The sequence below is a fragment of the Temnothorax longispinosus genome, unplaced genomic scaffold, assembly GCF_030848805.1.
Source record: "Temnothorax longispinosus isolate EJ_2023e unplaced genomic scaffold, Tlon_JGU_v1 HiC_scaffold_22, whole genome shotgun sequence".
Classification (NCBI taxonomy): Eukaryota; Metazoa; Arthropoda; class Insecta; order Hymenoptera; family Formicidae; genus Temnothorax; species Temnothorax longispinosus.
This window is the reverse complement of record NW_027270036.1, coordinates 341,142-402,252: the sequence shown is the minus strand read 5'-3', so window position 1 is coordinate 402,252 and position 61,111 is coordinate 341,142. Positions and strand designations below refer to the sequence as shown.

Genomic DNA, 61,111 nt, shown 5'->3' with positions numbered 1-61,111 from the left:
AGCAATGGCTAAAAATAATGCAACATATACAGAAGCAATTAAAATAATAAATGGACAAGTATGCAAAGGAACAAGAGTATGATAAATATAACAGAAAGGCATGGCCTAAAATAGACGAGAGACTAAGAAATAAGAATCCAGTAAATAGAGAAAACAGTAACTATGAGAACAACGAAAGAAAGACATATGCAAAAGCTGTAGCAAACGCAGGAACAACTAAACCAACAAATAAGGATGAATATTATAGTAGAACAATAAATAAAATTAAGGAGAATGAATACGACAGAAATAGAATAGCAAGAACAAAAGAAACAGAAACAAGTAGACTACCAATCTGGAAAGAGAGAAAGAAAGAAGATTATATAAAGAAAAATAACAATGAGGAACAAAGGAGGGAAGTAGGAGAAGGAAACAATGAAAACAAACTAAACTATCTAAACATAAAAGAGGTACTAGAAGAAGAAGATTGGAAGAGATTTATCAGAGAGCAAATTCAAAGTATAATCCAACAAGAAGTGGAAAAAACAATAGGAATTAGAAGTACATCCACAGAAGACATTACGGAGGAGGTCAATGCAGAAGGTGAAGCTAGTGATAACTACAATTCATCAAAAAGACAAAGAACTTAATAAACAATTATGAATAAGAAAGAAAAACTAGAAATAGTACTGTGGAACGCTAGAGGATATATAGGGAAAAAAGAGGAAGTGGACGAATATATTAAAAACACAGACATAACTATAATTACGGAATCTAAAGTAAAAGACCATGAAAAAATAAAAGTAAAAGGATATAATATAATTGGTGTAGACAGCAGAGGTAACAGTGGAGGTATTCTAATATTTTGTAAAGAAAACATAAAAATAGAGGTAATAGAAGAATGGAATGATCTAGACGAAGACTTTGATATATGTGGAATTAGGATTAAACACGGAAGTACAAATATGAATATAATCGGAGTATATAGAAGACCGAATAAAAGTGTAAATCCAAGAGAATGGACAAAAATAACAAACTTTAATAGAAAAGGAATGGATACATTAATTATGGGTGATTTTAATGCAAAAAATATACTATGGAATTGCAATAACACAGAACCAAATGGAGAAGGATTACAGGAAAAATTTTTTAATGCTGGATTCTTATGCGTAAACACAGATACAATGTCTAGGCTAAATGACATAAATCAAAACCCTTCAAATTTGGATCTAATTTTTTCAGAAACAAATGTCATGGATAAGATTGAATATACTCAAGCAAAGGATACTTGGGGATCGGACCATTTTCCGATAAAAATAAAGATAGAAATTGAAGAAATTCCTTATATAAAGAAAACGAACAGAATAGCGAACAAAAAAACGTGTTGGAATGAATATAAAAATATATTGGAAAAAAAGGCAGACCAAATAAAAGATGAAATTTTAGGAAAAGATTTACAAAGTAAATATAGTATACTGATGAAATATATTATTGAAGTGGTAAAAGAAGCCTCAGGTAAGAAGGAGAAAGAGAACAACACCTCTAAAAGAAAGAGAAGAGGAAACCTAAATATTAACAGAAGAAATGTTAAGAAAAAAGAAAGAAAACAACATGCAATATGGTGGGACAAGGAATGCTTCGAAATAAAGCAGGATAGAAGGAAAAAAAATGGAAGAATACCGAAAGAAAGGAAACATTCATTCTTATGTGGAGTATAAAAAAAGTAGAGCTATAATGAGAAAAACGATAAAACGAAAAAAGAGAGAGAGTTTCAAAAAATTTTGTAATGGACTAACAAAATATAGTAATATGTCATATGTGTGGAAAATGATGAGGATCTTTAAAAGAGGAAGAAATAAAGTAGAATGGAACAAATGGAAATTTGGTGAAAGAGAAGAATTAATTCTGAAGGACATAGAACAACTAGCAGCTCCAAGTGTCACAATAAAAGTAAAAGTACCTGAAAAAGAAGAAGATAATATATTAGATAAGGATTTTTCTGAGGAAGAACTGATGAGAGCAATTAAAATGATAAAAAAGGATTCAGCTCCAGGAAAAGATGGAATAGACTACAAAATGATAAAAGAACTACCAAGAGAAATTCTTAAGATTTTATTGGAAATATTGAATGAAGTTTGGAAAGGAAAAGGATTTCCAGAAGAATGGAGAAAATATCAAGTATTCTTCATTGGATGGAAAGATTAGTAAATGAGAGATTAATATGGTGGATGGAAAAGGAAAGAAAATTCAACAGATTACAAAATGGATTTAGGAGAGGAAAATCATGTATTGAAAATTTAACAAAAATCACAGCAGATGCAAAAACGGCATTATTGGAAGGAGAATACTGTTTGGCAGCTTTCCTAGATGTATCAGCGGCTTATGACAACGTGCAATTCCACATATTAAAAAATAAACTAATAGACATGGAGTGTCCTATAAGAATGTTAACTTTTATAGATATATGGTTAGAAGACAGAGAAGTAGAATTTGTTGTTGATGGGGAAAAAACAATAACTAAAATAGTGAAAAAAGGATTACCTCAGGGATCAGTCTTAAGTCCAGCGCTTTATGAAGTAAATACACATGAAATAGATAAGGGCTTAGAGGTAGACGTAATAGATATGGAATTTGCAGACGACATAGGAATGTATGTAAAAGGAAAAAATAAAGGAGAGAATAAAAGAAAACTAGAACAAGCAGTCAAAACGATGGCAGAAAATCTTAGTGCAATAGGATTAGAATTAGAACCTCAAAAAACCAATTTAATAGAATTTAACAGATACGGAGTTATAGATAAGGAAATGTTTATAGAACTTCAGGGAACAAAAATAGAATGTAAAAAAGAAGCTAGATTTCTAGGCATTAGGATAGATAACCAACTTAAGTTTGAAAGTCACATAGCAGAAATAAGAGCAAAAATAGAAAAAGCAAATTATATTCTTAAATATCTGAATAACATAACGAGAGGGTCTGATTGCAACACAGCTTTGAATTTGTACAAAAGTTTGGTCCGATCTGTAGCAGATTATGGTTGTTTTATATATGCTCCTAATTTAGAAAGATTAAAATTAAAATTAGAAAGAGGACAATTTTTAGGATTAAGAACAGCCCTTGGTTACCGAAATAGTACTCCGACAAATGTAATAATTGCGGAAGCAAAAGTAGAACTACTAAGTGAAAGAGCCTTGATGTTGGCAAAAAATTTTTGCCTGAAAGTCAAAAAATATGGAAATGAAGAAATTAAAAAAAGTCTAGAAAACTTGTCGAGAGCAGAAGCTAAAGAACGATTGAGATTTCCACAAAAGAAGAAAAGTACGCTTACAATGGCATGGGACGAAATTAAAAAATATAGAAATGAAATAGGAGAAGAAAAAGAAACTTACGAACTATGGGAAACGAATTACGATATACTAACGGAAGAAATTGAAACGGATTTAGAAGTGGGAGAAATCTACAAGAATAAAGCGGAAATAAAGGAAAAAAGAAAAATCGAAGAGATGAAATACAAAAAAGAAGACTACGAGTTGATAGATGAATTTAAGGACAAATATAACCAGAAGAACATCAAATTCATATACACGGATGGATCAAGGATCGAGGGTAACCCAAGTGTTGGAGCAGGCATAGTGATAGAAGAGGAAGAAGATGCATATTATGCAAGTTTACCAAAAAACTCATCAGTATATACAGCAGAAGCATATGCAATAAATGCAGCTCTAAGGAAAATAGAGGACAAATTGGAGAGGGAAAATAAAGAAGAAGAGGAAATGATTATAATATTATCAGATAATCAAGGAGTAATAAAAGCAATTAAAAACAATAGATTAGACGTGTACAAAAATAAATACATTTTAGATATTAGAAGGAGACACCACAAAATAAAAACAAGATATAATAAGAGAATAATCTATGCATGGATACCGTCTCACAAAGGATTCACAGGAAATGAAATGGCGGATAAACTAGCAAAAACAGGAACAAAAGAAGACAATAATAAGAGTATCGAAGTACCTATACAAGATTATATGACAATATTCAAGGACGAAGCAAAAAGGAGAATACAAGAAAAAATAAAAAATGAAGCAAGTTATAAGGGAAGAGACTACTTTAGAAGATACTATGATGAAGAAAAGAAGAAACCATGGTTTCATAAAATAAGAGCGGAAAGATATTTCTACACATGGATGAACAGAATACGAGCAAATCATTATAATTTGAACGAGTCCTTAGCTAGAAAGGAATACATAGCGACACCTGACTGTGAATGTGGAAACTACGCGGAGGATATAAATCACGTGGTATGGGAGTGCAGAAAGTATGACGATCAGAGAGAGAGATTGAACGAGGAGCTCGAGATCAGGAATCTTAGAGGCTCGGAAGACATTTTTGAGATAATCAGGAGAGAGGATTGGATGAAGATTTCAGTGATATTCAGATTTATTAAAAAACTAAACAGGATCATATAAAACGAAAAAAGAATAGAGCAACAACTAAATACGCTATATAACCCTAAGGAGGGGCTGAAGGCGTCTATAACTCCAACCGGAGTTTACAACCTCAAAAAAAAAAAATCATTAGTATTAGAACAAATAGTTTTTTTTACACGATAAACTCGACTTAATTTCTCTTGATGCAACAACATCCGTTATCTCAGATATGTTTTGTTGAAAATTTTAAATTATACTATGGACTGATCTTGATCAAAAATTGTCTTTGCTGTATCAATAAATCTGTTATATTACAATGCTATAATTAAGCTTTACTAATCATAATTATTAATTTCCTTCCACGCAACTTTGATATTTAAATACAGAAAGTTGACCGTCCATGTTACGTGGGTGTATATTTTCCGAGTTAATAAAATTTCTAGACTTATTACAAATTCCATGTGACACACACATAAAAGTGTAAAAATGTATATTATATATCAATAGTAAAATATCTCACTAATATTGCGACGGGAGAGAAAGAGAGGGGGGTGAGAGAGAGAAGAGGGAAAAGAGAGAGAGGGGGGAAGAGAGGGGAGGACTTTTTGGCGTCGAAATGCATCGAAGTTGACAAGTTGTCTTTTCTTGTCAGCACGCGCAGCATTATCTTCTTATTTAAGTGTCTCCTTCCGATTTTGATGAGCTTTTAGTATGTTGTTCTCTAAACAAAAATAAGAGATACGTATTTTTTTAGGAAATGAAACACTTCTTTGAAAAAAAATAGTTTTTTTCTTTTGGGCCGAATATCATAAAAAATTTTTATTTTTTAATAAAAATAAAAATAATAATTAAAACATTTTTGTTGTTATTTTGATGTAGGGGAGACCGGGGCAAACTCGACACGATTTTTTCAAAGTCAATTTTTAACAATTAAAATTTTCAAGCAAATTTAATGGTACACATTTAAAGAGTGTTCCTTCAGGTACAAAATTGCTTCAGGAAGTTTTGCTGTACGTCGCTTAGTTTTGCCCCCAAGAAAAGAAAAATGACGCAAAGACAAATTTTTAAATTGAAAAATGCCGGGGCAAACTCGACACTTCGCTTGATCGACACAATTTGATCTGGAACTTATTTTTTATTGTCTGAAACTAAACATTGCATACATTGTTTATTGTGTATTTAGAAGGTACAAAAATTCGGCATTAAGTAAAACAATAATTGGAAATAATAAGAACAAAAATATTTGAACATTCAATTATTTTCATCTACACTCATGTCTGAAAAACAATTTATGCGAGTAAATTCGCGATTAGACGTGCGCACACATTTGTCATGGGCCATATAACTGCATGACAAGCATCATTTGTTATTGGGAGCCGATAAAACGACATGGTGTTGATTTTGCCCCGAATGTCGTTTTTCACTTTTGTTACTCCAAAAATATAAAAATTTTGAAATTATGCAAAAACTATTATCGGATTCGTATAAAGCATCGAGTTTCCCATCAAAATCAGTTACCGGTAGATTCGCAAGAGTAAAGCTCGATGAAAAAGTAGAAATTTTCGAGAGATCAGAAAAATTACTTTTCACCATCAAAAACGCTTATGTCGCGCTAAAAATTACCATAACTCAGAATGTCACCAAATTCCGTTGATAATACTGGCACATAAAGACGCATTTACAGTAGAAAAAGCAAGTTTCTACGATAGATTTAAAATGGCAAAAAGCCTAGTGTCAAGTTTGCCCCGGTCTCCCCTATCTACTTTTCAATTTATTTAATTTCTATTTAGGAAAATTTTTCTATCTTTTATAGTTTCGGAGATATTCAGCCCAAAACAGAAAAACCGATTTTTTCAAAAGGGTGTTTTACCTCCTATATATATATATATATATATATATATAAACACGTGTTTGGACACGTTTAAAAAAAATACGTGTCTCTTATTTTCGTCTAGGAAACAACATACTAAAAGCTCATTAAAGTTGGAGGGGAACACTTTGACCCCTTCCTTGTAAAATAATTTTCTGATGAATTGTTTTAAAATTATATTAGAATTAAAAGTTTTAAATATATTGAAATTAGATTATTTCCTGCACATTTTGAGTTATACAAAATGGTTTTTGGATAATTGCAAATTTTTAAAAAAGAGATTGAACGTGCAAGTCTTTCGTATGAATGATTAGAAGCAAACAATAAAGAAATACAATAAATTCCTTTTAAGGGCTGAAAGTCTTAACCATATACTTAATTAATTTTGATTACAATAAAACTTTTGCAACACGTCACATATCGTAATTATGATATGCCAAAACAGCTCAAATAGCCAAATTTCTCAAAATTGTAACGTGACAGAGCAATTTGATAAAATGAGATTGCACATTCAGTGCCCAAAATCACAGGAATTAAACAATTACCTCTGTTTTAACGCATTTTTTTTGCTAAACAGTATTATAAGTAGAATTTTATTTATTTTATCGATATTTATTTTTACTTTTGATACTGGTTACAGGTCGTTCCAAGTTTAGTGCTAATTGAAAGCGCGTTATTTAAATTGTTTAAAACATAATACATTATAGCTCATTTGTTCTGTTCACAGAGATTAGTGGAGATCGCCGAACAGGCCGCGGTATCGGCAGCGAGGGATGGAAACGTCTATCGCCTAAGTATTACGCCTCACATCGGCTTAATAACTTCGTCAGCGATGAGAAGGGTCCCGCGCAGGACGTGTTTTTCACTACGAATCGCCATTTCGACCACCTAGCAGTGAACATCAGTTTGTCTGCCGTGGTTCTGCCGAGCGGAGTCAAAGACAACGGTGAGCCTCGTGATAGATAGCTTCAACAAATTTAACAAAATGTCCACCCATAAACGCAAATGTTCCGTGAATAAGGGTTATCTGCGTTTCTTTCATTGCTTTATAGTTTAAATAAGAAAAGATCATCTCCCAGAAGGATCATCTGACGCACAATCAGTTACCTCTGTTGCAAATTAGCCCTTTACTTGCAGAACGTGACGTTGCCTCAGGTATCCAATGGAGCGAGTACTTGGATCTGCTGTTTGTTAATAATTACGAGAGTGACCCTACGCTCTCGTGGCAATATTATAGAGCGACGACAGGATTTGTACGTCGTTTCCCAGGTATTTAAGCAAATTTATTTATGTGTGTACGTGTCAAGTTTTACATTATTATAAAAATATATTTTGTATATTATAAAATATTATATTAAAATGTTAATACACTTAATATACTTAAAATATTATAAGTATAACTATATAAATATATTATGAAAATATAGGTACATTAATATATGTATATTTATATACCTATATTCTAGGTTTTTAAAATATAGTCACATTATATTAATTTTACAATACTTATAATATTATATTAGTATATATATACTATAACATTATATTTTATAGTATACTAGTTTGATACCCGTGCTTCGCTACGGTAACACACATTTTACCTCTTTTCATCCCGTTAGGGGTCGAATTTCTAAAAATCATTTTTTACTGATTGTGAGTACTTACGTCATGGAAGGAATATACTCCCCGAATTTCATGTTTCTAAGTTTAAGAGTTTGGACTGGGCTGGGAGTTGATGAGTCAGTCGATTATATATATGGGGCATTTGATGCCAAATCGACCTGGGTTTGACCCTCGACCTCTCGGATTTGGTTGACGATTTTTTGCTTTCTCATAGAGGAAGCTTTGTTTTCATAAACTTCGTATATGGACCTTTGATCGCATAAAAGCTAGGTCTAATCAACCAAATTTTAAAGAATTATATATGAAATAGGGGTAGAAAAGCCCAAAGAAAAAATTGTTATTTTAGTTTTTGCCAATGTGTTCAGAATGTTCTAAAACGTCGAAAAATCGTAATTTTAAAAAATGTCCGTATGTGTGTGTGTGTGTGTGTGTGTGTGCGCGCGCGCGTGTGTGCGTGCGCGTGTGCGTGTGTATTAAAAATATTGAAAAAAATTAGAAGCAGACATCAGTCCACTGTAAGCTGTTGCTTGAACATTTTTATATACAACACAGAATTTATGAGAATTTTTTCAGATATTTTTGATGTGATTTTTTTATTATGGAAAATCACTTCAAAAAGATTTGAAAAAATTCTCAAAAATCCTGTGTTGTATCTATATAAAAAAGTTGAAGCAACAGCTTACGGTGCAGCGGTGGACTGATGTCTGCTTCTAATTTTTTTCAATATTTTTTTCGAAAAAAACTCGAAAAAGGCTCGAAAAAATTAGAAGCGAAAGTCGGCCCACTTTGGGTCAAGGCTTAAAAATTTTGATATCTGACACGGGATTTTTGAGAATTTTCTCAGATTTTTAAATTGTGGCCATCGATATGTCGTTTTAAAAAATTAATTAATTTAATTAATTTAATCAATTTTATAAAAAAAATCTGAGCGCATTTTAGAGTTGAAACAATAACATAAAAAATCGCCGATCAAATCCGAGAGTCCCAGGTCGATTTGGCATGGAATGCCCCATATATAGATAGATAGATAAATAGAAAATAGATAGATAGATGATTAGGGTAAAATCTTGAATTATGTTTTTAAGCACTTGTATGGATAACCTTCGTAAGCAAAAACCAAGTCGATATCTCATCGGGCCCAAGAGATATTGAGAAAGTCGTGAAAACACATTTTACCCCTTTTCACCCCCTTAGGGGTCGAATTTCTAAAAATCCTTTCTTAGTGAGTGCTTACGTCATGGAAGGAATATACTCCTCAAATTTCGTGTTTCTATAGATTTTATAGGCTTAGGGGTTTGGGCTGGGCGTTGATGAGTCAGTCGGAACATTAAATTTTATATATATATATATATATATATATATATATATATATATATATATATATATGCATATTTAAAAGTTATAAATATAAAAATTGTAAATATGATTAAATAAATATTTAATCAATTTTATTATTAAACTCTGGATACTAATTGTGAATCAGTTTTCAAAATGTTTCATTCTTTTCGGAGGCGTTATTTATCCTATAAAAATAGTATCTAAAAATAAAATATTATGCGCTTGCGTATTGCAATGTACAATGTTCAACTGAGCATGATATTGATTTTTTTCCATGAAATGAAGGCAATCCTTGTAAACATTACACTTTAAGTAAATTAAAAAATATATTTTAATTTATATCTCATCGTTTTACTATCCGACGATATCGATAAAATGTGCAACGTTCTTAATATAATAAATCGTTTTATGCATTATTTTTCACAAATTTTTGACTTATCAAGGCTACATTTTCGGTTGTCAGATAAAAAAAAATCAATTTTATATTTTGAAAGTTAAAAGTCTTTAAAATATATCCTTGAAATATTATGTTGAAATTTGAAAAACTTATTGCTACACTAGAAACCGTTTATCTGACAGATGCGCAGATAGAAAACGGAACGCGTGTAGCGCATTCTTTCGGATTCGCGTCGATTCGGAAGAGGACAGCATTTCAATGTTTCTGTACTTGTGTGTGTAAGTGCAAAATACAAGAATTTCGATTTTACAATTTGGCATATTGCGCCTAAGCATCTTCATTGTGGTTCCAAAACAATTAAAATTGCTGCGTATCTATGACGCCGGAATTTTTAATGAAGAATTCAATGCAATTCTCATTGACAACTATAAATGTAACTATTGGTCTGCAAGCCAAATTATTTGCTGATTCTCGCAACAGCCAGCGGTTGAAGACAGTGTCCGCCTAATAAAGTACTAAAGAGGCTCGAATCCCATGAAAGGATGATGATCAATAACACTAAAGGTCTTTTATGAAAAAGAAGAAGATTTAATTTATGGTCCAGGAATAGCTGACTAGTGCAAAACAGCTGTAAGTACTTGAAATTTTATAGTTAACTGTATACTTAAAATTTTAAACCGTTTAAACGTTTTTCTCGAAACAACATTTTTTCACCTAACGACCACGATATCTCGGATAGTCCGATTAACTTTAAATTTTCAGGAAATATAGAACACAAGTCTCTTTCTGGCATAAACTAGAATTATTTTATTACAGCTTGTACTTTCTTTATTATTGCAAAAATATGGCCAATTTTTTCGGAAAATCGAGGTTTCTTGTTCGGAACAACACTTTGTTACTTTCTATTCTTTTTTTCCATTTTATTTTAGTTCACGCGATAGCCACACATGTGAAAATTATATCCCATTTTAATTTTTTGTTTCAGATTATTAGAGACTAGTTAGAATGATCGCTATAGAGAAAAAGATTTTTTGAGGCAACTCGCAAAAAGGAAATTTACAAACGGAAGTTTCAATAAATAAATTTAAAAAAAATTATATCTTACATTAAACTGTTAATAAACAAGCCTATACAAACGAAAAATTGATCGAGTCAAGAGTTTCTTATTTAAACAAAATTCCGAAAAATCTCCTATTTTTGAGCGCTTGCAACCAAAAATATAGCTTTAAGACGTTAAATTAATATGACGTGTGTGTACTTACAATAATAAGAATCTTTATCCGGCTTGCTCGCCTGTTTGTGATGCGAGCTGGGACTCCTTGCTCTCAAGGACATCCATTTCCATCCCGGTCGGCGCGTCCGTGCCAGGAAGTGCAGGACGCGTTCCTCCGGGGAGGAAAAGAACTTATCGGAAGCCGAATTATATTCGCAGTAAATCCAATCGGGATGCACTTTCCAGTTACCTCCTTTGAAATAGTCCGTTACTGCAACGCAACATGATAAATTCGCACAGAATTCGACGTTATCAAGAACGCGCCGGTTTTTCTTTATCATTTTAAATTAACACGCGCAATTGTAATGAGAAATTTACCATTTACGATAACGAGCTTGATTTCTTGCTCAGCCCGTAATTCGAACATGCCGTAGCCTTCCGGTAGGGCCAAGCCTAAAGAAAACGGGGTATCCTCGATCGGCTTGTAAAAATAGTTATGCCGTCTAATTGTAACTCTTTCCTGCAAATCAACAAAGCATCGCGTAATAAAATAGAAATTATATCATCTCTACGCCCAGGTAGCAAGATGACGTCTAAAGACGGCTTAATGACGTTTTATTGACGTTAGAGACGTCGTTAAGACGTTATCAGTACGTAATTTGACGTCACTCTGCTACCTGGGCGATTATGATATTAAGCTCGTAATTGCTTTTTTAAATAATAACTTACCATATTGTCATAAATGTATTTTGATTGTAAAGTCCGTTTCTCCTTCTTTTTGATCGATCATGTTGCGTCTCAGCTAAAAAGAATAACATTATCAAAAATCGCTATTGTAACATTAGACATAAAAAAATAAATGATAAAATAATGGAAATGTCGCACTTACATCAAGCAGAAGCGAGTTGTTTGGGGGAGCCGAAGGGCCATCGTATTCTGCGAATTCAACTTCCAATAGATCTACACTTATATACGAAGGTTTCAACGTTTTATCGTACTGAAAAAGAAACGTATATTTTTTTTAATTTGCAATAGAACATATACCTTTTGTGTGTGCGCGCGCGCGTGAACGAAATTAGAGTGATTGATGGAAAGTATAAATTCACATATATCATTTTTTATCTCGACAAAAGTTAACATAAATTCCAACAAAAGCACTTTAATAATTTCTATAATTTAAAACAAGATAAATTTGAAATCCGTCATTTTGGCAGAATTGTTTAGTATTTTAAAATAGAACATTCTGTATGTAAGTTATAAGAATATCTATTCGTGTGTACGTGCGCGCGTACATGTGGTATATATATAGGTATTCTTATAAACATTGATGATATATATCAGTCGTCTAAGATGTTATCGCGATATTTCGCTCTTGTGAATTATTGATTTCTCACAACTCCTTAATAAAGCATTCTCAGACAAGGTCTTTTATAAACTTTTTTTATATGCTTAATCCTCATAATGCGCTGTATCAATTTGGCCCCAATTTTATTAGATGTTCTGCATATACTATATTTCTATAACAACAGGGTGACAAAACGTGAGTGTGAACATTCTCGATCTTTAATAACTCTTTATTTATTAATTGTTTTTAACAGTTTTTTTCGATATAATTCCATTTTGTCCTATAGATTTTTAATAATTGCTCAGGCCAGACTTGGAGCTTGGAGAGCCTTATTGATCAATTCTTGAGGAAATTCTTCGAAATTTATTTTAAAGGCGTGTTTGAGACTTGTCGTATCTTTAATTTGTTTATTTCCTCACAGCATTTCAAATAGCTCCAAACAAAATGATCCTTCGGGATCTGCATTGATCTGCATCTGAATACTTTAAAATCAGTTCTTCTTTAGAGGAGAATTTAATTTTGTTTGCGTTAACTCCAAAATCTTTGAAAACTCCAAAGTTTTCTATGCGTGCGATAGCGCAGAATCTTAAACCGTTATACGGAACCATGTCTTATTGATATTCATTTTGTTTTAAGAGTTTTAAAAGTATTATCAAAAAAGGGCACTTTTAATCCTAAAATAAAAATATAAAAATTAAAAATGTTCACATAATCGTCTTTCGTTACCCTCTGTACGTTTAATGATTGAGCACATCAATATAATGACTTTTACTTACTTCTGTGTTTCCAGGCTGCGTGAAACATTCATGTAATATTATGATATTATAAAAATAAAAATAAAAAAGTAAAGATAAAAAGGGTAAGAAAGAAGGAAAAGAAGAGATTGATAGGCTTTTTTTATTATAAGCTTCTAATTTTGTCGAACTTAGGGATTGTTTTGAAAATTTATTCGTCTTATGTACATATATATGCTAGAAAGAAAAAATGTGCTGGCGATAAAATTACAATATATTCGCGAAACTAGTTTGAACACGTTATCGTTTTTCGCCAATAAAATACGTTATTGATACTCACGAGAAGCCACAGGTCAGGATGATATACAGAACTCTACCATTATTGTCAACAATAAACGAATATCCATTAACTCCTAACTGTAACGTAAGAAACACGTTATTAATACGTATATTATGGTAACATGATACTAGCAAAATCAACGAGCAAAATATATAATAAAGTAAGCGCCAATTGCACTAATAATATGATATATACTAACTCAACGAGCAAAATATATAAGCTCGCGGCACGAGTTTCTGTAAGCGCCGATTGCACTAACTTCGAGGCTAGCTTTTATCAAGTAAATTTTCTCTTTGCGATACGCTAATTTGTATTCTAAAGATAAATTATTTCTTATATTTAATTAATTTTTTCTCTCTCTTTCTTTCTCCTCATCTACATTTAAGATGAAATTCTATAATATTATTATTAATATTCTACAAAAACTGTAAACCTTCACGTACTCGAAAACGTTATTATGGATTTCGTCCGCGTTCGTTATTCTCGCGTAAAATCCTACCAGATTGACATCAACAACATAAGAATACACAAAAGCTTCATAAAGTATTTCTTAAGTATTCAATATTATAATTAAGTTATCAATTTTATTTCTCAATCTTTTTAGATTACACCTTATTTTTCTCTGAAATTCGGTCATGCATTTGATTGGGACAATGCTCGCATTTTGGAAATCAAACATAATTATAAAAAAAGATTAACGGCTGAGATGATACATATAAAGGAACAGGCAAACGGTATAAACTTAAACAAGGGCACGGAGTTATTGAACGATGCCTATTTTGATATTCTGAACGTATTATCTCATATGAAATTTTAACAACAATCCGTGCCCTTCCGAAGCGAGCATTGCCACAGTCGCTTGTAATCTCTCGCGATGATCACACATACTATTGAGACGATGAAGGAAGTCGTATCTTTTGCTGCACTGACTTCTTATGTGAGTGTCCCGTTTAACAAAATTTTACTTAATTATTCGCGTCTCTTATAATTTTATACTGTGTTCAGTTGCCATTAAGACGGTCGGGTGACATAAAGATTCGCGAATGCGGGGACATCACGGATGTTCACCTTGTTCTTGCGGCGGAGGAGACGACCGACAATATACATTTGACGAATACCTGAGGTGTTTGACTTTTTACTTGTTGCGACGGTTGCGAATTTTCAGTCTTTTTTGTGTGATTTGATGCGTTAAAGTTTAAGAAGCGATTAAATTGGAATTATGCGGTTTGTTTTGAAGAAGGCCAAGTAAGGCTCGAAACGTCAACGTTGGTTTTTATATTGCGAACACATTTGTTGTTAAATTGATTTTATTAAATATACATCTATTAATAGCTCGTAATTTGGCCGTTTCTATTATTTAACTATTATTTTTCTCTCTTAATTCTTAATACTATGTTTAAATAGGAGATGAGAGTGAATCTTACACGAAAGAATAAGAAAATGGATAAAGTAAAATTTTTCAAGACTTCGTTTCCTGAATAAACAATTTTGAAACAAAAAAAAATTAATATTCGTGCTTTATGTCCTTGAATAATTTTTAACAACTTTTTCTTATTGTTTTGTCTCAACAGCGATTATTAATGATGATGACTAGCAGTGGCACATAAATAAAATGAGTATCCAAAATAATATAACATTCAGTTTTTAATAAAACTACTTGAAAAACGATTTGAGTTGTAGAGTACAAAAAAGTAGTTGTGTAAAATATATCGATATCATTTTTTAATAGAATGTCGTCGTTTCATATACACAGTGTCTTATAATAGGTGTAACACCATGGGTAAATAGAACGAATTAAACTGAATAAAAAAGTTCTCTACCATTTTGCAACTTTTTTTTGCAATTATTAACGAGCAATTAATTATATTAAAGATCTGCGAACGAGCGTGCATCCGTGCACGCAATTCGGCGGCAAAAGGCAGTATTACGTTCATTGTTCGATGCTAGAAATGCGCTCCTCAAAATGTTTTGCCGTATGCCTAATAGACCGAGAGCCAGCAAAAAAAATCACTTATGATAGGCATCACGACGAAACTTTTTGGGGCGATAGCCGGTGTCGTGTGGAACACGAAAATGCAAGTATGGCGGCCTGGAGGTGTCGCCTTTGCGCAGCGTAATTTTTTGAATGTGTTAAAAAAACTGTGCTTTTGGGGAATGGGCACCAAATTTTTATTAAACCTTAAACATATTAAATAATAGATTAAATCAGAGATCATTTATATGGCTATTTAGCATGTAATTTTTTTTCCGCAATTCAAGATTTCTTCAGTTAGTCTGCATATAAAAGTATTAAAATTTAATAGAATCATATATAATAGGAAGATCAATAAGTTACAAAATATCATATACTTTATTCTGATTTAAAATATGAAATATCTTGTAAAATATTGATTCTTCGGTGATTAATTCTTGCTTGCTTTCATATACAAAAAAATGAGATAATTCTGCTGTAAAAAGATATTTAATTGCATTTAAAGAAAAGTGTGCAACTTGCAATGTGTTATAAACATACTATAATCTATATAATGTATATATATATATACATATATATATATATGTCGGAAGCCGATCTCCTTCCATGATAATTCGCCTTATCTTCTAGTAAAGATCAAGCGTGGAGTAGAGAGCTCAGAGGATTATTCTTTAGCAAATACTTTTTATTGCAACGTTCTTATTTTACTACACAAAGCAAACTTTCTTTAATTCACAACACAAGTTTAGTTATTTAGAAAATTATAAAGTAAATTTGAGACGTGAGCGATTCGTGCGAGTCGGTCTGATGTTATCCGTTTCCTATTAAGACAACCATCCCTCGATCACACGCTTCGCTAGAGCGATCCTCTAATCCTCTTCTCGATCCGCTCTCGTCTCTGAACACCGCCGCAAAATCCAAACGCGTTGTCATATATATATATGCATATATTCGAATTACAGCGTCGATTCCACGTGAAGAATTTAGCCTGATCTCTTGTATTCCATCAAGAGCGGGAGATTAGGTTCATGTATCGATACTTATTATATCACATTAAACCTTCAAAGACGTTCCTACAAACGATGAGATATGTCTCGGGAAACCTTATCACGATGTTTCTTGATACATATCTCTGTATGTGTAACGCTAAGACCCGCTTAACCCGCTTTCAAGTCAAGCAACGTTTCGATCAGGCTTGATCTGGCAAACACCAGGACCGTATGAGGTTCCCCAGATGTCTAAAAATAGATATATTTTTTAACATGTCCGGGTTCCATGCACAGCCCTGGCCAGGTTCTAATCAAGATCGCAGGATTGTTATCAAGCCCTAAAATGGTTAACTTGAGTTAAGATTGTATAATCACGGCCGAGACACCTGTTGCATGGCGTTATAGTTATACAATACTACGCGGTCAAGATCGCCAGCGTCTCTGAAACCTTTATCAACAATTACCTCTTCACACCCCGCCATCTGCGTATCCTAGCACCTAGCACCCCACCACCGCCCGCCGCTATTCGTGCCGCCTTTTACAGCCACCTGTTGAATTGGCGCGGTTGGCGGGCGGCAGTTCGCAGTGTGCTCGCGTTTCGAATAGTCGCAACGTGCGCTCAACTATTGTCTGCATCGATTTCCACTCAGACTTCAAGTAATTTCCATTTAGACTTCGCTACGCTAACAGTGATTCAGACTTTGTTTAACAAACAGTGGCAAATCTGGCCGTATTGTCCGCTGAAAAGCGGCAGGAGCCAATTTAATAGAAGAAGAAGAAGAAGAGCGGATTTCAGGTAGATATACAGTCGATTTCGGGAATTTTTTACGGTCACTTATCGGAAAAACGGAAATGATTCAATAGTATGAAACTCGAGTAGAAAAAAATTTTAATTTTTCGGGAAATAATACGTAATTTTTTACGGTCACTTATCGGAAAAACGGAATCGATTCAATTGGGCTACTTCTAATTTTATTATATTCTTCAGTCTACCCTTATTTCATATATAATACTTTAAGATTAGGTTGAATTACCGATTTCTTAAAGAGTGTATAAGATGTACATGTAACTGAATTTTTTGACGATCGGTGAAGGAATTACCGATTTTTGCTTAAAAAGTGTATAAGATGTAGCATGTAATTTATATATAGAGTCTCATTAAAATAAGTTGTTTTAAATTGTGCGAGGGTTGGTGAAAGAGTTATTGATTTTTGCTTAAAAAATGTTAACACATAAAATTGATTATAAAATGACATATAATAAATCGATGTTCGTGGGGAAAAGGTCAATCAATATCAATATCAATCGAACATAAATGTATCGAAACGTTGAATTCGTTATAGCGCGATGCTAATTATTATATTTATCTTAAAACATTTTAACCCTTATATCCTCGTAATTTATACATCTACTATATACACATATGCTGAAAAATTATAAAATTTTGCTTACGGATGTAATATTGAGACGGTGTATGTCTCATTTCAAAGACCAAGTTTCAAATTATAAGAAAAGAATTGTTTTCTTGAAAACTCGTTTTTACCTCTTTCGAGATCATCAAAATAGTCATGAAAAATGCAACACAAATACGTATGTGAAAGATCAGAATAGAATGTGTAAGAAATGCAGTAGAAACTTGTTAGAAAAATTTCCCTTTGTACTACACATAAGTTTTTACTATAATATTAATCACAAAATATATTATGGGTTTTAATTATTACGTTTAAGAAGGATGATCATTAAAAGCTATTTCTATATAACATTAATTCTTTTACATATACACACATATAAACCAGTCTGTGTAAAGATAAAATTGATATCGGGTTGGAGGATTGTTGATTTTAAATATGGCGTTAGAAATTTTTAAATTTTAGAATTCGAGAAATAGCACAAATCTAATGTAGTAGACGTAAAAATAAAGATTTTTAAAAGTTATATATGTTTTTAATGAGATTTATGAATTTTGACATATTCAAATATCATATACCATATGTTATGAATTTGATCTGTTTTACTCTCATTCGTATTAATCATAATACAAACATACATATACTTAATGGCTATAAGAATAATGTTATCAAATATGCGTTCGTAAGTATGTCTACGGATTGAGATGTTGTTAAACCGAAAAATATCATATCAATGTGTCAGATATTTAGGTTTCATGTATTAAAGGCACGCGAAAATAATCCTTACGCTTATTTGCAACAAATAAGACGCGACAATTGTTAGTGCAATATTTTTTTTGCTACGTTTAGACGCATTATAATATTGATATTATGACATACAATTATCGTCATATGATTTATATATCTATTGAAATACATTACTTTTTTTTTTACAAAAATAATATTAAAGTACACAAACTTAAATATATAACGTTAGAGAATATGTTCACTACAGATTGAAAAATATAAAATGCGATAAGAGTATTAATATCACAAGTTATATTACCTATAAGATTTATACATAGCATCTTAAACATTCTCATATCTTTTCTATAATATGTTCTTTGATTAATCGAAGTCAAATTTTAACAAAAATGTCAAGGGATCGATAAATAGAAAGGGGCTTTTCAAAGGGAAAATCAAGTTACGAGATTCTACACAAAATCAGTTACAAAATCTTATTCTCTTTTGAAGTTTGAATGAATTTTGTTTTTATAGGTTCATGATTTGAGAATAATTATGACGATATATTTTACATTGAAGATTAAAATCGTTTGTCAAAGACGATGATACTTTTCGAAAAATTTGTTTCAGACTCAAAAAGATTTTAAAATATTAGAAAATGAAAATGATTTCGTTAGAGTCTGTGAGATAAAATAGATGACCAATGCTATCTTTTTACAAGAGATATGACCGTGTTTTGCGCCAAATTTACGTGTAACGACGAGACAGACCGTGTATCTTTATGTAAGACGGCAACTTGAAACTTTTGAAAGTACCTTCAATTATCTCAATATAATACCTAGTAATAATACCTAGATTTTTCGTTCTCTCTCGTATCGAATTCATAATAGGTGTAATCGTTAGTTGGGATTTATTTTGCTCTATGAATGAAGATATTACAACGCAAAGTCCGAATTGTGGAATTTTTATGAAATGTCAGAAGTCGTCAGGATAAATACAAATGTTGACTACAAGTGGCCCTATATAGAGGATTGCAGTTGATATTGACAGTCTATAATATCGATAAAAAACTAAGGATTTGTGCAAAGAAAAAACATTTGCTAGGCGGAAAGAAGCGATGCGGTAGCCAATCAATCTTTTGCTCTTAAGAAAAAGGTAAGATTAGCTACCGCGTCGTTTATAGTTGTTTTATCATCAAGAGATGATATCATCATCTTGATATCTATATATATTCATCTATATATATTCTCTTTGCAATTGGCGCAATTTAAAGATTTCACATCTTTTTTTGAAATACGTATCACTTAAGTTGAATTAGGTAACGCAATTTTGTGAATTATTTTGTTAGGGAGAAAAATATAAAGCTACTATACATATCATTTGGATTGAGTTAGGTAACGCAATTTTGTGAATTATTTTGTTAGGAAGAAATAAAGCTACTACCATTTAAGATTTTTAGATTTACAACATACATTGCGCGTGTACTTGGCGCCTTTTTTTACCTTTTTTTGAAAAAGGTAATTTTGTACTGATATCATGCATTTTGTAGTGATAAGCAAGTATCGGCAAAAAATTTCCATTTTTTATTTTTTAATTATTTACAAATTGATAATAACGAATTAAATTTTTATTAAATTTATATATATATATATATATATATAACCTCTTATTTTTTACAAATATACATATATGTGTATTTATATTCGTATTATATAGAGAATCGCTATAACATTAAATGTAATAATAGTTATAATATAGAACTATTGTCTTCTATCTTTGAAATTTATTAAATATGTATTTATTGATTAAATACGTATTTATTATATTTAATGTTATTCTTGTGAATTCTTTATGTTAGGTAGATATAAATACACATATATATCGTATATATACATATATATAATATTAACATGTTTTTAAATCATGTTTATCTGCAATAATTAAATTATTTATATTAAATCAATTATTATTTTTAAAATAAAAAATTTGCCTGACAATGTGATTATTCCTTATTGATTTTCAAATAAGTAATAATTCATGTATTAAAAACACATGAAGAATATAAAACGATGCGAAACTGGAAACTACTGGAACAAATTCGGGTCTGGACTAGTTATTTATTGGTTCGGATTTCTTGACTGCTTGAACAGATCGACTGAGAAAAAGTTTATTATAATGGACCATTTTCCCGAAAATATTACATACATGGATCCAACTTGTATCAAATCTATGAATAATACGTGATTATAATCGATATAATTGTATATATTTATTTTTGTACAGTTATCTTCAAGAAATGACAAGAGATGATACATCTAATATTTGTAAATAGATTTCTGTTAGAGGATCTGATCATGGATTAATATTTTAATACTGTTTTTGACTGTTATCGGAATGAATTAAAGTATGGTTTTGTATTTTCATATTGTAATTATTATATTCAAGTCATTAAACTATTCATGTATTTTTATTTTCCATCCAAATGTTTGCGAAAACTTAACTATTTAGTAGAGCTACATAATCGAGTAAATGAATTAAATATTATCACATAACTGAATGAATTAAAATCACAGTCCTTAAAAATACAATGTAGCTACAATATATATATATATATATATATATATATATATATATATATATATATATATATATATATGTAGGTCCAGAGGTATGTTCCGGGACTGTTTACGTTTTTTGAAATGTACAGTCCTGGAATATAACGCATATATATGTAATCAGATTCAAAAAAATGTCCCGAAAATTGCCGTAGGACATGAATTTTTTCCAGGACAGTCCTGGAAACTGCCAAATGTCCCGGAATATACCGATATCAAAAATAAAAGTCCCGGAACATACTTCCGGACCTACATATATATATATATATATATATAATCAGCTGTTTTATAATGAATTAATTGTACGATGAAACAAAGTTATTTATCTGGTTATAATATTTACAGTCCTTGAATCTGAATCCTTTAAACAAAATTGGACAATTCGTTGAATCTAAGATCAGATTTTAGCTTTCTTCCTATTTTTCCTATTTTTATCCGACACTGTATACTTGTCGTAACTTTTCGTTGGATCAAAAGGTTCCCATCTACTCGCTGGAAAAATGTGTTTGTTTCTCTCGTACCATGATCTAATGAGAAAAATAAAAAAATAACATAAAAAAGAATTATGCAAAATATTCTTTTAATAATAAATACCTAAGTAAAACTTTTCCGACATGTGATTCCTCGGTTTCGACAGAAGCATCGTACATAATACGAATATCATCGTGAACGTCAAATGTGAACAGAGGCCCGCTCTTTCCTCGTGCCTAATCGCAATATTACATACATTAAAATAACATGCCAACATTGTGATATTGCTTCATAAGTTTTATCATTTAGTATATTTACCTTAGTTACAATAAAACCAGTTACAGTTGCAGTAAAACGTATAATGGTGCGGTAATATAAGATTCTTCTTGACATACATTAACTGATCTGCCATTACTGTTTTAAGCTCGCTGAATTCGGGCCTCAGAACTTCTAAACATCTCTGAAGAACCTAATAGATAGAATTACCTGTATGTGAAAATTTAATTTATGCAGCAGAACATTATATATCATGCCAATGTTACTCCAAAAGTGGCACTGGAGTATTTTAATAACTTAAACGTTCTCTAAACCATTGAGACACCTTTCTTTCACCTCTTCATTATAACACTCCGACGATGGTCAGATCCATCCCAATAACTGAATGTGATCTCAATTTCTTCTTCCTTCAACGCGTTCTGCTTTCTAGCCCATTCTTGTCTCAATTCTTTCCTAAGTTTATTTTCCTTTTCGTCCCTTTCCCTACTGGCAAAAAACATGTATCTACATCTGGATTTTTCTAAATCTTCTTAATCGCAGGGCCATCAGATTGCACATTTTCTGACTGCGGGGATTTTTCGGCATTGTCTTCGTCAGAAGACATCTCAGCTTCATCTTTGTCTTCGTCCAGATTAAAAGACAAGCTTGAATCTGTCTCTTCTGTTTGTTCTTTTCTGTCTGCTTCGCCGCTAGTGCTCTTTCCTTTTCCTGCTCTTTTTCACGTTCCTTCTATCAAAGCATAAAATACACGTACAAAAATACAAATTATGAGATAATCAGGATCATAAGAAGATTGTAAGAAATTACTTGTGGGTATCAGGATTCGTGAATGTTCGCTCAATTTAACGGCGGATTTTCTCTTGCATTCCGCGTGACCGACGGTACATGCACATTTCGTGGCATCTAGCCTTAGCATCTTTGTGATATCGTCATCATGCATTATGATTTTCTTCGTATCCTATCTTCTGAAGAAGCCCATCGAAAATTCTTGATATGTATGACTAGATGACATTCAGAGCACTAGGCAGAAATCATACACACATACATATATATATATATATATATATATATATATATATATATATATATATATATATATATATTCACGGCAAACCGCATATATAACATCGTGTTATTTTTATAACCTATTTACGCAACTTACGTTACTTCTGTAGTAACTTACGATACGATAATTCCTCTGCGTAAACGGGAGATTTTATAGTAACTATTATGATCGGAAATCAAGAGCCACCGTTGAAAGTAGTGAAGGTTACGTTTCTCTGATTGAGAGACGACGACGTATCTTAATATGAATTACTGTAAGTTACTACAGATGTACTCACTCACATAAACATATAGTTCGACAACTTTTACAAGACAGCATATACGTATGTGTGCAATTTTGGATATACCTTCCTTCTTTTGAAGATCTCCTCGACATCAGCTCTCTGTGGTTAATACTTTATATATTTCACTTACTACGTTTACGCGAGCGTAATTATCGTAAGTTTACTATAGTAAACTTACGATAATTTCTTCGCGTAAACAGAATTTTCCTTCGCGTAAACGGGATTTTGTAGTAACTTACGATAATTTACTCCGCGTAAACGAGTGAATTATCGTAAGTTACTACAGAAGTAACGCTCGCGTAAACATACAGTTTGACAACTTTTACAAGGCAGCATATACGTACGTGTTTGTACGATTTTGTAGATACACCTTCCTTCTTATAGATCTCTCGGCATCAGCTCTCTACGGTCAATACTTATATATATTTCACTATCTGTCACGACGCGGCAACGGTCACGACTATCACACACTTACACTTATCCTTTTCTAGGTTGTAAAAAACTGTCACGCACTGCGACAGTGCACGAGTGCAATCTCGTGTCAAAAATGGGAAAGTGACACACCAGCCGCCATTTTTGTCCGACGTGGACGTTTCTTAAAAAAAAATTTTCCAGATTTGGACTTTGCATCGCAATATCTTCGCTCGTAGGGCACGTAACGGAAAAAAAAGACTCTTATTTATAAATCAAACCCCAAGCTATCGATCGAACCTACTTAGAAATTGATCCGTTCACTCGTTATTGAGATCTCAAAATCTCGGATACTCGCAACTCATGCGTTCGCGTAAAAGAGTCACGGTGCGTCTCGCTTCGCGCGTACTTGGCGCGAGACACTACCGTGTCTCTTGATTATTTTGTATGTCAAAGTTCACGATTATTTGAAGATTTACTTTAACTTTTGTTTATGTTAAAATAACTTTAAGGCGTGTTGATTTTTTGAAATAATTATGTTAAAATAACTCAAAATAATATTCAATTTCTAAATGACATACATAAAGTGTTAAGTTATCACGTTGACATTAATATAACACATAAAAATGTTACGAAAATAATAACATAGCTGTTGTGTGTTAATTTTACATTAAAATAATAGTCAAATCTTGGTAACACAAGAAAATTTTAACATTTGGACGCACGATTTTTTACTGTGTAATGGTTATTTTCGACAGTTCTACAAGAGTTCTAGCGTCCCGCTCACGTGCGCTCACGCATGTAAATCCCCCTGCACCTCTCCATGCATGTGCTTTATAATTTCGCTTTACAATTTAGCATTACTTTAAGTTATAAAGCGAGGTCTACGCTGCCTACCGGCGGAGGTGGGTGCGGGAGGTCTTCGACACACACGCGGGGGGGTGCAAGGGGGGCTTCGGCCCCCTCTCCCGCACCTACCTCTGCCGGTAGGCCGCGTGGACCTCGCTTTATAACTTAAAGTACATGCTAAATTGTAAAGCGAAATTATAAATCACATGCATGGAGGCGTGCAGGGGGGCTAGAACTCTTATAGAACTGTCGAAAATAACCGTTAGAACTTCGGAAAATCATCAGCACGACACATTTTCACTAAGTGTCGTGCTGGACGTAACTGTTAAAAATTGTTTAAAAAATTATAAATGGTCGGAACTATTTGTAAAATTGATCCTAAAGCATAGAACTCTTATAGAACTGTCGAAAACAACCGAGAACTGCCGAAAATCTTCAGCAAGACACATTTTCACTAAGGGTCGTGCTGGAAGTAACTGTTAAAAATTGTTTTAAAAATAGTTAATTACCGGTACTCTTTTTAAAACTAATTCTAAAGCATAGAACTCTTGTAGAACTGTCGAAAATAGCCGCTATAACTGTGGAAAATCATCAGCACGACACATATTCACTAACAATAAGTGTCGTGCTGGACGTAGCTGTTAAAATTGTTTAAAAAATAGTTAACCACCAAAACTCTTTTTACAACTAATTCTAAATCACAGAACTTTTTTAGAACTGTCAAAAATAACACAGCCCCACAAAAAAAATGAAATTTCTGTCCGGCGGATCGGACTAGTCAATTCTTACGTATTTTGGGTCGCTGAATCCGAATCCGAGGTCAGAATTCAAAAGTTGGTTTGTTTTTTTTCTAATCTCAAAAAAACATACTTTTTTAGTACATTTTGAGCCGTAATGAAAAAGCGCGAGCTAGCTTCGAAATTCTGACCGTGGATTCGAATTCAAAAGCTTTCGGGGTCGTTGAATACGAATCTGACGTCAGATCATAACATAATCACACTAAAAATGCAGTTTTTCCCACATGACTCTGAGAAAGTACAAATCTTATATATATATTTGATGTCCAAGATCACAATAGAATCAAAGTATATCCATGACTTGATCCTTCTGCAACTAGGGTACCTCCACGTGGTGACGGTGGGCAACGGATTTATTCCGGCGTTATAAATACGTATCTAACCCAGAAATTTCGCCTTTTTAGGGTTTTCAACCTAATACCTGCGACTGGTCTGATTACGTCATTCACACACACACTGAATTTGACGCAGCTTCATCTGAATGTTTTTTGAGATTAGAAAAAAAACGAACCAACTTTTGAATTCTGACCTCGGATTCGGATTCAGCGACCCAAAATACGTAAGAATTGACTAGTCCGGTCCGCCGGACAGAAATTTCATTTTTTTTGTGGGGCTGTGTAATCGGTAAACCGCGTAAAATCTTCAACACGACACTTGTCATTAAGCGTCGTGCTGGGCGTGGATATCAACAATTGTTTAAAAATAGTATATTACACTACAAGGGCCGAAAGTTGAATTTTCGGCCCTGCGCGTCATGATGCCCCGAGGCGAAGCCGAGGGCATCATGACGAGCAGGACCGAGATTTCAACTTTTGGCCCGCGTAGTGTATACGATTTTTCTTCATAGCCGGTCGAAAGTACGTTATTAATTTTACTTTTTTTAACTTTAAATGTTAATAAGCATGTTTTTGATGCCTGCCCCCGACATTTGCGGCACGAGCGAAGCGAGTGCTGCTGGTCGGGGGGGCAGGCATCAAATACATTCCAAGAGTCAAGTCTTGTCATATTTTGTAAAAATAAATTCACGTGCGTGCCAACGGGGTGACCGTTGGTATGTGTGTGCACGTGTGTCGCGCGGATTCGCACGCCAGGACGATCGATAAGCCGTCCGTCGTCGGGATCGCGTCTTCCGGCCGGTGCATTGAATTTAATGTGCTTTTCAAAATTGACCAATCACTCCATAAAGTTGACGGCTTTAATTTTTTAGATAGGTCCTTAAAATACACAACCAAATTATTTTCTTCACAGTTTGACAGTGAAGTTTTGTGTTCTATCTGCCACTTTTTATACGTGTCGTAAACAAGATTGTATCGATCAACAGACTTCTTTGGCAACGTATCTGTATTTATTATCAATCGCGCTTCTGCATCGAAATTTCGTATAACTTCTTCCTCGTCTACGGATTCATCAGATGACATATTGACAGAACAATATTGATGACTATTTTTAAGGTTAAAGGGCGTTAAGGTTTAAAGTTATAGAGAGCGCGCGTGTACTTCTCACAGGGAGTAAATGTTAAACTTTCGTCCCTGCTATTAGGGACGAAAGTACGTACTTTCGACCGAGGTATGAAGAAAAATAACTAATCACCGGAACTCTTTTTAGAACTAATTCTAAAACATAGAACTTTGCTAGAAATACCGAGAACTATCTTTAGAACCGCAGAAAATCATCAGCACGACACATTTTCACTAAACGTCGTGCTGGACGTAACTGCTAAAATTTTTTAAAAATAGTAAACAGTCGGAACTGTTTGTAAAAATAATTCTAAAGCATAGAACTCTGCTAGAACTACCGAGAACTACCTTCAGAAACGCAGAAAATCATCAGCACGACCCATTTTCACTAAATGTCGTGCTGGACGTATAACTGCTAAAATTGTTTAAAAATGGTAAACAGTCGGAACTGTTTGTCAAAATAATTCTAAATCATAGAACTCTGCTAGAACTACCGAGAACTCTTTTCTTAAAGTACTTTATTTTCTTAAAATACAATGTCTCAGAATTATTTTGGCACCATAATCACGCGAGCACCTAATTCTTTGACGAATCTGTAACGAATTATAGAACGCTGCGCGCACGCTCCATGAGTTAATTAATTAATTTCAACGCTGTGTTCAATATATATAGTGGTATATTTAAATAAATGTTATAATCTGTCAATATTTTATTGTTATTTTAGAGCACGAGATGGAAGAAAACCTGAAATTTTATCTTCTCGTATCAAGTGTTATAATTATTTTAATTTTATTAATTTGCATTAATGTTTTTAAAGAAAACATTAAAAAATGCATGTAAGTATAGAATTATTAGATATATATTAAAACTATAAATATATAAAAATATATTTTTCTTTAATCAATGCTTTCTTTATCTTTACAGATGTTCGAGCAATCCGCCCGAGCAGGATACGGATTATAATATTGGTAATTTTGGCGATTTACTGCCGATAGAGACTGTGTCCAACCATGAAAAAAGTTTAGATAACGTAGAAGACAGTAACGCGGATGATACAATGAAATTCGCGAGTTTCGTGACGCTGAGACCAGGACACTCCGAGGCGCCGGAAGAGACGGAAGACTTTACGTTAATGTTGCGTCCATCCGCACAAAATATGCAATTTAATATCAACGAGCTGCGATTGCCCACTTTGGAGGAATCCGTGATAAATGATTCCTGTCAGTAACGAAATTGATCCTATTGAATTTGAATTTGACTAGGAGCGTCACATTCGACAGTACAAAATTACCTTTTTCAAAAAAAGGTAAAAAAGGCGCCAAGTACACGCGCAATGTATGTTGTAAATCTAAAAATCTTAAATGGTAGTAGCTTTATTTCTTCCTAACAAAATAATTCACAAAATTGCGTTTCCTAATTCAACCTAAGTGAGTGATACGTATTTCAAAAAAAGATGTGAAATCTTTAAATTGCGCCAATTGCAAAGAGAATATATATACTTTAAAAAATAATTGTGCAACTACTTTTAAAAAATAAAACAAAATTGTGTTACCTAACTCAGCCCAAGTGGTATGTATCTTTGTATTCCTGAGAGTCTTTCTATCAACCCAAGTGGTAGTAGTTTTAATTCTCCTTGATAAAATTATAATATTACAAAGAATTATTTTAATCACAAAGAATTAAAGAGGTAACATTATAAAATAAAAATATTTAATTAAAATAAAATAAATAAATTTTTCTTGTAAAAAACTTGGCGCTGCTTTTTTAAGGTCAACCCAGACAAACTTGCATAGGTGCATAAGCATATGCATAAAGAGATGGATTGGTCTATTTCCTTTTGCACATATACATATAAACCGAAGAGATAATACATTTAATATTTGTAAATAGATTTCTGTTAGAGGATCTGATCATGGATTAATATTTTAATACTGTTTCTGACTGTTATCGGAATGAATTAAAGTATGGTTTTGTATTTTCATATTGTAATTATTATATTCAAGTCATTAAACTATTCATGTATTTTTATTTTCCATCCAAATGTTTGCAAAAACTTAACTATTTAGTAGAGCTACATAATCGAGTAAATGAATTAAATATTATCACATAACTGAATGAATTAAAATCACAGTCCTTAAAAATACAATGTAGCTACAATATATATATATATATATATATATATATATATATATATATATATATAATCAGCTGTTTTATAATGAATCAATTGTACGATAAAACAAAGTTATTTATCTGGTTATAATATTTATGATACAGTCCTTGAATCTGAATCCTTTAAACAAAATTGGACAATTCGTTGAATCTAAGATCAGATTTTAGCTTTCTTCCTATTTTTATCCGACACTGTATACTTGTCGTAACTTTTCGTTGGATCAAAAGGTTCCCATCTACTCGCTGGAAAAATGTGTTTGTTCCTTTCGTACCATGATCTAATGAGAAAAATAAAAAAATAACATAAAAAAGAATTATGCAAAATATTCTTTTAATAATAAATACCTAAGTAAAACTTTTCCGACATGTGATTCCTCGGTTTCGACAGAAGCATCGTGCATAATACGAATATCATCGTGAACGTCAAATGTGAACAGAGGCCCGCTCTTTCCTCGTGCCTAATCGCAATATTACATACATTAAAATAACATGCCAACATTGTGATATTGCTTCATAAGTTTTATCATTTAGTATATTTACCTTAGTTACAATAAAATCAGTTACAGTTGCAGTAAAACGTATAATGGTGCGGTAATATAAGATTCTTCTTGACATACATTAACTGATCAGCCATTACTGTTTTAAGCTCGCTGAATTCGGGCCTCAGAACTTCTAAACATCTCTGAAGAACCTAATAGATAGAATTACCTGTATGTGAAAATTTAATTTATGCAGCAGAACATTATATATCATGCCAATGTTACTCCAAAAGTGACACTGGAGTATTTTAATAACTTAAACGTTCTCTAAATCACTGAGACACCTTTCTTTAGCCGGCTACACACGTTCCGGTAAAACTGTCAGGTATGCCTGCGCAGGCACGCCTGTGCAGGTCTATCGGAACGTGTAGATGATAAAACTGCGTAGTTATTTTGACCTGTGCAGGCGACCGGAGCAAATACGAAAAGTCATTCGATATGCCTGCGCCGGAGTGGCCTGCGCAGGCAAACCGGAGCGTGTGTACCACCAAAGAGAAGCCTGAGAGCGGCCATTGGCGCGATTTAGCTATCGAATATCGATATTATATGTATATCCATGAAGAATGGAGACAACAAGAGACTCTAACATGGAAAGTTTAGATCGTAGAAACCCAGGAAATACCGCTAATGCTGCTAAAAAAAAGTTAGAGAAGATTTTATGAATTATTTTGTAAATGAAGGTGAAATTCCATGGCAAAATAACTTCATTTATTAAACTTAACGCATTTATTGTAACTGCACCTAAGGTTGCAATGTGTTTATTATGCCAATCTTTAGGTGCAAACTGCAGTTCATTTAACAAGTTCACATGTGAATAACGTTGTCTTTTTTTCAGCCATTCTTTACACCATATTTCACGTTTTATCTTATGTTTTACACACTTTTTTGCTAATAATAAGCCGACTACCGCTAAAGCATCGTCTGTCGATGCCATGGTCAGCGTGAATACTGGCAGGTTTACCGGAACGTGTGGGTGCACTACGGGCATCCGGTAGACCTGCACAGGCGTGCCTGCGCAGGCATACCTGACAGTTTTACCGGAACGTGTGTAGCCGGCTTTTCACCTTTTTTCATTATAACACTCCGACGATGGTCAAATCCATCCCAATAACTGAATGTGATCTCAATTTCTTCTTCCTTCAACGCGTTCTGCTTTCTAGCCCATTCTTGTCTCAATTCTTCCCTAAGTTTATTTTCCTCCTCGTCCCTTTCCCTACTGGCAAAAAACATGTATCTACATCTGGATTTTTCTAAATCTTTTTAATCGCAGGGCCATCAAATTGTACATTTTCTGACTGCGGGGATTTTTCGGCATTGCCTTCGTCAGAAGACATCTCAGCTTCATCTTCGTCTTCGTCCAGATTAAAAGACAAAGCTTGAATCTGTCTCTTCTGTTTGTTCTTTTCTGTCTGCTTCGCCGCTAGTGCTCTTTCCTTTTCCTGCTCTTTTTCACGTTCCTTCTATCAAAGCATAAAATACACGTACAAAAATACAAATTATGAGATAATCAGGATCATAAGAAGATTGTAAGAAATTACTTGTGGGTATCAGGATTCGTGAATGTTCGCTCAATTTAACGGCGGATTTTCTCTTGCATTCCGCGTGACCGACGGTACATGCACATTTCGTGGCATCTAGCCTTAGCATTTTTGTGATATCGTCATCATGCATTAGGATTTTCTTCGTATCCTATCTTCTGAAGAAGCCCATCGAAAATTCTTGATATGTATGACTAGATGACATTCAGAGCCCTAGGCAGAAATCACATATATATATATATATATATATATTCACGGCAAACAACATATATAACATCGTGTTATTTTTATAACCTATTTACGCAAACGTTACTTCTGTATAGTAACTTACGATACGATAATTCCTCCGCGTAAACGGGAGATTTTATAGTAACTATTATGATCGGAAATCAAGAGCCACCGTTGAAAGTAGTGAAGGTTACGTTTCTCTGATTGAGAGACGACGACGTATCTTAATATGAATTACTGTAAGTTACTACAGATGTACTCACTCGCATAAACATATAGTTCGACAACTTTTACAAGACAGCATATACGTGCGTGTGCAATTTTGGATATAGGGTAGACCGGGGACAAAAGTAACATTTTGAGTTTAAGATTTTATAACAGTTAAAATATAATATCTACGTAAAAAAGACCTGTACCTTTAGATGTAGAATTTATTTGACTACAAAATTTTCTTGTGCTGAATTCAGTAATGTAACTAGGAAAAAAGTTATTATTGTTTAAAGAATATAAGGAATACTGTTACAACCGTCCCAACCCCCGGGACAATTGTAATAGCAGAGGGGAACGATTGTACCACATCATCTATAAACAAAATAATGGTTATTTAGTAGGTTTATGTAATCAATCTTACAAATTTTCTATAAAAAATGCAACTTTAATGATAAAATAATTTGTTACATGACAATATCAGTATTTTTACATTATAGCAAACAAAAACAAATAATACTGTTTTCTCAACTGAAAGATTATTTATAATCATATATATTTAAAGGGTTAGATTAAGTTGAAGTTGTCCCCGAGCACGGGGACAATTGTAACGCTACAACTGTTCCCAGGCATTGATGTTACAATTGTCCCCTAATGATATTTTATGATTCAAAGTAAATTTTTTACATAAATATCTGGATGAAAGTCAATCGTATTATGCAAATCATCAACATAAATAATCACTAAAACATATAAAAATAAAACCTTATACCTTCGGCATAAAGAAAAAAAAATATTTCAGATTTTATGCACGTAAGAAAACTTACTTCAGGAAGGAAAAAAGTAACTTCTTCTCCTGCACACGTGCACGTTCCGCGAGGGGCGGCAATGAACTAAGGAACAAATGCCGCTCTATCTAGCGGATCTCGCCTCGCGGTCATACACACATACCTTTTATAGTTTAAGAAATATTCACGATGTTACAACTGTACCCTGTTACTTTTGTCCCCGGTCTACCCTACCTTCCTTCTTTTAAAGATCTCCTCGACATCAACTCTCTGTGGTTAATACTTTATATATTTCACTTACTACGTTTACGCGAGCGTAGTAAACTTACGATAATTCCTTCGCGTAAACAGAATTTTCCTTCGCGTAAACGGGATTTTGTAGTACCTTACGATAATTTACTCCGCGTAAACGAGTGAATTATCGTAAGTTACTACAGAAGTAACGCTCGCGTAAACATACAGTTTGACAACTTTTACAAGGCATTTGTAGATACACCTTCCTTCTTAAAAAGATCTCTTGGCATCAGCTCTCTACGGTCAATACTTATATATATTTCACTATCTGTCACGACGCGGCAACGATCACGACTATCACACACTTACACTTATTCTTTTCTAGGTTGTAAAAAACTGTCACGCACTGCGACAGTGCACGAGTGCAATCTCGTGTCAAAAATGGGAAAGTGACACACCAGCCGCCATTTTTGTCCGACGTGGACGTTTCTTAAAAAAAAATTTTCCACATTTGGACTTTGCATCGTAATATCTTCGCTCGTAGGGCACGTAACGAAAAAAAAAGACTTTTATTTATAAATCAAACCCCAAGCGATCGATCGAACCTACTTAGAAATTGATCCGTTCACTCGTTATTGAGATCTCAAAATCTCGGATACTCGCAACTAATGCGTTTGCGTAAAAGAGTCACGGTGCGTCTCGCTTCGCGCGTACTTGGCACGAGACACTACCGTGTCTCTTGATTTGGCTTCCGCGCAAAACAGGTTTTTGTTTAACCGTTAAACGTTTATAGTTTATTTCCCGTGTGTTTTTGAATGAGGCTTACGGTGTTTTTGTCGCTTCGTGCGAGGGGCTTTATTGCGGCATGTGATGAAATACCTCGTGTGTCCCGTGTGTCGTAATCCTAGTCCTTTGCCCTGGGTTTTGGGAGAGGTTTTTTAGTGGGTGCAAGCCCCACATACCCTGACAGCCGGGGTCAGGGATGCGCCGAGGCATTTTTCCTCTCCCACAAAAAAAAAAAAAAAAAAAAAAAAATCGTGTAGATAACAATCTAAGATCTAAGACATGTTACGCTGCACACACACACACACACACACACATTTCATTTTCTTTTCCTTTTTATTCTCTTGTTTTATTGCGATGCGAGGGAGAAGTAGAGACCCGGGGAAGGTGGGATGGCGGATGAGCGTGGTGGCACTCTAGATCTATACTAGATTTCATATACTTTTATATATATAGATATGCTCAAAATATTGGCGTGGAGCTTCTTGATGAGTCACATCAGAATATTACGGACATCGACTGTCCTTTACCTAAGCTGGAGTTGGTGGGAATTCCAGATTTCTCCATGGGCGCGATGGAGAACTGGGGTCTTGTTACTTTCCGATAACATTGCTATTTTTCTTTAACATTTATATAAATACATCAATACCAGTCAAAACTATTACATCGCTTATAGAAAAAAGAAATCGTTACTTTAATGAAGAAAGACGTACATAAATGCTATAAAATTTAATTTTAGTATAGGGTAACTCGGGGGAATATGCCATACTTAAGAAAAATATGATTTTTTTTCCTATTTCTCTTTCTTTTTGAGGTATCTTTGCATACTGGTCTTCTTTTTCTTTCTTTTATCTGTTTTTTATATATGGTTTTAATGAAATATTTTGATTCTTTACTATTAAAAAAAAAGAAATACAAAAGTGTTGCAAAAGTGGCATATTACCCCTATGTGGGCTTATGTTTTAAACATATTCGTAGGCTGAAAATATTTTACGTATATTTATTTTATTTAATTATAAATAAATAATAATTAATTTATATGTTCAAGTTGGCGCGCAGTATTTATTGGAAATAGTATTAAAAATTCACACAAAAAATTATTTCGCGAGAAAAATCATCTCATGCCTCGGTGATCGAATTGATGAGACGCCCGCACGGTATGAGGGAGGTTCAGGTTTGAATCCTGGCTGAGGTGATATTTTTCGCAATAAATTCTTTACAGTAATATTTGAGAGGAGGAGATGTTAGATACTATGCGTATCAGCATCAAAAATTAAATCGATTATTGATTTAAAAATATGTAAATTTACTATTCTTACAAACATGCTGTGTTTCAAGACCGACAATTTAGTTGGCGCGCAGTATTTGTTGGAAATAATATCTATACTAAAAATTCACATGAAAAATTATTTCGTTACTTAGATCCAAAAGCTCGGACTAGACGGCATTCTCACATTATATCGATTTTAAATCTTAGAGTCCTATTACTACTGTTAATAATAATAATAATTAATTTATATTAATAGAAATTAATAAACAATAATTATAATAAAATATGCTTACAAAGGAGCCTTTTGTGAAATTTTTAATAATTTGTTCCACTTTACAGTGCTGTAGCTCGCTATCTATTGCATATACGAAAAAATGTTTCAGACAAAAGTTGTAGGGAATTATATCTTTTATAAAATTGATAATAACTATTTTTGCCTAAATACCTACTAGTAAGGAGATATTCCGAAAAAACCGGTTTTGTGCTCCATTTTTTCAAGATGGCGGCGCGAGCGGAAGTGCGCCAAGGTCGAAAACTTGGATTTTTCATTAGGACCCCAAAATATAAAACATATCCAAAAATCAGAACTACCCAGCCTTTTGTAGGGCAAGACCTATTTTTCCCCCCTGCTACTTATATGGGTTATATGGGAAAGCTTCGAGTCGTTTATATCGATACCAATTGGCAATAGAAACGCAAGTGTCGAGAAAGTCATGAACACTTGGACGAATCAACTGGGATATCCCGTCGTCAATGTTACATTAACTTATTCCATATTAACACTTATACTCAGGTAGTATTATATAATTTTTTTATTATATCGTTCTTCCGGCATTTTCTTACACGTATATTTCTAAAATTCTATAAATCACTTTAACGTGTTTTGTTGCAGGAACGGTTTCTATAGTAAATAGAAATACCACTGACAATGAGTTTTATTGGATACCAATTGATATAGTCGTTCCATCCGACGTACTTACAATTAATGAATATCAAGAGACACGGTAGTGTCTCGTGCCAAGTACACGCGGAGCGAGACCGACCGTGACTCTTTTACGCGACGCGACGGGTTGCGAGTACCCGAAATGTTGAGATCTCGATAACGAGTGAACGGATCAAGTCCTAAGTAGGCTTGATCGATAGCTTGGGGTCCAATTAGGGGGGGGGTTTCTCTTATAATATTCCGCTACGTGCCCTACGAGCGGAGATATTGCGACGCAAAGTCGAAATGTGAAAATTTTTTATTAAGATCAAGAGACACGGTAGTGTCTCGTGCCAAGTACACGCGGAGCGAGACCGACCGTGACTCTTTTACGCGACGCGACGGGTTGCGAGTACCCGAGATGTTGAGATACTCCTAACGCCGACGTCTTATAACATATATATAACATATATAACATATATATGTCATATAACAGAGAAATGTCACTTTGACTTTTTCGACACTGGCGGCGCAGGTATCGCCAGTTTCGATATCGCGCGCGTATTTCGATCGATCTAGTAGGTAAATTAGGTCGATAGACTTATCGGTCAGGAGGAAGATTTTTATTTAGGTAAATTAGGTATATATATTGAGTCAATTGCTTCATGTTTATCTGGAGAGAGATTTCATATCCTTACATCGTATTACCACCGCTGCCGGAAAAAGAGGTTTTCTATACGCTTTTGGCAGAAAGTGCCGCTAGGGAATTTTTAAGTCGATTCTTATGAATCAAGCTTGAATTCGATGTCTAGGTATCCCAGGTTGCCGATGACGAGGGTCCAGATAGTGCGCTTTATAGTTTTCGGTGTCCAGGTGTAATAATACGTTGAATTCGATGTCTACGTGTCCCAGGTTGCCAATGACGAGGTCCACATTGTGCGCTCCGTAGTTTTCGGTATCTACGTGTATTAATACTTTGAATTCGATGTCCACGTGTTCCAGGTTGCCGATGACGGGATCCAGATAGTGCGCTTCATAGTTTTCGGTGTCCAGGTGTAATCGTACGTTGACCTCGTCATCGGCAACGTGGGACACCGAGACATCGAATTCAACGTATTATTACACCTGGACACCGAAAACTATGGAGCGCACTATCTGGAACCCGTCATCGGCAACCTGGAACACGTGGACATCAAATTCAAGGTATTAATACACCTGGACACCGAAAACTATGAAGCGCACTATGTGGACCTCGTTATCGGCAACCTGGGACACCTAGACATCGAATTCAAGCTTAATTCATAAAAATCGACTTAAAAATTCCGTAGCGGCAGAATTAAAATTATGTCATGACATAATAAAAATTCGCTGAATTAAAATTATGTCTAGACATAATAAAAATTGGACGAATAATAGTAACCTTTCGAAAGTAGAGGTTTTAAGCTTGAAATTTAAATTTTATTCATTTTTAACAAAGTTACAGCTGCTCGAATTTTGCCTATTTTTAAAGATAAATTTAGTGTTCCTTCAATTTTTGTGAGAAATGTATAATTTACTTTTACTTAAATATTATTAATTTTTATGTATTTGTTGTTATTGCTAATTTTGTGAATAATTAAAAAATAAAAAATAAAAATGTTTTGCAGATCCCCTTGCTTAACACTACAAAATAGGTGATATCAGTACAAAATTACCTTTTTCAAAAAAGGTAAAAAAAATGCCAAGTACACGCAATGTATTTTGTAAATTCAAAAATCTAACCTAAGTGGTAGCTTTATTTATAGTTTCTTAATTCTCTTTAACAAATTTTTAATTTTAATATTACAAAGAATCATTTTAATTACAAAGGATTAAAGAAGTAACAGTACAAAATAAAAATATTTAATTAAAACAAAATAAATAAATTTTTCTTGTAAAAAAACTTGGCGCTGCTAGACTTTGAAATTTAAACATTAAAATTTAAACATTAGTACTAAGATTTTTGATTGAATAAAAAACAATAAACATAATTTAGGGAAGAATGCGACAGGAGTAAAAAAGCAGCGCCAAGTTTTTTTATAAGAAAAATTTATTTATTTTGTTTTAATTAAGTATTTTTATTTTGTACTGTTACTTCTTTAATTCTTTGTAATTAAAATGATTCTTTGTAATATTAAAATTAAAAATTTGTTAAAAAGAATTAAGAAGCTATTATCACTTGGGTTTAAAATAGAAAGACCCTTGAATAGGAATACGAAGATACCATTTGGGTTTTATTCCTTTAAAGTAGTTGCATAACAATTATCTTTCAAAGCAATATACATATTCTCTTTACAATTGGCGCAATTTAAGGTGGTTCATGCATTTAGGTCATATGTACTTAGCCCGAAAAATTTAATATGAAATGAAAGATTAACGTTCCTCGCGTGTGTCTGTAAAATTTCGGATTTTTTTACCGTTTGATTCCGGAGATATATGTCCGTAAACTTTGCCAATTTAACGCGGTGCGGGGACCCCTTATCCGAAAAACGAGGTTAAAGCGCTTATGCTGCAAAAATTGCAATACTACAAAACTAGATAAACGAACCAAAAACTGACGAAACGATGCAATAAACATTTTGCAAGATACTGGATGAAAGCACGAGTTCATTGACCGTACCATATATTAATAAAACGTAATTTTCGATTGACTAAATCGACAACACGGAACTGACGGCTGGACTCGAGCAGCATTAGCGGCAGCTTGGCAACGTCGCATGTGTCAGCTGATGAGTATAGCGCATATCTCAAAACATTCGTTTACCATGTTCTGGACGCTGAATAAAGCAAAGGGTGAAATAAAAATATTCGTCCATTTCTGAAAAGAATTAAAATTAGGTTGCATCAAGATCTGCAATACTGAATAAATACAAGTTTCAATACAATGAGGTTATAAAATGTCATCATTTATTCGTTGCCGCGCTGCTGTTGTACGTATATTCACACGGCTCACAACTCTAGTAAAAGATGTGACTTTTGTCTCAATATTTTAATTACGTAAAGGTCGTATAACATTAAAGATGTCATAAATAATAAATCTAATTATATGCTGATTTTCACGGACAAAAATCACATTTATTTATCACTAATAAAAATAGTTGCCTATTTGACTTGCAAGTACATGCAGTACCACCTTAATTTAAAGATTTCACATCTTTTTTTGAAATACATGTCACTTGAGTTAAGTTAGGTAATATAATTTTGTGAAGAAGATATAAAGCTACCACTTAGGTTAGATTTTTGAATTTACAAAATACATTGCGTGTACTTGGCACTTTTTTTTACCTTTTTTAAAAAAGGTATTGATGTTACTTTAGAGCACAAAGGATTGTGGCTAGGACCAAACCCTCTAGGAGTATATATTAATCCTATTAATGATTGGTTCATCGTGAATTACAAACAAACTGGCTTCTACCGTGTTAATTATGACACTTTTTAATAAAAAAGATTAATTGCGAAGCTAAATAATAAAGGATTCAAAGCTATCCATGTCTTGAATTGTGCTCAAATTATAGACGATCTCTTTAACTTAGCTCGCGCTAATTACGTGGAGTACGAATTATTGATGAACGCATCGAAATATTTGACACAAAAGACATATCATTTGCCTTGGAAAGCATTCTTCAATGGCCTATCATTCATTTACGGAAGATTTGAACAGCAGAGTTCCCAGAAGGAGCTAAATGAATACGTTTTGAAATTATTATTCAATATGTATAACAGATTAGGATTCTCTGACCGCGCTGATAATACGTATTTAGACAAATTAAATCGGAAAATAATTCTTCAATGGGCCTGCCAGTTAAATAAAGCGGAATGTGTCAGCACAGCTAAAAACCTATTTATGCATTGGCGTAAGGATAATTCCGTACGGTAAGATTCCAACAAGTTTCGATAAAATTATTAAATTGATACTAATTGTTTCAATCTTAAATCTGATATATTTGTCCGTGTCGATTACCTCAGTCCATACAAGAATCAGGATTTTCTATTTTAAATTAAAAACGTTATAAAATATACAACTTAAAATTAAACGCATACTGAGAATGAAAATGTTACAACTTAAAATTATCTTGGAAAATTGTAAAACGGGGTTTAAAAAAGATTCTAAAAAGAATTAGAATTATATTTATTAGAATTTAAATAATTATGTGCTGATTAAGAGATCCGAGAACCAAATCTGTCGGTGCATCTTAATGATCAAATTTGAAGTTTATTTCATTACGGAATTTCTTATTTTTATCTAACAAGCTTTTCTTATTCATAGAATTCCAACTAATGCACGACCAGCAATTTATTGTACCGCAATAAAAGAAGGACAGACTGATGATTGGGAATTCCTGTGGAGTCAGTATCTACTGACGAACTTTGCAACAGAGAAGAAGATCATTATTAATGCGCTCGGATACTCGACAAATGAGACGGTGCTCCAAAAGTAAGTTTCCAACCTGATAATATAATATATATAATGTAAACTATTTTAAACAAAGAATACTGTAAAGTGTTATTCTTCCAGTTCGTTTGTTTAACATATAATTGATATATATATATGCTTACAAAAATAATTTAGAAACGTTAATTTAGAGAAGGGTTTTAACTCGCTTGATAAAATAATTAACTAAAAAATTAGCTATGTAATTAACTCGAATTTTTAACTTTTATTAGTAAGTGTATTTATAATGATGAAATTAATCTACTTTTCCGTATTTCATATCATGGAATTAAAATTATAATGGTCGTAATAATAATCTCTTTTGATTACTTGGATATATCCCCGACTTTATAATCACTCGATGAATTCACGAGCAATTTGTTTAAATAGTTATTTAGAAAAAGCCATTGAAAAATACGATCCTGCCAGCGCTGCCATTCGACGACAAGATGTTTCAGCGGTATTTGCATCCGTGTACAACGCAGGTTCAGTAGGAGTAAACGTTACTTTCAACTTTTTAACAACAAATACCACAGCGTTGTACCAATAGTGAGTGTCATTACAGTACTATCTACTGTAATTGTACCAACAAAACTCTTACGTTTGTACGTTTTCGTTACAGTTTCGGAAGATGGGACAAAGTAGCAGATTTGTTTGTTAATGTGGCATCGCAAGATATCGAGCGAGGATCAATACAAAACGGTAGGATTATTCAGAATTCTTTTTCAAAAAATTGAAAGTAAAAAGAGTTTAAATTTCTAAAGAGAGAAATCGAATATTTACTTTTGCATATTGTATATTAACTGAACTGCTTGTCAGTATCAACTTTTAAGTATTTTATTACAAGTATTTTACATTATTATCTAGCATATATACTAGTTATATACTATTATTATTTAAAAAGTGTATTTCGCATAAAAAGTGCGACATTTATAAATCAGATAATATCATCATGTAATAAATATTAAATGGCAATGATGTATTATTCTTTCTTCTAGTTGGTGGACTTACAATTAGTTGTACATGATATAACTGTGTATCCTTAGATCCTGTCATCCATGAGAACAAAATTACTTTCCGCAGTCACTATTGCGGAAACCAACTTGTTCTGGTACAAAAATAACGGTTACAAAATTGAAGAATGGATATTGAGCATAAAGCCTGAAATACAACCAGAACCAGACAGTTCTACAAGGCTAGAGTCACTGAACATTGTTTTTACAACTCTCATTGCTTTAATAGCGTATCTTTAAACTACTACTGAAAAATTAAATTTAACGGAAGGTGATAATGAAGATTAATCTATAGCTTTCTATCATGCAAAATAGAAGGCAATATAGTATTCTAGATCCCGTGCTTTTTTATTTTGTAATTTATTCTTTTTAAAGCTAAAAACAGCGAAGTTATATTTTCTTTATACAATATTTTAATGCAAAGAATTATATTTTTAATCAAACTTTGTAATTAGAAAAATAAATAAAATGGCATAAAATAAATTTAAGATTTATTACATAATATATATATAAATGGTAATATAACAATTAAATAATATATAATATTACATTATATAATATTAATTAGAAAAATAAATAAAATGGCATAAAATAAATTTAAGATTTATTACATAATATATATATAAATGGTAATATAACAATTAAATAATATATAATATTACTTAGCTATAACATATTTGAAATTTATTAAAATTTAATTTATTACATTATCCTATATAATTAACAGTACGAGTTACAATACCTTCGTGTTCCTATACCTACTCGAAGTAATATATATGCATATATGTATATATTCCCCGCCTATCCATACTTCTATATATTCATATTCCTATCTAAATATTTCGTATTCCTACCATATTTCTATTTACTTAACGCGTTATTCCTGCCTACCCAAATTTATTAGTTTATTTAGTTTTATTATTATTAGTTTATTTTACGCTTTTTCCCAAGATGCGCGAAACACGACCGCGTCGCGAAAGGCCATTTGTAACAAAATTAAATTAAGTAATTATAAAATTATTAGCGTTCAAAATCTATCTTATTATCGTATATACTATAATTTACGCAAGTGATCATTTTCTCGATTAAGAACAAAAAAGATTTTAATTAGTTAGGAGCTGTTAATTTGGAAAAAACCTTTTAATCAACCGCGTATATAATCCGAATAAATTTGACTACATTTTATGAATAATAGGAACTTCAATTTAAATCTGATATAAGCATACAGAACTTAAATAAAAATGTAAAATGTAAATAAATAACAATATTGACCAACGCAAACTAAAAAAATCTAAGGCCCATTTTTTTCGATATTGTTTCGCATATCGAGTCTCACCTCAAAAGAATGAGAAATAAAGAATTAATGACATCAGATCCGAAAAAGATAATCAAGTTCCTGCACAATTGAGCTAATGTGAATACTTTATGCACTTGAGCAAACAATTTGAAATTTGATATAGCTACATCTTATTACGATAAGTAATAAAGTTTAAAATAATTATTACAAAAAATTTTTTGTTTTGCGAAACATCATTTATTAGATCTCACGTATAGACTGTGAAAGCTTAGGCTAAAATTGGTGCGTTATAGAAAAAAGTTATTTTAAATAATGATCGTAAACACACACAATTTTGTTAAATAGATTACGGAAAAAGTATATTAAATAGATTGTATTATACATAACAATAAATGATTAAAATAATACAAGGTACTTTTTATCTTCAATCGTGATATGTGCAGGCTAAAAGCATCTCTAACTAAGCGTATATATTGCATTCTTGCACCAATTTATGTAACACTTCTGAAAGATATTTGGGATGGAATTTACAATGACAAAATGTACGATAAATCAATTTATGTGATTTACCCAGGATTAAATGTTAAATCCTAATCTGACCCAGTCACTCCATTTTAAGGCAACGAATCTATGAAACGTAATATATGTAATAATTTATTGTGATATATAACTTTACATAGCGTCTCTGCAATATGTAGCACGCGTATTACACGCGGGGCCCTATTTGTTACGCGCGTAGCCCAGCGTAGGCAGGTGTGGTAGAGCGGCGTGCGGGCCCGGCAGAGCAAGCGTTACAGCGGCACGCGACGGATCGCAAGCTCGGAAGCTCTCAATTTGTAAAGCGTATAACCAATAAAGAATACGTTTTCAAGTAAACTCGGCAGCCTACAAATATATTTGACGTAATTGTAATAAATTCGTTACCCTAATAATCATAAAATTTTAATCATCACTCACCGACTGATGCGCAACAGCGGAGTTATTCTGCAACGTCGCTACGATGATTCTGTAACAAACAAATATAAAATCCGAATTAAAGCAGGGTACAAAAGAGAAAGACAGTCAATATTTCAAATGGATTACTAAACACTAAATTTTATATTATTGTTTATTAAGCAAATTTAATGAAATAATCTTGTAATTTCTTAATAAGGATACTGTATCCATTGAACATAAGCATCTATAAAATTTCTAAAATAAAACTCTTTTTTTCTAACTTTTATTTTCTGAATAACTATCCGGTTGAAAAGTAAATGACCCATCCGTATAAGATATAATATATGTATATGTATAAATAAATTATATTTACCGCATGTTGCTCCGCCGGCGCCTGATGCCTCCTTCTAGGCCTCCACCTCCTCTCAGGCTGCTCGGGATGTCAGCTACTGTTCCCTCGATGCGAAGATACTCCTTCCCGCGTGGATATTTTCTGTAACATAAATAATCGAATCGATTAAATAATTGTTACGCGCAAACATCTTATTCGTTATTCAATTTTATATTTTTTTAAATTACTATTGCAACACACAAATACGAAATCCAACTTAGCGTTCGAATGCACACAATTAACATAAAAAAAAACCTAGTAATTTTACATGAATTACACAAATATGCTGTTCGTCTTTCAAAGGTAAGTACCAGGAATACAAAATTAGGTATTTTATTTCCGCGGAGAAATTTTTTCCGTAAACTTTCGTACAAAGTCACAAACAAAAGTTTCCCTTTTTATTACTTATACAAATTATTCAGGTGCACTTGTACGAATCGTTCAACCAGGCGATTTACAAATAAACAAAAAAAGAAAATTAAACAATTAATTCCAAAGTGAAGTTAACGAGCAATATATAAATTATAAATAATATTCACCACAGGGTTGCTCCGCCGTCGCCCGATGTCTCCCATGCCGCCTGCGCCGCCTCCTCTCATATCCCTCAATTTCTCACTAGCACAACCGTACACGTTCGACGCAACACTCGCGAAAGAGAGACTAATTACGATCGCGCGTGCTAATTACCAAAATAACGCGCGACACTTTACGCACTCCCAGAGTTAATCAACGCGGGCTTTACTACATATCAAGAGAGACACGATCCGCTCGACATCGACGACGTTATTATGCTGAGGGGCTACACTATGCGGGTTTTTGCGAATCGGATTTGCGAATCGTGCATTTTGTATGCCATTCGTGCTAAGCACACATGGTATACAAATGCACGATTCGCGAATCCAATTCGCGAAAACGCGCATAGTATGTAGCTGCGCGCGCCACCCGTGTTTTGTCTCCCGAGAAAAAGAATTGACGCGGGCGTCACGGGAGAGACGATCTCGTCCGAACATTCTTTCACTGTATATCACACACGAAAACTCGAATATAACTACACATACGAGGAGATACGTACGAATTAAGATTCGAGTTAGACACCCGCGGCACCGTGGCGCTCAAAAGTACGACGTCGCGTCGTGTCGCGCGCGACAGATACCGGCGGTACCGGCCGGCTATTTTCTCGCGAAATACGCACTTCACTTTGTTTAAAACGTACAAGCTCGCGCAAGAGCCTGAGCTCAAGAATTACAGAATAGGGAACGACACTTTTCTTGTTGTTACGTCGGTAAAGAGATTGTGTATTTCCATGGCAGTTATGTTATAATCTAGGAATATATCGTAATAAATGTTGTACAGAGAACACATAGCATCAATACAAAATAAGATAATGTTGAATTATAAATGCATAATCCTTTCTCATGTGTCACTACAAGAAGTTAATCTCTCATCATAAATGACTGTAAGAACTTAGATTTCCGTTATTTGTATCTCGATCAGAGAAAACAGTCAAGAGGTTTCATTACTTAAATCGGTTTGAAGAAAGGATCATACAAGTTAAACATATTATTCAAAACACATTACATAATATAGCAAGAATATACAAAGCATAAATAAGTTGAAATACTGTGTCAACTAGTAATTCGTCGAGAATAATCGTTAGATGTATATGTTACGGGCAAAGTCAGCATGGTGTGCAGTGTCGGCATTGCCCGGGCAATGTCAGCATTGCACAACGCGACTGGGCAAAGTAGTTTATTAGCGGAAATTGCCCGGTTTGATGTGGGCAAAGTTAACACTGCCCATCCAGCGATGGCAATGTCAGCAACGATTATCACATTATTGCGGACTTTGCTCGGTTCCAAGTGGGCAATGTCGACAATGCTAAATCTCCGTGGGCTAAGCTGCGCTAAATAAGGGTAATTCTTCAGTTTAGCTACCTTAGCACAGAAATCGATGCAATTAGGCTTAATCGACGCGTTTTTGCACGAAACGAACGAATCTGGCAGAAAAAAGTGTCGCTCTGCCCCGCGACGCGAGATACACACGTGTGTATGCCCTGCTTTAACGAAAATCACAACTTCTATAAAGCAGGGCATACACACGTGTGTATGTGCCCTGCTTTAACGAAAATCATTAAACAGTTACATCGTGCAGAATAACCAAGCATCTCGATTCAAGCAGTTAGGTCTCACGCTGGGAGTTTCATTAGTTTAATTATGCGTGGGAAGCACACACACACACACACACACACACACACGGGGGGGTGCGAGGGGGGGCCTTTGGCCCCCCCTTCCCCGCACCCACCCCGTCGGTAGGCAGCGTGGACCTCGCTTTACAACATAAAGTACATACTAAGTTGTAAAGCGAAATTATAAAGCACATGCATGGTGGGGTGCAAGGAGGCTTACATGCGTGAGCGCACGTGAACAGAAAGGCTTTTCTCCCCAGCACCCTTCCCCATGCATGTACTTTATAATTTCGTTTTACAACTTAGCATGTACTTTATGTTGTAAAGCGAGGTCCACGCTGCCCACCGACGGGGTGGGTGCGGGGGAGGGGGGGCCGAAGGCCCCCCCTCGCACCCCCCCGTGTGTGTGTGTGTGTGTGCTTCCCACGCATAATTAAACTAATGAAACTCCCAGCGTGAGACCTAACTGCTTGAATCGAGATGCTTGGTTATTCTGCACGATTAATTCATTTAAATTTGAGCGTGCGCATATAGCCGCAGGGCACGTTCAGTGTTGCTACATGTCGTCGGTTCAACTTTGATGATTAATATCTCGCGTCGCGGGGCAGAGCGACACTTTTTTCTGCCAGATTCGTTCGTTTCATGCAAAAACGCGTCGATTAAGCCTAATTGCATCGATTTCTGTGCTGAGGTAGCTAAACTGAAGAATTACCCTTATTTAGCGCAGCTTAGCCCACGGAGATTTAGCATTGTCGACATTGCCCACTTGGAACCGAGCAAAGTCCGCAATGTGATAATCGTTGCTGACATTGCCATCGCTGGATGGGCAGTGTTAACTTTGCCCACATCAAATCGGGCAATGTCCGCTAATAAACTACTTTGCCCAGTCGCGTTGTGCAATGCTGACATTGCCCGGGCAATGCCGACACTGCACACCATGCTGACTTTGCCCGTAACATATATATATCTCTCACTTAACAAGTAAGCAAATAAACATATGGAAAGTAAAGCAATCGAGAGAATGTTTAGGTTTATGTAATTATTGTGTGAGATTCTATAACTTCAATATAATGCACTTTCTTTCTATTCATTGATACAGTAACTTCCGCAGTCAATCCAGTTATATAAGTATTTCAAGTGAGTAATTAAATGATAATTAACCTTTTGTATGTAATACGTTGTTTCGTAAACGTTAATAGCTGGCAAATAGCCACGGGTTGAATCGCAATATTTTGTTAAGATAATACAGACTATACGTAAATATCCGAATCACGTGTGCATCGATAATGCAAGATAATACAACTATGCGTAAATATCCGAGTAACGTGTGCATCGATAATGCAAGATAATACAACTATGCGCAAATATCCGAGTAACGTGTGCATCGATAATGCAAGTTCAATTACTACACATCGATAATTAATGACTTTATTCGAAGATTGCAATCATTCAAAATGACTTTAAGTTCTACCGAGTTCAGACAGATAATTAATTCCATAAGATTTAGTTAGCTACGTATCCTTTATGCGAGGATACAATCCGTTGTCCCGTGTTTTATGCGAGGACGATATTCATCGCGCCGTGCCTTATGCAAGGACGATATCCTTCGCTCCGTGCCAAATGCGAGGACGATATCCAACGCTCCGTGCCTTATGCGAGGACGATATCCTTCGCATTTTATGATGACCTTGCGTTCATCATAATCCGATTGAGAGTTGCCGATTAATCTCGCATGTGATCTCTAAGTTACACGAGTTCGATATTTTACCTGATTGCATCCGCCGGTGATAAATTGTAATGATGGTCATCGACCAAAACCGTAAGTTACCTGATTGCATCCGCCGGTGATATTTGTAATGATGGTCATCGACCAAAATCGTAAGAACCTTCTCCCATTGATAAGATGGCCGCTTCGTTTCTTTTCAACGATGCCACGTCGCAATGTCCAAGATGGCCGCTTCGTTCCGTTTCAACGAGGCCACGTCGCAATGGCTAAGTTCGTCCTTCCTTCAGTCGTATCGAGCGAGGTACTTTCAATCGCCTCTGAGCAGGGCTGCAATGCTTCCTCTGATATTATGGAGACGTCCTCGTGAGCTGTCTCAGACTCAATAGTCTGGCGGATTTCAATCGCGTAGCAATTAAACGAATATACGACGCCGTGTAAAAGAACGCGACTCTACGCCTCGCTAGCCGGAAGACGATTGCTTGTTCGGCGGGCTTCACGCCCGTCCCGACACACTCACGCTTGCGCAGTATCGTCGGTCCGTGCCTTTTTCCGGCGCTGGGGCGCAACGTGGTCGTCGCAGCGCTCGCAAAACACTGAACGCTAAAGATAACTAGGGAACTGTAACACCGACGCCATCTGTGAGCATTCTACCGAATTGCCACTTCCATCAACAATGTTCTTATACACAATCTCTTCACGATTCTTATTGCCCGTTTCTAACACACTTTTCGGCGAGCCGCTGACGCACGAGTGCCACATAAGTCTACACCACACGATTATCAAACCTGACGGTATCGAGTTCACTACAAGTTGTACATACGCACTGTAACAATCACCGTGTGATACGTCGTCGTGACGAGCGCTGGCGCGAGCCCGATCCACTGCCGGCTGTGTGCTCGCGACGTTCCGCCAATGAACAATCATGACATCGTTTTTCAGTACTGCGCGGTACTACGCGAGTCAGAGCAGCCACGCGATTTGTACTTCGATATCACTCGCGCGACGTATGATCGAGGTGTATCTCGATTGAATGAATCGCATAAGTCCACACGGAAACTACACGTACACTTTAACAAGCGATCGACACTTTCACAGTTCTTCTTGTTCAATTCACGTCGTCGTAGGAGCAGCGATCGTGAGAGAAAGATGGCCGGTGCAGGCGCGGCGATCCGCGGGCCATTTCTTGTAATCTCGAGCGAAATATCTTCTCCGGGAAAACTCGCGCAATGTATCTCGAATAAACGCGTAAGTAGGTACACGCGTTGACGAGCAATCGACACCTCCGCGGCTCTTCCATTCTCAATTCACGTCGTTAAAGGAGCAGCGATTGCGAGAGAAAAACGTACGGCGATTCGCGGGCCGTTTCTCGTATCTCAAATGAAATACCTGCTCGAAAAAACAGAAACGACGTGTTGCGTATCATTTATGCATGGCATCGAGGCGAGCTCGATAGTACGCCCGTGGCATCGTTTAATTGCGAAAGAGTGATCGCGCATATCCTCCCGTGGCACTCGTTTGAGCGACTCAAAAGATAATGCGAGGAATGCGAGGGACGGAACGTCCTCTGTCCCGGCGCGCCCCGCGCGGTGACGTCACGGCCTACCCCTCCTACGCGGCACGACGCGCGCGGCTGCGGCCGGTTCAAAAATACCGAAAACTTTTAACGAACGATAAGAGATCAACGTATGCCGAATCTTTCATTAACTTTCACAGGTTTATAACTAGCTGTATTCTACGTTCTGTCTCAATGGTGTCTGGTCGACGTCGCGTGTGTAGCTGTCTCTCGAAACGCGAGTGTTGTATATCGCAAACAATTAGTGATCATTAGCCTGGCGAATAATTAACTCCCGCAATCAGTAATTGAGGAGTATCGAGGCGACGGTGGCTGTTTAATCGGAGAATCGGAGCAGATATTTTTGCGCGATTTATCTATATTTAAGAAATATAATAATTGTACAAATATAAAAGAGTCTTATCTATAATTTTACATACGCATTTCCAATATATATGTGTATATTTTAATATATATTTTATATACATGCATATTCGGGAATCGAGGAATGGAAATTACAATTCTATCATTTTGCCGCGATACATATTTCGCACAACGGTGATGGCAATGACTGTATGGAACATTATGTAGAGAAATGTCAGAGAGTAAGTATGGTTTAAGGATTTAGGTAATGACGGGACGGAGAAGTGGAAAAGGCTGTGGAGTGATGAACTAGATTTAGATAAGGGTAAGATGTTGCGGAAATTATGGAACGAGAGGGAGAAGGAATTTAAAAAGAGAAAGGAAATAAAAAAATTGTTATAATTTTTAATATATTGCCAGTCAGGCCGATCATTAAACACTGATTTTATTTTATTACTGGCGAAAATTTATTTTATTCTTTGAAATAAATAAAGCCAAAGATAAGGCTGTGATAGATTAGGTTTAAGAAGTTAGGTTAGCTTAAGAGAGTGTTTATATAGTGTACGCATGGTATGGATGGATGAGTGTGGATAAGATGTTTTAATTGTAAACCAAGTCTCTTCCTAGCTAATTTTGTAAAGCTGAAATAATAAATTCTATCATATTTCTCACAAAACCTTTCGTTAACGTTGCTTAAATTTTAGTATAAATATGTATAGAATATTTCGTGGCGGAATTTGGGATAGAGTTCTGTTTATAATTTCATGTACATACCGTATATTGCGAGAGAAATTTAGAAAATTGAAATACACGCATGTATATATATATATATATATGTAGGTCTAGAGGTATGTTCCGGGACTGTTTACGTTTTTTGAAATGTACAGTCCTGGAATATAACGCATATATATGTAATCAGATTCAAAAAATTGTCCCGAAACGTGCCGTAGGACATGAATTTTTTCCAGGACAGTCCTGGAAACTGCCAAATGTCCTGGGATATACCGATGTAAAAAATAAAAGTCCCGGAACATACTTCTGGACCTACATATATATATATATATATACACAAAATATGTATTAATGTAAATTAGAATACACATGTAAAATTATAGACAAAACTATTTTTGTAAATATTTGTGTGTATAGAGATATATATATATATATATATATATATATATATATATATATATATATATAAGAATTATATCTATATATATAAAGGAAGATGTCCTGAGAGAGAGAGAGACTGACTGACTGACTCATCAACGCCCAGCCCAAACCCCTTTACCAAATTTTTACCAAAAGTATATGAAATAGGAGTAGAATTTTCCGGGGAGTGCCACTATGTGTATAGTTTTTTGTTACCGATTTTCTGGAAACCGGATTTTTTAATTTTTCCAATTTTTCGGGAAATAATTGACCGAACTTCAAAGAATTATAAATCAAACAGAGAATTTTCCGGGGAGTGCTATAAAGTGTACTATTTTTTGTTACCGATTTTCTGGAAACCGGTTTTTCTAATTTTTCTAATTTTTCGTTTCAAAGAATTAACCGAATCTTTATCAAAAGTTAGTATATATATATATATACTAACGTAACGTAGATCAACGCACAAGAAACGTATAACGCCGTAACGGCCGTAACTAATACGTTTCTTGAAGAATTATATATATATATATACTAACTTTTGATAAAGATTCGGTTAATTCTTTGAAACAAAAAATTAGAAAAATTTTTCCGAGAGCTTGTGCAAGCGAGAGCTTGTGCGGAGGCTCTAACCGATAAGTTTCTTGTGCGTTGACTCACGTTACATTACGCTACGTGACCACCCGGGAAAAAATGTTTGTATACAATTTTATCTATTTATATCATATTATATATAATCATATATAATCATATATAATAAGATCTATTTATGTATTCATTTATATGCAATTATATCAAAATATTTATAACTCCATATCAAATTATGCAACATTATATTACAATTCTTTTCTGAGTAAATAATTACGTTGTTGTATATCGTAATTTTTTTACGAAAAGTAAAATTGCGATTATATTATACAATTCTATACATAATCATATCATTATCATACTATTATATAAAACGCGACTGTTTGTCTGTCCGTCCGTCCGTCCGTCCGTCCGTCTGTCCGTGAACTACTCATTCGTTAGTGGACCGAATTTTTACCACGAGTACATGAAATAGGGGTAGAATTTCCCGGGGAGTGCCATAAAGTATATAGTTTTTCGTTACCGATTTTCTGGAAAGCGATTTTTCTAATTTTTTCAATTTTTCGGGAAATAATTGACCGAATCTCAAAGAATTGTATATGAAACGGGGGTAGAATTTTCCGGAGAGTGCTATAAACTGTATCGTTTTTCGTTACCGATCTTTTTGGGAACCGGTATCTTTTTGAAGATTGGTTACGAAATTTTCCAGAGAGGGAGGGAGAGAGAGAGAGAGAGAGAGAGAGAGAGAGAGAGAGAGAGAGAGAGAGAGAGAGAGAGAGAGAGAGAGAGAGAGAGAGAGAGAGAGAGAGAGAGAGAGAGAGAGAGAGAGAGAGAGAGAGAGAGAGAGAGAGAGACTATTTTGCGTGTCTTATTACATATGTTCTCCGGGGCGAAGCCCGGGTAAGCAGCTAGTATAATTATATTTCAAACATGATTATTACATTTATATATGATTATATATGTAGGGTTACGATACCGAGGATGGTGAAGGAACGGACATTTTCTTTTATAAAACTTAATAACTTTAATGCGGATATAATACAGTCCTTCTCCGAGCGCGGTCGACTACACACTGCTCTCTGCGCGCTCCCTGACCTACACTACTGTCCCCGCGCAAGCGCCTCGCGCGCGGGTCCGCCGTTAGCGCCACCGAACTAGGGGCCCACTCCTACACTCGGCCATTCTGCTAATCTTCGGTCCCCGAAGAGTCATCTCCCTGGTACTGGTATGGCTTCATGTAGTCCGCTGCCGTAGTCGTTATTTTCGGACCTTCTCCTTCTCCAACTCAAATCACCTCATAACGATGATTGCCGTTCACCTGCGATACTTTGTATGGACCGAGAAACTTCTTTTTAATTTCTAGTCCGGGACCAAACTGTGTCCGTTTGATGGCCACGATGTCGCCCTTCTTGTACAATATAGCGGCCTTGCGGTTTTGGTTGAACGTACGCCGATTTTTTTCTTGTATCTTATACAAATTTGCCTTGGCTAAACTACGTAGGTCCTCTCGATTATTCTCGAACAACTCGGCCGATTCTTGCTCGATCAGCTCCAGAATCCGTGAATCTCCCTTCCGCCGCATCTTTACGCCAAACATCAGTTCAAATGGCGTTATTCCAATACTCCGTTGATATGTGCTGTTTAGGCAACCTTGAACTTGGTCCACATAGCGATATTATCTGTCGGGATGATCCAAAGCCAGCTTCGTTAGTATTGGTATAATGATTCTGTTGACTCTCTCGACTTGGCCATTCCCTCTAGGTACTCCAGTGGTGATTTTGATGTGCTCTATATTCTCTGACGTGCAGTAGTCCGTAAATTCGCCTGATGTGAATGCCGTGCCTCGATCGCTGATGTTCCGTTGTGGGCTGCCGAATGTCATTTGCTGCATCGTCAACTTGGCAACTACCTCTTTCGCGTTTGTTGTTTTGGTGGGGTATAACCACACGAACTTCGAGAAGCTATCGATAACTACGAACAAGTGTTTGTAAAGCTTCGACGTTGATGTCATCGGGCCAAGATGATCGATGTGATACGTCGACAATGGTATATCTCCTTTCGGGATAGGCATGAGCTCTCCTTCCATCTTTCCCTTCTTTCTGTCCGCCAGAATGCATGGTACACAACAACTGATGAACCTCTCGAGCTTCTCTTTCAACTTGGGGATGTAGAAGTCCTCCTTGATGCTTTCGGACATTTTCTTCACACCGAAGTGTCCGTTTTCATGGGCTCTGCGAATGATGTCCATGTGCATACTGCTAGGAAGCACTATGACGACCTTGTTATCGACTCTTTTCATTAATAAACCATTCTCGACTATGTAATCTTCGTACGGCTCCGTCTCCAGTATCCGTTTTAGTCTCTCATCTTCGTCCTGTCGTTTCTGTATCTGCGTAACCGTGTCGTCCACTATTAGGACGGGATAGCGACTGAGGGCGTCTACATGTCGTAGACGTGATCTTGCTCGATGTTCCACCTCGTACTGGAATTCTTCCATGAACAACGCCCATCTCGCGACCTTGGCTGGCAGATCACGCTTGTCCAATGTCTTCCGGAATGCATCACAGTCCGTTACGATCCTGAATTTAATACCCTGTAGGTAGACTCGGAATTTCTTCAACGCGTTAACGATGGCGAGCACTTCCAATTCATACGAGTGAAGCTTCTGCTCGGCATCCGACGTCTTGCGGCTCATATAGTAGACTGGGTGGAAGCTGTCGTCTACTGAGTCCTTCTGCAGCAGAATTGCCCCGTATCCCAGCTTGCTGGCGTCCGTATGGAGTTCCGTGATTGCGTCCGGCTTGTAGATTCGCAGCACGGGCTCCTTCGACAATATCGCCTTCAACCTGTCAAACGCCTCCTCTTGTGCCGCTCCGAAATCGAACCCCTTATTGTCCTTCAGAAGATCAGATAATGGTCGAGCGATAATTGCGTAATCTAAAACAAACTTGCGAAAATAGCCTGTTAAACCAAGGAAACTTGGAGATCCTTTCGACACTTGGGCCTCGAAAACTTCTGCACTGCTTTGATCTTTTCGTTGGAGGGACGAACAAAGCCACCTCCGACAATATGTCCAAGGAACTCCACCTCTCGTTCCAGGAACTTGCATTTCTTCCAGTTGATCACCAACCCATTTTCAGCTGCGACTCTCAGGGTCTCACGAAGTCCGTACATTGCTTCTTCTTCATTTCTACCCGGTATGACGACGTCATCTAAATACTTGCGGAGAATGCGTCGCCTGATGAGTTCATAGAAAACTTCCTCCATGAATATCAAAAATTCGGTCGGACTGTTACACAGACCGAATGGGGAAAACAGGAAATCATACTGTCCGTCAAGCGTCACAAAGGACGTATACTGTTGACTGTCTTCCGCAACTGGGACGTGGAAAAAGCCATTCTTCAAGTCGATCACCGAGAAAACTCGGGCTGAGGCCAAATCATCGATACAGTCTTCAATCAACGGTGTTGGAAACTGGCCTCGAATAATCTTCTTGTTGATTGGACGATAATCAATACAGACGCGATAAGTTCCGTCTTTTTTCTTCACGAGTACCACGGCATTCGAATACGGGCTTCTACTGGGCTTGATGATTCCGTCTTTCAACCATTCATCGACTTGCTTCTGTAGGATCTGTCTTTCTTGTACTGACAGTCGCCGTGGTTTGGCACGAACGGGTTTTTGATCTTTCAGCACAATCTTCATCTCGACTTTGGGCCGCATCTGCTTGATCGGCTTGTAATCGTCTATCAGCTTCCTGATCTCTTCTGCGTAAGGTCCTCGAACACTGATTTCATCGGGCTCGACGTAGTTGATTGTAGACAAACCACATCGCTCCCATTCTGCACTGACCTCATCGTCATCTTTGTCTTTGGATCGGTTACCCGGCACACTCTCTTCACCCTTGACTTCGTGCGCGGGTGTTCCATCGTCAGTCGCCGTTATCTTTCGGAATGTTGTCTGTCCACCGAGAATACGGATATCCATCTGTTTGAGTAGGTCTTTCCCCATGAGCATCCTCGCGTCCATTGTTTCGACTGGAACGACATATACTTCGTTGCAATAAACTTCGTCTTGAATTGCCAACTCTGCATCAAAGACGCCTTTCGCCTTGCTTCGCGCGTTTCCAAATCCTCTAAATAAGCGTGCCGTCGGATTTAGCGTAGGACTGCCGATCTTCACGTATTCATCTTCCCGTAAAATAGTTTTGGAACTGCCTGTATCCAGTATAGCCAGCGTGTCGGTACCGTTAACTTGAATCGCGATTGTCTCTTCGTCAACAGTCACTCGGTTGATTTTTTCGTCTTTCTTGCTTGTCTTGGTTGGTTGCTCGCAATTACTTGACACGTGTCCGAACTGGTCGCATCGGAAGCACTTCGGTCCTTTGTCTTTGTGGGGACAATCCTTAAGGGGAGAAAACTAAGTAGAAGCACGAAAATAAGCGATTTTTTGAACAATTTTTTTAGAGGTAATAAAATAATCGCATCAATTTCAACTTTTGGCATACTTTAATTATAGGTGTCAAGCACTAAAATAAAATTTTTTACAAAAGAAAATGGCGGCGTTACAGGCTTCACAATTTGGCGTCTTTTGCGCGAGGTGGAAAAAGGCTGCCATCGTCACGTTTTTTGTAGCGGTCTGAAACAAAAAACCAAAAAATTTTTTGATTACTTATGAGTTTAGGCGAAGGATATACCTATAAGATTATAAAAAAATGCAAAATTAAAAATTTGGTAGGCATTTTAATCAAAAATTCAAATTTGCAAATTTAATTTTTTGATTAAAATGTTTACCAAATTTTTAATTTTGCACTTTTTTATAATCTTATAGATATATCCTTCGCCTAAACTCATAAGTAATCGAAAAATTTTTTGATTTTTTGTTTTAGACCGCTACAAAAAACGTGACGATGGCAGCCTTTTTCCACCTCGCGCAAAAGACGCCAAATTGTGAAGCCTGTAATGCCGCCATTTTCTTTTGTAAAAAAAATTTTTTTTAGTGCTTGACACCTATAATTAAAGTATGCCAAAAGTTGAAATTGATGCGATTATTTTATTACCTCTAAAAAAATTGTTCAAAAAATCGCTTATTTTCGTGCTTCTACTTAGTTTTCTCCCCTTAACCGCATGATCCGGTGATCCACATGCAAAACAATAAGCCTTCTTTGCCGATTGCTTCGCGTCCTTCTTTTCCTTCGCGTCTTTCTCATCTTTGCTTGATTCGCCCTTTGCATCAGCTTTACCTGCTGGTTTCTTCCGGCCTGACTTCTCGCGCATGCGGTCATAGAGCTCCAGATTCTTCTTCACCTCGTCGATCGTCCGTGAGTTGTACAAAATCTGCTTGTTCGCTTCGTAATCCGGAATGCCGTCAATAATGTATTGGATAAGGGCCTCGTCTTCTACACGGCCTTGATTTGCGATCGTTTGCATAGCGTACACGTACTGACGCGGAGTCTCGTTGGCTTGACGCTTACGTTTCTGTAATTGAGGGTGGATTGTCGCGCTGTTAAACTCCACTTCGAATTCTTTAATGAGACAATCTTTGAGAGCCGTCCACGACACCAGCCCTCGCTGTAAGGCATTGAATTGTTTCGCCGACCCGCGAAGCATCTTTTTTCCGTAAATTACCTTCTGTAAATCGTTCCATCGCAACAGGACGCTCGTATCTTCAAACTCCTCAATCCAATTTTGGATGGTCATCTTATCGTCGCCGGTGAAAGTAGGAATACTTCCTTCAACGTCTTTGATAGTAAATGCACCCGTCATGAGATTTACCTGTGTCATTTCTCGTTCGTTTGGCACGCCGTGCCGACGATTTGCTCGCACTCGCGTTTCGTCTTGAGCTTCTTCCGGGTCGTCTTCACTGTCGCTTTCCGGTTCTTGTGTTCGAACTCGCCGGTCGGTTCGTTTCGGCGAGCTATGACGTCTTGTCTGTTGACGTGTGGTACGCCCCAGTGGCTGTGAATTGCGCTGTTTTTGATTCTGAGCCCAATGCCCCACTGTCTGTTGCCTAACCTCTTCATCGCTGCTGTCATCCACCTCGTCGATCTCCGATCCATCGTCCTCGTCGTCTCTAGCTTTTTGCAATCGACCTAGCAGGACCTTCTTTTTCCCTACTGTCAATAAACCTTTCTTACGTAATTCATCTTAGAGTTGGGGCACTGTCATCTTTTCGATCGGTATCTGCGGTGTTTGCGAGTCGACTTGGTTGGCCACTTGCTTTCCCGCTCTTCTGTCGGTATTACCGACGCCGTCCATCTTTCGCACGACGTTCGACGCGCCCTCTGTATCCGCCGTACGGTCGTCCTCTTCGTTTCCGCTGGCCGTTGGCGCCTTTTCTTTGGGAGGCGGCGTCGTAAACATTTCGGCACTTCACGATGCACTATTATGTCCTGTGTACAATGATGCACTCGACACACGGCTGCCTCTCGCACACGACTGCTTTTCGTACGCGACCGCCTTCCGTCCACAACTGTCTCATACACCACTGTCTCTCTTACACGACTGCTCGGCTCGTGCCACGTTCTATGATGGCCGCCGTATCACGAACTCGATCAAACGCACACAACTTCAACGTTGGCTTGTACGCGGCGACTTCCGCGGTACACACCGTTTCGCACGTTTGATGGAAATCCGCACAACTTCGACTGTAACAACTTTGCTGGCTAGCTGAACGTCACACGTATGACACGTTCGAGCCCGCTCACGACTTTTTGGTTGCGATTCCGAATCGCCCGACTTTACGACGTAACTCGACTTTTCTTTTCGACTTCACCGATCCCACACACGCTGTCGGCCTCGATCCCGGACGAGCCCCCAACTGTAGGGTTACGATACCGAGGATGGTGAAGGAACGGATGTTTTCTTTTATAAAACTTTAATGCGGATATAATACAGTCCTTCTCCGAGCGCGGTCGACTACACACTGCTCTCTGCGCGCTCCCTGACCTACACCACGGTCGTGAATACAAGTCCGGAAACTCGTCCGTTTTTTTGGTGATGGGGGTGACTCGCTTAATGACGATATTTTCATAGGTTTGCCATGTGACCGCGCGCGTCGCTGCGTTGCAAGGATTTTTTATCACGCATACGCGTTGTCCACTAATCCGTTTCACCGTAAAGGCTCCCGCACAATGAAAAATATAAGAAACAAGGAACAGATATTAGCGATTAAAAATAAGAAATTAGGAATAATATTAATTGCTAATATCTGTCCCTTGTTCCTTATATTTTTCATTGCGGAGGCCTTAACCAAAATACAATATTTTTATAATAAATGTAAGATAGAAAATATAGTATATGCAAAAAGCAGCGAGTTTTGTAAATAAGTTGGCTCAATCAACGTTTTAAATGAGTTCAAATGTGGATAAAATAATAATAAAATTATAATTAATTTTTATTTACAAATTGGTAATTAGTAAACATAAATTTTTTATTATTAAAATAATTAATAGTTTGTCGAAATAAATTACTAGAAATTATTAGAAAATTAATAATTAGTGGACAATGATTACTAATTTTCTCAATAATAAATTTAGTCTTAGGTAAATGATTAATTATTAAAAAATTATTTAATTTAAAAATTATCTGGTTCAACATAAATAACTTAATTATTGAAAAATGGAAATTTTTTTGCCGATCCCTGGATATATTATTAAAGTTTCTTTTAATGTGACAGAATATTTTTTTTATAACTGAGCTTACCTCAGCTAGGACATTTGCTTGTACATCGCGCATTACGAAATTCCTTATTATGCATTTTTTATCAAAATGCTTTTCACATACAAATTGATTGGGTTTCAGGTCCTTTATGCCAGGGATTGCGGATATCCATTTTTTACACAATTCGTCACGTTTTGGCACTTTAAAAACTGAACAATTTACTTTCAGACTTTTGCACCCAGTCTTGCAATTCGGCACGACACAATATTTCGTTAATTTCATTGTTGTTAATTTAATCACTTTCTAGGACTTCGTACGTTCGTTACATTCAATATATCAATATGTAATATGTTATATGTCAATATATTCAATATGTATTTGCGTTATTTAAAAAATCTCTAACCTCCAGCGCTCCAGATGGTGATAATGAGTACGTTTACACGACTTTTAACTTCGACTTAGTAACGCTGATGTTATAACTCCTACTTAAGGTGAGCTGCGTTTACACGTTCAGGCTTATCTTACTCCCACCAAGCTGAAATAACTTAATAACTTTCGAGTGAGATTTCTATTGGTACCAATATAAAATTACTAAAAATTTGATGCTTGCTTGTCGTAGGGTTAGGGTCTGAAAAAATGTAAATAAGTCAACAAACAAAGTGGACTTTTAAGTTACATTATAAATTTGAAAATCATTAAATATTTATTTGTCAAGTAAAATGTAATATATAACTAACAAGAAATTAAAATTTTAGGTTAATTGTTATCAATATTGGAAACAATTGGGGAAAACATGGAAAGCGTTTGCTCGTTTGTTGCCGTATACTTGACAACTGTGGAAAACATGGTCATGCAATGTACATTACATATCCAAAAAATTTTGATCAAACGGCGAAGGCGTCTAAAAGAAATTCTATTACTAACACTTGTTGAATTCAACGCCACCAAATAATTTGCTTGATCTCGGACCTATATTAAAATTATCTCGAGAAAGAGAAATATGGTCATTTTAAGGATTAAGACTGGTTAGAAACATTTCGGATGACTAAAGCAACTTTTCTCTGGTTATGTGATATTGTATGATCAGTTACGAGAAGTACTCGCTCCAAGTTTAAACCAGATAGGAACCCGAGAACCAGTAACATTGGAAAAGCAGGTCGCTGTTTGTCTGTATTTCTTATCTAGCTGCTGTGAATATCGCATAGTTGGAAATAATTTTGGAATTCATAAGGCAACCGTGTAGAAGTGTATTCATAGAGTAATTGATGCAATTAACACAGAACTAATGAGCTTGTGAATAACCATGCCTGACAATGATGAGTGCTATAAAATAGCTGCGGCTTTTGAGAAGAAAACGCATATTCCACAATTAATTGGAGCAATTGATGGGACGCATATCCCTATTCTTCCTCCTAGTAATGGATATAGAGATTACATTAATCGAAAAGGATGGCCCTCTATGATATTGCAAGCGGTTGTAGATAACAACTATAGGTGTGTGCAAGTATATCATTTGTTCATTCCACTGTTTTTGTTTTTAATTGAATAATTGATTAAGGGGATCCTAAAGTGAAGGCTGAACTTCCTCGACGTCGGTAATGTCAACATTTCTAATTCTGTTTTCTTGTCATATATCTATATCTGTCCTTGTCTAACGAGAGGCATCTGTCTTTGTTCGATTACTGCGCCATCTCTTGCCACACGCAATATTGCTTATCCTGTCAACCTGAATGTGCTTTTGCACATATAAAAGTTATATAAAGTAATCTTTTTTTCTAGGTTTTCAATCTTAGATCTAATTGCACGATATTGTTCTTAAATGTTGTCCCTAGGTCATGCCGGTCTAATTTTGTGGATATTTATCGTGGAATTTTTGTACAAAGCAAATATTGTCGTCACGTATACCAAAAATTAACAAAAATATTAATTTTTTTTGTTTTCGATATAAATTTGACCACCATGACCTAGATTTTGATGCGTACTTTAATTCTAGACAAGAATTTTGCATTTCTATAAAGTCAATTAAAAGATTAGTGCTAAGAAAAAAAGCCGGTATTACAGACGGCTTTAGGATCCCCTTAACGCCATCATTTTCTAGGTTTTGTAATATTTACTGTGGTTCACCAGGATCGTGTCATGATGTTGCAGTTTTTCAGACTTCAAAATTGTATAAAAACTATAATTTATTAATTCCCAAAGTTGGTAAGAAATGTTTCATTCTTTACTAAAGTTGATATTATATAATTTTCTCAAATTTACGTAAAACTTATATTTTAGGGAATGAAAACGGTATTAAATAGTCAGCGCCTTATCTTATAATAGGAGATCCTGCTTATCCGTCACTGAAATGGCTCATCAAAGGATACACTAAGAGTGCTCGTTTCACTCCTGAGGAAGAATCCTTTAATGTATATTTAAATTCTGCCCGCGTATGTGTTGAAATAGCTTTTGGAAGACTGAAAGCTTGTTGGCGACGAGTACTTAAACGAATTGACGTACACTATACTTACGTACTAAATATAATATCAGCCG

At 35.3% G+C, this 61,111-nt stretch overlaps 3 protein-coding genes and 3 long non-coding RNA genes across 12 annotated transcripts in view; 4 read left to right on the top strand and 2 right to left on the bottom strand.

Moving 5' to 3' along the window:
* The first annotated feature begins 3,479 nt into the window (after nt 1-3,479).
* Nucleotides 3,480-4,448, top strand: LOC139823931 (uncharacterized). Its single transcript, XM_071796404.1, has one exon. The coding sequence runs from the start codon at nt 3,480-3,482 to the stop codon at nt 4,446-4,448; it is 969 nt and encodes a 322-aa protein (XP_071652505.1).
* A 2,537-nt stretch (nt 4,449-6,985) lies between these two features.
* On the top strand, nt 6,986-28,336 carry LOC139823934 (uncharacterized). The gene is made up of 4 exons (XM_071796407.1): nt 6,986-7,225; nt 7,417-7,548; nt 27,312-27,423; nt 27,512-28,336. Exons 3-4 carry the CDS (start codon nt 27,320-27,322, stop codon nt 27,813-27,815), a joined length of 408 nt encoding a protein of 135 aa, XP_071652508.1. The 5' UTR covers nt 6,986-7,225; nt 7,417-7,548; nt 27,312-27,319; the 3' UTR covers nt 27,816-28,336.
* Nucleotides 20,226-25,527, bottom strand: LOC139823936 (uncharacterized). Of its 3 annotated transcripts, none has more exons than XR_011734940.1 (5): nt 22,532-25,527; nt 22,061-22,453; nt 21,767-21,917; nt 21,572-21,684; nt 20,226-21,504 (listed from the first exon to the last, which is right to left on the bottom strand). It is a non-coding gene; the product is annotated as an uncharacterized lncRNA (long non-coding RNA). The 3 variants fall into 3 exon arrangements; XR_011734939.1 differs by having other exon boundaries at nt 20,230-21,504; nt 21,767-22,453; nt 22,532-22,744; nt 23,418-25,527; XR_011734938.1 differs by having other exon boundaries at nt 21,767-22,453.
* Nucleotides 28,337-29,104: 768 nt separating the features above from the next.
* LOC139823935 (uncharacterized) lies at nt 29,105-33,001 on the bottom strand. The gene is made up of 6 exons (XR_011734937.1): nt 32,903-33,001; nt 32,520-32,782; nt 30,837-31,049; nt 30,363-30,758; nt 29,300-29,450; nt 29,105-29,217 (listed from the first exon to the last, which is right to left on the bottom strand). It is a non-coding gene; the product is annotated as an uncharacterized lncRNA (long non-coding RNA).
* On the top strand, nt 31,149-41,302 carry LOC139823933 (membrane alanyl aminopeptidase-like). Of its 3 annotated transcripts, none has more exons than XM_071796406.1 (5): nt 37,143-39,159; nt 39,554-39,721; nt 40,109-40,267; nt 40,341-40,420; nt 40,717-41,302. In XM_071796406.1, exons 1-5 carry the CDS (start codon nt 38,852-38,854, stop codon nt 40,743-40,745), a joined length of 744 nt encoding a protein of 247 aa, XP_071652507.1. In that variant the 5' UTR covers nt 37,143-38,851; the 3' UTR covers nt 40,746-41,302. The 3 variants fall into 3 exon arrangements, 2 of the variants coding, with proteins under 2 accessions (XP_071652507.1, XP_071652506.1); XM_071796405.1 differs by having other exon boundaries at nt 40,765-41,296; XR_011734936.1 differs by lacking the exon at nt 40,717-41,302 and adding an exon at nt 31,149-31,671 and having other exon boundaries at nt 32,074-39,721; nt 40,341-40,708.
* A 17,061-nt stretch (nt 41,303-58,363) lies between these two features.
* LOC139823947 (uncharacterized) overlaps nt 58,364-61,111 on the top strand; it is a 3,026-nt gene continuing 278 nt past the window's right edge. Inside the window, exons 1-4 of one of the 3 annotated variants that reach the window (XR_011734948.1) lie at nt 58,364-59,070; nt 59,335-60,073; nt 60,707-60,781; nt 60,857-61,111. The exon at nt 60,857-61,111 is cut by the window's right edge and continues 278 nt beyond it. This is a non-coding gene — a long non-coding RNA (uncharacterized lncRNA). Of the gene's footprint in view, nt 60,074-60,706; nt 60,782-60,856 lie in introns of all 3 variants that reach the window. The other 2 variants (XR_011734949.1, XR_011734947.1) reach the window with 2 other exon arrangements.

Coding starts and splice junctions, on each gene's coding strand:
- LOC139823931 (XM_071796404.1), top strand. CDS start 3,480: ATGAAATACAAAAAAGAAGACTACGAGTTGATAGATGAATTTAAGGAC.
- LOC139823934 (XM_071796407.1), top strand. CDS start 27,320: ATGGAAGAAAACCTGAAATTTTATCTTCTCGTATCAAGTGTTATAATT. Junction 27,424..27,511: donor GAAAACATTAAAAAATGCAT/GTAAGTATAGAA, acceptor TTATCTTTACAG/ATGTTCGAGCAATCCGCCCG.
- LOC139823933 (XM_071796405.1), top strand. CDS start 38,852: ATGAACGCATCGAAATATTTGACACAAAAGACATATCATTTGCCTTGG. Junction 39,160..39,553: donor CGTAAGGATAATTCCGTACG/GTAAGATTCCAA, acceptor TCTTATTCATAG/AATTCCAACTAATGCACGAC. Junction 40,421..40,764: donor GCGAGGATCAATACAAAACG/GTAGGATTATTC, acceptor GTGTATCCTTAG/ATCCTGTCATCCATGAGAAC.